The 52,806-nt window shown below is 32.6% G+C and overlaps 2 protein-coding genes across 3 annotated transcripts; one reads left to right on the forward strand and one right to left on the reverse strand.

The window, feature by feature from the left end:
- The first annotated feature begins 18,545 nt into the window (after positions 1-18,545).
- AGD5 (ARF-GAP domain 5) lies at positions 18,546-33,067 on the forward strand. The gene is made up of 11 exons (XM_068641102.2): positions 18,546-18,920; positions 20,078-20,136; positions 20,312-20,402; positions 20,845-20,899; positions 21,016-21,106; positions 21,242-21,467; positions 30,409-30,634; positions 30,775-30,953; positions 31,168-31,476; positions 31,567-31,625; positions 32,489-33,067. The coding sequence occupies exons 1-11, from the start codon at positions 18,870-18,872 to the stop codon at positions 32,664-32,666; spliced, it is 1,524 nt and encodes a 507-aa protein (XP_068497203.1). The 5' UTR covers positions 18,546-18,869; the 3' UTR covers positions 32,667-33,067.
- Positions 33,068-33,440: 373 nt separating this feature from the next.
- Positions 33,441-38,381, reverse strand: CCDA (cytochrome c biogenesis protein family). 2 transcript variants are annotated; one of them, XM_090297485.1, is made up of 13 exons: positions 38,318-38,381; positions 38,085-38,134; positions 37,231-37,347; positions 36,636-36,670; positions 36,106-36,236; positions 35,924-36,009; positions 35,814-35,845; positions 35,171-35,332; positions 34,577-34,649; positions 34,388-34,488; positions 33,947-34,039; positions 33,814-33,860; positions 33,441-33,630 (listed from the first exon to the last, which is right to left on the reverse strand). In XM_090297485.1, the coding sequence occupies exons 3-13, from the start codon at positions 37,235-37,237 to the stop codon at positions 33,555-33,557; spliced, it is 843 nt and encodes a 280-aa protein (XP_090153611.1). In that variant the 5' UTR covers positions 37,238-37,347; positions 38,085-38,134; positions 38,318-38,381; the 3' UTR covers positions 33,441-33,554. The 2 variants fall into 2 exon arrangements, with proteins under 2 accessions (XP_090153611.1, XP_068497215.1); XM_068641114.2 differs by lacking the exon at positions 38,318-38,381 and having other exon boundaries at positions 38,085-38,311.
- Positions 38,382-52,806: the final 14,425 nt, after the last annotated feature.

The raw sequence follows: 52,806 nt of genomic DNA on the forward strand, positions 1-52,806 counted from the left end.
AAAGGCATTAATCTTTGAGCCCGACGATTGGGTTTGGCTTCATTTGAGAAAGGATAGATTTCCTTCTCTCAGGAAGTCCAAACTTATGCCTCGTGGTGATGGCCCTTTCCAAGTCATCAAGAGGATTAATGATAATGCCTATGAGTTAGATATGCCTAATACTTATCTTGGTAGTAATTCTTTCAATGTTACTGATCTCACTCCTTTTGCTGCAGGTTTCCCAAATTCGTGGACGAATTCTCTCCAACCCGGGGAGTATGATGGAAACCAAGTAGAGGACGTTCAAGCCCATGAAGCCCAAGCCCAACAAGGGGCCCAAGCCCAACGAATCACTAGGAGCATGGCAAGAGCTTTGGGACAAGAGTATCAAAAGATGGCTCTTCTTATTTCTTTTATAGAGTAGGGGTGCGGATGTAATAAATAGGTGTGTAAGTAGTAAGGGATGCTAGGGGGAATGTAGATAGGAGTTAGGAGGTGCCAAACTAGGAAGGAAAGTCACACTTCCTTCATGCACTAGTTGGAGCCGAATTTGAGTGTCATTAGGGGCACATTTGGCTTTGCATTTCAGCACCTTATAGGCTATAAATAAAGGTGCTGCCCTTGTACAAATCAGATTTGGAAATTAGAAGTAGAGAAACTATACTCAAGTTTAGAGAGAAATTGTGAGTCTTGTTGTCTTCTTCTTCCTTTGCCTTATCTTGTGTGCCAATGGTGAGCTTCAAGTGGCGGCAACCTTTCACTTATCTTGGAACAAGGCTCCAAGTGGCGTGAATGCAATTCCAAGTCTCAAATCCAGCAAGCTTCACTCCATAAGTGTTCATTCTTTCATCTCTTGCAATTTCATTCGGTAGTTTCCAATGTTTAGTGTTCTTCATTCTTTTTCACCGATTAACTTTGTGTTTCCTAGCTTAGCTTTCAAATTCTGTTCGGTACAGTAGCTATTCCTTTCAATTTCTGTTCGGTTTTCATTTGTTGTTCTTCAATTCTTGTTGTTTGATTCCATTTGACAATATATGGACTTCCATATGAGCTTAGGTCGGTGCAAAGTCTTGGTGAGTTCTTGAATTAGAACATTGATCCAATTCTAAGTAAAGTGCCAATTCATGACCAACTCAAGTTGCTCCTAAGAATGTCAAAGAATCATGTATTCTTGTTATTACATTCACATCAATACTAGAGGATGCTCTGAATGCAGAATTGTTACCCACCCTTCTAAAAGTCCCCACACCTCCAAACACTGACCAAAGTAAGCATTTCAATTATCACCACAATTACGGACATAACACTGAAGAATGCATTACAGTTTGAGATAAGATAGAAGAGTTAATATAAGCAGGACATTTAAGTCAAATTGTGCTAAAAAATCATGAAAGGAGTCCTCGATCGACTCGATAAGGTAGTAGAGAGGAACCTTTTGTTCAACAAAACGAAGGTGTCAAAGGATTCGTGAAGAACCCTTGCAAGGGGTCATCAACACTATATCCGGAGGGTTTGTAGGCGTTGGAACTTTATGCCAACTATAACATCGAACTAGCCAATTTTACAGTGATGAAGACTTTGGTAAATCGAGGTAGCTCAATGGACATTTTGTATGGGAGAACCTATTTCAAAAAATTCTCTACAAACCCAAACTTTCTAGAAGGATGATTAAATTATGAATTGTAAAATTCAAAATACAAAATTAGTATTCTGAATGGTACAATTCGTAATTGAAGTGTTACACACACAATTTGAATTTCGAATTGTAGAATTTATAATAGTTAATTTGTATTATGAATTATAGAATTCAAAATAATTAATTTGTATTCTGAATTATTAGAAATACAAATTGTGTGTCTAACATTTGAATTCTGAATTGTACAATTTGGAATAGTTATTCCATATTTTGTTGCGTTGGGATCATTACACTCTTAAGTATAAAAAGTTGCACCCTCACTGTTAACTATAACTTTTGGTCTAATGGTAAGCGTTCAATCCAACAACAACAATCTCAATCAATCATGCACACTTCCCGAGAAAGATACAACTCTTTGCAATCGTTTGTGACCCTTTGCTTGCTTGAGCCTGGGGTTAAGAGTGTTATGGATCTTGACTCGAGATGACGCCGAATCGACAAGGTGTTGGTAAAGAAATGAAATTTTCTTTTTCAAGAATCTTCTTGACCTTGTGCTTGGTCGAGCTTGGGGTTCCAAGAGTGTTAGATCCCAACTCAAGAACATGAAGATAAAGAAATGAATTTTTCTTTCTTTCTTTCAAGATTCTTCACAACCTTTCATACGCTCGAGATTTGGGTGCCAAGAGTGCTAAGGATCATGGCCTAGGATGACTCTGGCATATCAACATATTGGTAAAGAAATGAGTTTTTATTTTCCAAGACTCTTCGTGACCTTTAACTTGCTCAAGCTTAAGGGGCCTAGAGTGTTATGGATTTGAGTCGGAAATGACTCCAATCCAACAATATGATGGTAAAGAAATGAATTTTGTTTTCTAGACTCTTCACGAACTTTCATACAGCTCGAGCCTGAAAGGCTAGTATACAACATAACTCAAATATCTCGACCACTCGACTACTCGACCTTTTAGACACCATAATGTGCTTAAAGATATACATACTCACTTTACAATCGATAATACCTCAGTCATATATTAAGTTGCCTTGTTTCCAACCAATCATAAAACACCTCACTAAAACAACCAATAACTCTCTACTTACACAAAACTAAAACATTAATTGAAATTACAACATTAATAGTAGTTAGACCACTTATTTAAGAATTGACTAGCATAAACTTAACTTAAACAAAACTCACCGAATAAATGTCCATCATAAAATAATATAAATACAATAAAACCTGATAATTAAAATATAATTTATTAAACATTTATTACTAGAACTAAATATTTTCATGTACTCTCGATGTTCCAAGTTACTAGTTCCTCGAGAATGAGATTTTTCAAATAAAAATTAATCAAGAGAGAACTCATTATTGTACAAAGTTCATCTCCACCGTCTAAGAACACATATACATTCCTTAATAGAAAAAGAAGTGTGATATTTACCCTCCTTCAAATAACTTCCATATGTAAAATTTTACTATAATCCGGTTAATGCAATTTATTCTAACATTTGACTATCTTACAAGATATTTTTACATTGTTTTAACAATTATCTTGTGCAATTCATTCCAAGTTTTGTTTATCTTCAAATATCAATTCACATTATACATTATATAAACAAACGTAACTAAAAAAACACTTTCAAATTTACAATCACTCTTTCTCTTTATTTATTTCAAAATTTATAGCATTGTAATAAAAAATTTGGCATATAAAGTAAATGTCTTTAATTATGTATTTTGATAAAATAAACTTAAAATAATTAGTTTCAAATATAATAGAAAAAATAGTTACTTTTTTTATTATGTGAAATGACATTCGTGTCTTTTTTAATTTTAAAATAAATCCTTATTTTCGTTAAATATTTAATAAAATAATAATTATACATGTGTACTTTTTTTAAAAGATATACCTTTTTATATTTTAATAAAATAATATTCATTTTCCTTATATTTTTAAAAAAATGATACTTATTGTTAACATATTTAATTTTTAAGGATATATCGTGCTATGCAATTTTTAAGAAAGTGTGAGGATCGTGCTATGCAATTTTTAAGAGGATTAAATGATCAGTATAAAAATATTTGTTCTCATGTTTTGCTCATGGATCTCATTCCTGCCATATCCAAAAAAATTTCCTTGGTTGTTCAACAAGAGAGACAATTATCCATTGTTGTTCCTGCCCCTAGTCTTCATAGTCTTAACAGTAGTCGCACTACTACATGCAATTTTTGTGGTAAGTACGGTCATATTTTCGAAAGGTGGGTTTTCCTTCTGGTGATGTTAAAACCTCAAAGTTTTCTTCTACTAGAAAAATTTGCACTTTTTGTAACCGTCTTGGCCACAGTGTCGACACCTGTTATAAAAAACATGGGTTTCCTCCTGACTACAAATCCATCAATAGGACATCCCAAGCCAACAATATGTTTACTACTAACCCTTCTTTTGAGTCTTTTTCTAAAGAACAGGATGTAAAGGGGATTCAACTTACACCACAGCAGTGTCAATTCCTGACCAACATTTTGCGTCAGCAAAACCTTGAGGATCCTGCCCCTCACGCTCAAATTAATCAAGTCGGAACCTTCTCGGCGGATAAAATCACCAATACCGAGCAATCTTCAACGGGTAAGTTTTTCTCTTCATTATCTGCTATAAAAGAATCTTGGCTTGTTGATTCTGGTGCCACTGATCATGTTTGCCACAATCTGAGCACTTTTACTACTTGGACTAAAATCAAACCTGTCTTAATTAGTCTCCCAAATGGTCAAACTGTTTATGCCACATATTCTGGTTTAGTACATTTTTCGGCCAAGTTTTATTTGTCTGATGTGTTATATGTGCCTCATTTTCAATTAAACTTAATATATGTTTCTAAACTCACACACCAACTTAAATGCACTTTAACTTTCACTTTAACTCACTGCATTATACAGGACAATCTCACCCAAGAGAGGATTGGTACAGTTGAAGCCACTGGTGGCTTGTACCCTGTCACTACCTTGCCTGCTTCTAATCGCTCTAAACCACATAATTTTGCTCCTCTTATTAATTGTAATATCACGGACAAAACATTGTGGCACTATAGACTGGGGCACCCTTCACATGAAAGATTACATGTCTTACGCAAACAATACCCAATACCCTTTTATTACTATTGATACTCATCATGTATGTGACACTTGTAGTCGTGCAAAACAGAAGAAACTTCCTTTCACTTTAAGTACTACTGCTACCTCTGCTATTTTTTATCTTGTACACTTTGATATTTGGGGACCCTGTTCCATAACTTCTATGCAAGGTTTTCGTTATTTCTTAACTATTGTTGATGATTACTCGCGCTATACTTGGGTTATTTTGTTGCATAATAAATCTGAAGTGTGTCCGCACATCATTAACTTCACTCTTTTTGTTCAAAATCATTTTCAAACTAATATCAAAACGATTCGTACTGACAATGGTGTTGAGTTTGCTATGTCAAGTTTTTATGCTTCAAAGAGAATTATACATCAAACATCTTGTGTTGAAACACCACAACAAAATGGCATTGTGGAACGTAAACATCAACACATACTAAATGTAACCAGGGTCTTACTTTTTCAAGCAAATCTTCCTCCTATCTTTTGGGAATTTGCTGTAAATCATGTTGTTTTCTTAATAAATTCTATTCCTACTCCATTACTTAATAACATCACTCCTCATGAACAATTGTTTGGAAAACCGTATGACATTTCTTTTTTAAAAGTGTTTGGTTGCCTATGCTATGCTAGTACCATTACTGCACATAGGAAGAAATTAGATGATAGATCTATCAAAGGTATTTTTCTTGGTTTCCCGCAAAATACAAAAGGTTATATTGTCTTAAATTTAAAGTTTCATCGCATAGAGATATCAAGACATGTAATCTTTCATGAAACCCATTTTCCATATAAATTGGATAGTGGCTTGCCTAGGGACCCCAACACTTTATCTCTCCCTATTTCTAACGCATATAATTCTGCTCTTGATTTTTTTTCTGATACTGCACCTCCTGCCGAGCCATGTGCCTCTACTCCTGCACCTTCTGCCGAGCCGTGTGCCTCTACTCCTGCACCCAATACTGCCCCTCCACCAACCTTATTATCCTCTGATCTTCCGGCAAATAATGTCTCTGCTCCTGCATCCAACACTGCACCTCCACCAGCATCATCACCTCCTGCACCTCCAGGAAGCACCTCACCCCAATTTCCAAGAAGATCAACTCGTCCTCACCGACAACCTGCCTATCTTGTCGATTTCCACACAGCAACCAACACTGTAAGTAGTAGATATCCTATTCATAATTACTTGTCTTACAATTCCTTATCTTCTAATTTTAGAAATATTATTTCCTCTATCAATTCTCATCCTGAACCTCGCACCTATACCGAAGCCTCCAAACATGCTTCTTGGCAATCTGCCATGCAAGCTGAGCTTCAAGCTCTTGTTGCTAACAATACTTGGCAACTTACCCCTCTCCCTCCAGGAAAGAAAACTATTGGTTGTAAATGAGTATATAAAATTAAATATCATTCTGATGGCACTGTTGAGCGCCACAAAGCTAGAGTTGTTGCTAAAGGGTTCACCCAACTTGAAGGACTTGATTTCTTAGACACTTTTGCACCTGTTGCTAAACTCACTACTGTCCGCCTTCTCCTTGTTGTTGCCACTACCAAAAATTGGGTTTTAAAACAACTTGATGTCAATAATGCCTTTCTTCACGGTGATCTCCATGAAGAGGTATACATGACCCCCCCACCTGGTCTCTCTCTTCCTTCTCCCCAGCATGTCTGCAAGCTTCAACGGTCTTTGTATGGTCTTCGTCAAGCTGGTCGTCAATGGTACACAAAACTTTCTACTTTTCTTTTATCAAATAATTACTCTATCTTTGTTGCTGACCACTCTCTTTTTCTTAAATATAATAATGATAAACTCACTGTTATTCTTGTTTATGTTGATGACTTGGTCTTAACTGGTGATGGCACGGAGGAAATCAATACAATTACTGCATCCCTTCACCATCACTTCAAGATAAAAAATTTAGGTAATCTCACCTACTTTTTGGGACTGGAAATTGCTCGCAATAGTACTGGTCTTCATTTAAGTCAACGCAAGTATACTCTTGATCTCCTTCAAGAAACTGGCATGCTTGACTCTGCACTTGTGGCCACTCCTATGACTCACACCTCCCGTCTCTCTCCCGACCAAGGCTCACCTCTCGATGCTGATGCCACTTCCCAATACAGAAGACTCCTTGGACGTCTCATTTACTTAACCAACACGCGACCAGACATCGCCTTCGCTGTCCACAATTTAAGCCAATTCATATCTGCACCCACAACTCATCATCAACAAGTTGTCTCCCGTCTTTTGCGTTACCTCAAGGGCACCCCTGGTGAAGGACTATATTTTTCTCACACTAGTTCACTTCACCTTTGTGGTTTTAGTGACTCTGACTGGGCAACATGCCCTACCACACGCAAATCTGTCACTGGATATTCCATCTACTTAGGCGACTCCCTAATATCATGGAAATCAAAAAAGCAGCCAACTATCTCCCGCAGCTCCTCTGAAGCCGAGTATAGAGCACTTGCCACCACCACATGTGAGCTACAATGGTTGTCTTACCTCCTTCAGGATTTACATCTTCCTCTCTCCCAGCCTGCAAACCTATATTGTGACAACAAATCTGCCCTTCAAATAGCTTCCAATCAAGTTTTTCATGAACGAACCAAGCACATCGAAATTGATTGTCACCTAGTTCGTGAAAAACTTAACTCTGGTCTCCTCAAATTGCTGCCCATTACTTCTGCAATGCAAGTTGCTGACATATTCACCAAGTCCCTTGCTTCCGCACAGTTCTCTACTCTCAAATCCAAGTTGGGCCTGACAAATATCTACTCCCCAGCTTGAGGGGTGTTAACATATTTAATTTTCCATTTTAAATTATTGGGCTTTGTTTGTTTGGCCCAACCTTCCTTTTCTGTTTCAGCTAGGTCTTAATCTTTCTCTTATATATACACCATGTATTTTACTCTATAATATACAAGTGAATAAAAGTTTATTTTATATTTAGTTTTCTCTACAATTAGGGTTTATCAAAACCTTTTTTTTCTCCATTGCGACTACGTGCGATTACGTTCGTTACATTAAAGCATCACATCAGGCAAGGAATATTCATCTTCATTTACTGTAATACTTATCTTCTTTAATTTATTTAAAGAAAACATATTGGTAAAAACAAATAAAAAATTATAAAAAATAAAAATTAGTATTAAAATATAATAATTAAATGTTTTTTATAAAATGAAATGGTTTCCTAATTTTATATGCACCACCGAAAAATTATATTGCCACTCAATTATCAATTATTTAATAAAATTATTAAAAATTATATTTTTGAGAAAAATATTCTTTGATATAAAAAATAAATAAATAGTTACAAAATGTGTAATTAAATATACTATTATACTTAAATATAATTTCAGTACATTATAAATATGTTATAAAAAAATATACAAGTGCAACTTTAGATAAAAACAAGGGGTCATTACAAGAAAATTATGAAATAGAAACCAATTTGTAGAAATCAAAATAATTAGTTGCAATAGTAACTAAATTAGAGACCATTTTAAAAAATAAAAAGAAATTTGGTTTCTAAATTAGTTTCTATTATTGTTAAATAGTTTCTAAATTGGTATCTAATTAGCAACCAAAGTTTTTGCTACCAAATTTAGAAACTAAATAATTGATAGTTAAAACCTTAGTGGCTAATTAGATACCAATTTATAAACTATTTAACAATAATAGAAAATAATAGAAACTAATTAGGAAACAATTTGTTTTTTAATTTCTAAAATGGTCTCTATTTTAGTTCCTATTATAACTAATTATTTTGGTCTCTAAAAATTGGTTTCTATTTCGTGATTTTCTTGTAGTGGGTACACATGTTATTTGATTAATAAAAAGGGATATATATATATATATGTGAGAAGGGTGAATGCAATTTTTTCATTATAAAAAAATATTATAAAGCTTTTAATTTTTTATTAAATTATATTTAATATGTTATTTTTAATCAAAATAAGGAAAGTAAATGTTATTTAAAAAACATAAAACAAATTACATTTTATTAAAAATATAATAGAAGTGGTGTATTATTTTATAAAAAAATAAATAAAGGATGTGATTTGAAAACAAATTAAAGAAAAAGTGATTGTTGTTTAAGATGAATTTAAGAAATAAACTTTAAGTTTAACTTAATTTTATAAAACGGGATTCTAAGGTAATGTTTTTGCACATACTTATATATTATGAAGTGACGTTATCTCTAGTCGATGTGGAATTTCCAATACCCCTCACACCGAGACCAACCAAGTCATGGGTAAGACTATATATTTATGAATGATCCGATAGCGGATACCATGATAGACCCTACAAACTTTTGCTGAGATAAATTCTAAATGACTTTGATATTATATTAAGAAATGAACTTTAAATCTAACTTAACCTTATAAAACCAATTTATAAGATAAGATTTGCAAATATTTATATTCTATCAAATAACTTTATGTGTAATATGTAAAATCTCTAACTTTATAAAAATTTAAATAATATATATATTATTCCGTATAAAAAATGTAAGTGTAATTTTTCAAATAATTTTAAAAGTAGCCTCCACCATACTTTCCTGTATTTTGAGTTATATGTTTTGACCTTGTCTTGGTAACATTTCTTATGTGAATAATGGTTAAACATATATTTGTCCTGTTTTTTTCTTCTTCTTTAATTTTTAATCTAATCAAATATGTTGAAAAGGGTTATTTCATCTCACCACTTCCTATTGATTTTGGAAAATCATATATTTGTCCTGTTTTTTCTTCTTTAATTTTTAATCTAATCAAATATGTTGAAAAAGGTTATTTCATCTCACCACTAATCAATAGGCCAAACAACAAATTCATTCCACTTTTAGGAGAGATGTAATGTAATGTAATTTTTGTAATTTTAAATTAGTTCACAATTTTTTTTACTTAATCAAATTTTAAAGTTAGGTTTATTACTCATGTTCTTGATTATTTTCAAATGAAATAATGACTAAGGTTTGACCAAATCTAAGAGTGATTCCATTGTCCAAGGAAAATTCTATCAAATTTCAATCAATTAGCTCCACCCCACTTGAGACTTAGTTCCACTAGAAATTATTAGGGGTGATTAAATATGAGTAAAGCAAAGAAAATTAAAATGAATAATTTTGTATTTTTTATTAAATACACGAAAGTGGAGTAAAACTAAAGCCACTGAGAGAAAAAAAGAAAAATGTTAAAGATTTTTTTTTTCCAAAATGACACTTTTTTTTACTTCCACAAGCAAATTATAGAAAATAATTACAGGATAGCATGATTCTTTGAAGGACATCTGAATGCGGATGACGCTGAATTTATTTGAAAACCAGTCAGATTTAAATTTCTAAAAAAATGAATTCTAAACTAATACTATTTTTTTAAAAAAAAGGAATAAAATGGAATTCATAAATTTTTTAAAAAAAAAACTTTCAAAATGAAAATTTAGAAAAAATATTTATTTATAAAATAACTATTATTTAAAGTAATAATTTAGAAAATTAAATATTCAAAGAAATAAAAAAAGATACATTTAAGCAGTAATTATTTATAAAAAAATACAAATAAAAATATCTTTTGAGAAAAAAATTAACATTTTTATATTTTTAATTTTTTTTTCTAAATTTTGGTTTGAAAAGTCTTATAGAAAAAAGAGGAAACAATTTTTTTTAAAAAATAGTGAGAAGTGTTTTATACAATTTAAATTATAGATTTTTGAATAATAAATATAATAATTAAAATATTCATAAATTATTTCAAAAAATAATTATCCATAGAAAAATAATTATGAAAAAAATAATTATTTAGATAAAAATGTGCATGATGACAAATAACACTATTTTCTGATTTTTATTCTTTATTGTTATTATTATAACTATTTTAATAATTATGTATAAAATGAGAAATAAATTTTAATGTTGTATAATTAAGAAAATTGAAAATTAACATGAAATATCTTAGCAACATAATTTATTTTATTCATTTGTACTAAACCATTTTAATAAATTTATGTGATAATATTTGGAAAAACTTAATTAAAGAATATAAAAAATTAATTTTACTAAAAAAGTATTTGAATATTTATTTAAGAATAATGAAAATTTGATTTAATATTTGGAAATAAACTACACCAAATTGAAATAATGTAAATATAATTGAAATGAAACAGATAAACATTTAGTTAAGGGTAGATTGTGATATCGTGGTGATCAATGTAGGTATTGTCTTATAAGTCACGATTTTTTTTCCTTCAGAAGTTGTCCTGTGTAAATTTTTGGTTTGGACAAACATTTAAATTTTGTCTCATGATTCTTTAGGTTGCAGTTTGGGTATAAAGTTTGAGTCATTTTTCAGTGATTGATCATTTGTTCAACACCAGTGTTGATTTTGAAAACCCTTATACACATAATCTAATTTAGACACTACTTAAAATTGAGACGTTGCGGTTAATACTCTGCAAATTGAGTTTAGGCTCCATTTAACCCCTTCTGGAGTCAATTGAACATTCATAATTTATAACTGAAGAAGTATAATGACTGTAGTATAGTGTAGTAAAAAAACTACTAGACAACACACACACAGCAACAAGGTCTTCAAGTTTTTCACACAGATTTGGAGGCATCAAAGCCTTTTGTTCAACACATATGTATACTTCTAATGCATTACACTCTAGCTAAATTTTTTTGAAAAGTCTGGAAGTGGTGGAATAGGTGCATTGGTGAGTTGAGCTTTCAACCTTTGAAATGCTTGCTCATGTTTCTCTGTCCAACAGAGTGGAATGCCTTTCTTCACTAACTCCTTGAGAGAAGAAGCTAGATTGGAGCATTTGGAACAAAACGTCTATAAAGACTTGTTAATCCATGAAAGCTCATAACATCTCACATTATGTGGTGTTGGTCACTCTTGGATGACTTTGATTTTCTTGGGGTCAACATGTACCTCATTTTTATTAACTATAAAACCTAGAAAAACTACATTATTAAAACAAAAAGTGTCTTTTTCTACATTAGCAAAAAAATTATTATTTCTACGAATTAATAAAACTTTCCTAAGATGAACTAAATACAATTCTAGACTATGGTTGTAAATTAGAATGTCATCAAAATAGACAACTAAAAATTTTCATATAATCCTTAAGGACATGATTCATAAGCCTCATTAATGTGCTAGGTGCATTAGTAAGACCAAAAGACATTACTAACCACTCATATAGTCCAAATTTGATCTTAAAAGCAGTTTTCCACTCATCACCCTCTTTGATTTTAATTTGGTGATAAACACTTTTTAAATCAATTTTAGAAAACACAGTGGACCCATGCAATTCATCAAGCATATCATCGAGTATTGGAGTTGTATGTTTGTACTTGATGGTGATGTTATTGATGGTTATATAATCACAACACATTCTCCATTTGCCATCTTTCTTACGCACCAACAAGACAAGTACAACACAAGAACTTAGGCTTTTTTGTACCCAATCCTTCTCCAACAATTCCTGAACCTCTGATTCTATCTCCTTAGTTTCATCTGGATATGCTGATCTATTTGGTAGACTAGCTTTAGGCACTAAATCTATTTGATGTTCTAGGCCCCTCCAATTGATCCTTCCTTAGGGAACACATTATCAAATTCTTCTAAAAGATTTTTTATTCCAGAAGGTAAAACATTTGGTTCAAAAAGTGTGACAGTGCATGTGCTCATTTACAAAGAATGAGGCTTTAGAGCTTGTTTAGATTGAAGAACTCTTTTTTATTTCTTTTTTTAGTAATTTGGCTTCCATCTAAATGACCTCGTGAGAAGGAGCACTCTTCTCCCACAGCTCAGCATTGTCCCTAAGGAATACTTCTTGATTTTTTTGTTTTCTCTTTTTATTTTCATTTGTACTTGATCTTCTACTATCTATGAGGGTGTAAGAAGAAATAGTACAAAATTTTTATCCTTATGAGTGAAAGTTATCTAGTTGGTAAGGACATTGTGCATGGTTTTCTTATCGAATTTCCAAGGCCTTCCCAGTAAAATATGACAAGCTTCCATGGGTATTACATCACATAAAATTTCATCTTTGTAACTACTCACATAAAGATTGACTTTCACTTTTTTGTTTACAGTTAAATCCCATTTTCATTCAACCACTGCAATTTGTAAGGCTTAAGGTAGGGGGAATAATTGGAAGACTAAGCTTTTCAACCAGCCTCATGCTACAACAGTTGCAGCTAGAGCCACTATCAACAATCAAAGAACAAATATTTTCTAAATCTTTACATCGTGTATGAAAAAAATTCTCTTTATGACTCTTGACTTTCATTAGGTTGATTACTTAGGGTTTTACGAATCATCAATAATTCTCCCTCATATGGATATGCATTCTCACTTTTCTCTTTATCTGACACAACACTATCACTAGGTTCATCCTCTTGGCTACTATACTCATTTATGCCCCTTAAGACCATGGTTCTTTCGCTGAGATATTGATATGTTATATAACCTCTACCAAGACATTTAAAGCATTGTATTTCTCTAGTGCGTGTGTGTGGAGTTTTCACATCTTTCCCTTCCTCTAGACTCTTGGAGGTTTCCTCTTTAGGTTTATCTTTTGAATAACTACCTTCCCTTTATACTCTCTTTTATATTCTTTCTTGGGATAAGAGTTAGAGTAAGAACCTTCTTTACGAATTGATCATTTTCTTAAATTTTGTTGTTCAACTTTAATACAAAGTTGGACCAAGTCATTAAAATCCCTATAGGGTGGAAGTTCTACTTTATCTCTTATCTCAAGATTAAGACCACTTAAAAATATAAAGATGGTGGTACTTTCTTTTTTCCTAATGGATGCTCTCATTATATATAGCTCCATGTTCTGCCTATATTCTTTTACTCTAATATCTTTTTGTTGGAGCCTTTGGAGCTTGTCCATTAGCTCCCTATTGTAGTAAGAAGGAATATGGTGACACCTCAAGGCACTCCTAAGATCATTCCAATATGTAATTGGAGGTTCCTTATGGAGGCATATTTCTTTCTCTAAAGTAGTCCACCAATACATAGCATTGTTTTGAAAGCTTAAGGTAGTTAGGGGTACTTTTTTTTGCCTCACTTACTTGGTGACAAGCAAATAGTTGTTCTACCTTATTTCCAAATCCAGGTAGATTTCAACTTTTTCCTTCCCATGAAAGTAAGGTAAGTCAACTTTGACTTCAGGTTTATGGCTTTCTCTTCTAGACCTTATAGGTGTGGGTTGATAATAATCATGAATTCTAAGACTCCCTTCATCAATGGGTGACTCTCTAGACTTATCACTCTAAGATCTTTGACTTTTTAATTTTTCTATTATGATTTCATATTTCTCTCTTATAATTTTTATTTTCTCTTCAATAACTACGAGATGAGAATCTCTTTTACATTTTTCTTCAATTATTTGATTCTTATGTTGTTGTTTCCTTGGTTGAAATGAATGTAGATCCTTTGCCATTTGTTTTAAAAGAGATTTTGTGAAACTAAAGTCACTTTCATTAGGGTGAGCAGTAGACATGATAAAAGTTTGTATTAAAAAAATATCCAAAAGAGAAAAGCTGCATTCAGTGCACTAGGTAGTTTTCCAGAAGAAGGAAGTGGACCACTGAAGATCACTTCAGTACCAAGCCTGAACTAGCCAGATACTATCACAATACACTTCACACAAATTTTTCTCTAAGCAAATTATTAGAAACACAAAAAGATGTAAAACAACAAATAAAAGCACGAATTGGAAGCAAAACTAAAACAAATTAAATTTCTAAGACTTAGAAATTAAAAATAGATGTTTCCTTAGTGAAGCTTCTTGGCACCTTTGGACCTTGAAGAGACACTCACCGACTAAGACGAAAGATTAATCCTCTAATTGAAAGTTTAAAACAATTACAACTCAAAATGAATACAATCAAATTTTTTTAATACAAAATTTCTATACTATATACACTTTAAGTGTTTGTTTCCTTTTGTTTGTTTGATTTTGTGTTGCTTCTCCTTGCTTTATCTCTTTAGGATATTCAAACTTGATTGATCCACGACCTTTCTTCTCTAAAGAATTATTTTTCACCAAATTACAACTCCAATATTCACCAAAGTAATTAACCACTCCAAATTAATGGTCAAGCATGTTGAAGACAACAAAAGAACAATTTGAAACAAGTACTACTCAAAAGGAATTTTGATAACATACTCAAATGATTAGATAAGAAATGACAATCAAGAAAACAAGGCACATAATAAAAGGCTAGCACAGAATTTGAAAAATCCTAAAGAAAGGATCTAGATTAGATGAACAAAACCAAAAATACTAAAGAAATGGTAATTATTTTGAATGAACTTGCTGGATTTATGTTGAATTTTATATTTGGATTCAACCTTTGAAATTTTGATCACCAAAACTTCAATCAATAAATGAATAGTGCCACTAGAATTTTGCCAAAAAAGTTTACCAATTAATTGCAATAAATTTTTTTAAACTTGTTGTTCAATTCAACTCACTAGAAACAACTCTTTTGCACACTGTTTGTAATTGTTTTTTCATTTTTTTTCTATTTTGAATTTTGATGTATTTTTTTCTATTTTGAATTTTGATGTATATTTTTCTAATGCTTCTTAACACTTCAAAATACTCAATTCCAGAGTTTCATATTTTTTTTAACAAAATCAAATTGTAGCAAATAAATTTCAATCAACATTCAAATATGGAAAACTGGAAATTATAGGCTTCTTAATTGATTCCAAAATCAATTGCCACATAAACCCAAGACACAAAAGGTTTATGAATACAGAACTTGTTTGGCACTAACAACAAGTATACAACTCAAATAGAAAAAATTAGAAAGACACCAAACAACACAATTTCATACTATATGCATGACTTAAATCAAAGCAAATAACCAAAATATTAGAAAAGTTCTACACGAATTTAATGACATTTGTGGAAATACATTACTTGAAATTAGATTCAAAAGCAAAGATACTCCAATTAAAAACAATTGTACTGATTGAAAATTCTAAGAAGACTAAAAAGTAAAAGCACACACACGGTTTACTCAAATAGATGCCTAAAACTCACACGAATGGTTCAAAGAGAATTAGCAAAATTGAATCGATTAAAATTGAAAACACCACAATATAAATGATGAGAATTATCTTTGGAACAAATCAAGACAAGAAAGAATACAATTGAGACGATACAAAATTAAAAAAAAATAAAACACAAAAAGAAGATACTTAGCTCTTATTGAACCAAAACTCTAGATACAAAAATGATAACATCTTCTTCTTCTTCTTCTGGTTTGGCTCTATTGATGAATTGAATGAGTGTTGCAAAAGCACAATGGCTGAATGGATCAAGGAAGAACTTCTAAGAAGCCATGAACCTTTGGAGTAGTCGTGAGGTGTAGGAAGAGTGATAGTTGAGGCTTAATCACTTGGAGAAAAATGGAAGAGACCAACAAGTTGTCTATCCTAAAGAGACTAGACATATAGAGTTATTAGCTTGCAAATGGACAACATACCTCTATATTCATTGATCTGAAAAATACAATGCCTTACACCTTTATTTATAAGTGAAATGGCTGACCAATTAAAAGGGAATTTAGAGGGTGATTTAAATTCAAACTTGGCACCTATTCCTAGTCACATTGACAGTGTGATCACAACATGTTAAGCATGTTTAACCTAGTCGTGATATTCCTATATGTAATTGTGCTAGGGTTTAAAACGAGCCATAATTAAGCTCAATTAAGCCTTAATTAGGTTCAGGGACCCTAACCTAATTCTATTTTATTTAAAACCCAAATTTCTATGCTACTTGGCCCAATTTAAGGCCAATTAGTTTACAAGAAATGAAATCCTATCATAAATTGTATAACCAGGTTATGACTCCTTCAAACATGTATAAGAGTGTATCTCTTCCTGGAGTAGCTGAGTCTCACTCTTCTTGTATTCTTTTAGCCATTTCCCTAGTGATTGGCTCTTTGCTAGGGGCTCTGCCATCAAGTGAGTTCCCTCCCCTAGCCTTTTTTTCATTGCTTCGTTCTTCCTTCTTAAAGCGGTAATTTCTTTCCTATTTTTCTTTTTAAGCTCTGTTAGCTCCGTTTATAACTCCATCTGTAGAGTTGTTTGTCTTGCTTCAATTAGTCTCATGTTTGATGTTCTTTGTTGGCCTGTCAAGTTCCTTATCAGTACCATAAACTTCTTCAACATCCTCGTAGGCCCTACGGTGGACGCCAATATTTTTACATGGACCAAGTATGCCCCTTCATTTGCTTTTTTTTATTTTTCTGCCCTACGTGCTTTTGAGATGTTCTCGTCTAAAGGGTCACAAATGGTTATTTGTGGTCCGAGAAGAGGTACTTGTAAAAGGTACTCCAACAGTCAAGTTAGTCGGGTGAGTTTTATGAATAATAAATATTATTGACATCATCCCTTACCTGTTCAATGTCAACCTATTTATGGTCTTAATGAGTCTTCACATGGATGGGCCTAGATCAATACGGACGATATCACATCCATGCGAATGGTTTACCACACTTAATTGGAATTTAATATTGTATTTGATTAGGAGTTAATATCGTATTTGATTATGGTTCCTTCATGTGTTCCAATATGTTTTTACTAGTGTTTCCTATATCGTTTCGGTTATATGACATTGAGATAGTTTCGACCACATATTATGGGTGACAATATGAGCTGTCCCGCTTCGCATTTGTCCCGCCCCGCAAAAAGGATGTGGGTTGAATTTGTTGGCCCACCCGAAATAAGTTTTGACCCACGGATTAGCCTGTATAAGAAAAAATTATATTCTTTTATTAGGATGTTTCTTCCTGCATCTCATCAATTTCGAAATTTAATTTCCATAATATAAAAAGTGACTTCTAGAAATAGAATTTTGTAAAGAAAAAAAAATTCCAAACTAACATTTCTGAAACAACTATTTTGCCTTTCAGAATCTGAAAGAACTATTTTAGCTTCCAGAATTGATAGGGTGCAGGAAGAAATGAGATAGAATGCTGAAAAAAGAAAACTCTTTATTATTATGCAAGATAGCAAACTGGCATGTCCCGCTTCGCACTTGACCCGTGGGTTGTGTTATGCGGAACAAACCTAAATAGATTAGCGAGCCAAAATAATAAACTCACCCCACATTTTTTTGTACTGACTATGAATCGACCCGCAGTGCACACCCCAGATTGCCAAAACCACCACATATATTATATAAAGTATTATAATTTATTCTTTTAAAAAAAGTATAAGAAGCATTTTCATGGTATTTTAATTGGCTTACTTTTAAAAGTTGATAAAAAAACTTTTATTAGAATGTTTCTTCCTTCATCTCATCAATTTCAAAATTTAATTTCCATAATATAAAATGAATTCTAGAAATAGAAATTTAGAAGAGAAAATAAAAATCCAAACTAACATTTTCAAACTATTTTACCTTTAAAAATATGAAAGAACTATTTTAACTTCCAGAATTGATAGGGTGCAAGAAGAAATGAGATAGAATGCTAAAAAAAAAAAACCTTTTTTATTATTACACAAGCTAGCAATCTAGCATGTCCCGAGCTCCGCACTTGACCCATAAATTGAGTTATGGGAAACAAATCTAAACATGTTAACAAACTAAAATAATAAATCTATCTCACATTTTTTTTACCAACTACGGATCCACCCACAGTGTCGGCCCAGTGCTCTCCCTACATTGCCAAGAGCACCACATTTATTATATAAAGTATTATAATATATTATTTAAAAGAAAATAGTGTAAGAAGCATTTTCATGGTATTTGAATTGGCTTACTTTTAAAAGTTGATACAAAACTTTTGAACTTAACTGACGGGCAAAAAAGAGGTATCCCCGAAAAGCCAAAATAAGAGCGTTGGGAGAAAATATAGCAAAATCGCAGATAATAAAAGTCAAATTAACTGAGATATCTATTTCTCCTTCATTCCTCTTCGTCTTCCTTCTTCTTTGGTCACATTCTTCCTAACACAGATCACAACCTAGAGAGAGGAGAGAGAAAGCGCATTAAAAGACCATTTTGCCCTTCGATCTTCTTCGCCTTTCTCTCTCTCGCCAACGCCCAACCTTTTCATTCGCATCATGAACGAGAAGGCCAACGTCTCCAAAGAGCTCAACGCCAAACACAAGAAGGTTTTCACCTATTTTCTTTTCAATATTATCAATACGTTAATGCGCCATTTCCCAATTTCGCAAACCTTCGATTCAAAGGGAATGGTGATCATGAGAATTCTAAATTGCTGGATTCGATTCCATCGCTGTCCGATTCACTTGTCGAGAAATCGAACTCCGGAGTCGCGAGGTTGTGTGATTGCTTATTGTATGACGTAATTATTTGTTAGGTGTTTTTGAAATAAAAGGAAAATAAATTTGGATGTGGTGTTCGGAAATGGATCGATGATTGGTGGTGATGGATTAATGGTTATGGCTTAAATTGATATGCGTGTTATATGTTTAGTTGTTTTCGGGATTAAATTTGAAATATAAAGAAAAGTTTTGTAGAAATGGATCGATGATTTGTGATGATGGACTGATGGTTATAGCATAATTTGATCTGTGTGTTATTATGTTAATCCTTTTCGAGATTAAATTAATGAATCCATCTCTCTAATCCTCATGTAATTCCTGCTTAATTTTCTGTTTTCTTTTTGAAGATGTTTATTTGTAAAATATTATGGAGCCATTAGAAGCATTATCAGTTGGAAATCTGTGGTTGCTCAAAATCCCTGTTCTTGATCTGGAGAAATGATCAAACTTTGCTTCTTTTTTTTTCTTTTGGTGTTTCTGGGTTTATTTAATTTCCTTGAGGATCGATCACAAGTATTTGGGTGTTTGTTAGCTTATAATTGAGAAGTTGATTCATTGAGTTGATTGCGGTCATAAGGAAAAAGCTTTGTGGGGATTTGATTTGATTTAAGAGAAAAAACAAATAAATAATTATTTATCTATTATATATTTGTATGCATGTATCTATTTGTACATGTATGTTTGTATATGTACATGTATGTATGTATATGACATGTATGTATGTATATGTACATGTATGTATGTATGAGCTGAAAAGGCCAATACTTCGTTTTTTATTTTATTTTGGATGGTTGGGTAATTTTCTTGATTAGGATGTACATCAATTTACATATATACTTTTGTCGTATATATTTGAAATCCTTATATTTTGAAATATGAACTTTGGATTGTTTCATTCATTGGAACTTATTACACTTTTTTTCACTTTTTCCATTTTATCCTTTGATTGTATATTTCATATTTACTTTAAATTAACTATGCAGATATTGGAAGGACTTCTTAAACTACAAGAGAATAAGGAATGTGCTGACTGCAAAGCCAAGTATGTATCTTGCTGGATATAAATGATCCAATCTTTATCTCACATTCTGATGTCAGTAGAAAATAGAGCTGCGAATCTGTCTGTGAAAATTGGATTTTCATTGTGTACGAATTTTCTAGGGTTTTTTCTTTTCTTTTTGTTTCTTCACAAATTTTTATGAAAATTTGATTTGCAGAGGCCCAAGATGGGCTAGTGTCAATCTTGGCATCTTTATATGCATGCAGTGTTCTGGAATACATAGAAGTCTTGGGGTACACATATCAAAGGTAATGTTATGTTCCTTGGTATTGTAAAAGTGATTGAATCTGTGGGTCTCTTGTAATGTTGTTTCTTAAAATGGTTTCAGTTTGATCTATCAGAAACCAAATCATGAGGGGGAAATTATGTATTATAGTCATCTTGTATGGAAATAAAATCTTTGTGAATTCAATTATGAAATGTTAATTTAATAGTCTGGACTATATTATTTATTTTGAGGGACGGTGTATTATTTTCAAGCTCATTTCACTCGGTTGTTTGCCAAATACTGTCAACAAGGACTCTTAATGAGTAGCAGTAGAAAAATGCCTTCTTTAGCTGGTAATTTGCATCTTGGTTGTTACAATAAGTCTCTAAATATTTATGTCAACTAAAAGCTGGTTCTAAATTTAAACTTGGTATTGAAATTCTTATTTATTTAGCTATGCTTACCTGGTAGCTTATCTGCAGGTTCGCTCGGCAACTTTGGACACCTGGCTTCCAGAGCAGGTTGCATTCATTCAATGTAAGGAAATCTAAATTGTCATGATCTTGTGGTTATTTTTGAGTTATGTTTGTATGTATGCATTAGTTATATAGTCTTCTCATTATATTTGAATTTCTTTTTTTGGCCATATATAGCGATGGGAAATGAGAAGGCAAACAGTTACTGGGAAGCAGAATTACCCCCAAATTATGATAGAGTTGGAATTGAAAATTTCATTCGTGCAAAGTATGTCATTTGATGAACACTTTAACCAGACTAAATTTTTTTCCTTTTCAATCTTTGTATAGTTAGAAGTGTATGCTTATCATGTGAGTGTGGTGAAGATGATCCTTTGCTTTCAATCATTGCATATAATTTAAGGTATGAAGAGAAGAGATGGGTTGCAAGGAATGAGAAACCAAAATCACCTTCTAGTTTTCGAGAAGAGAAAAGTCCTTCACATTGGCAAAGGCCTGTGGAAAGGGTTGGCCATAGTTATGCAGCTGTGTCTGAGAATAATTTTGAGGATAGGAAGAAAATCCAACCTTCAAATGCTATTCCTGCTACAAGAATTTGTGTTCCTGCTCCTCCCAAAGGGCCTGACCTGGTAAGCATTCTCTCTCTCCCCCTGCAAGGTTATCAATGGTGGATGGCAGAAGGCCAAAATTCTGTCATATACGCCACCATAGCGGCCCTATAACATCACAAATTGCCTATGGTAGAGGGGTTGGAAAATTCCATGTTATAGCCTTGTAGTGGTACTATATTAGTTATTTAACAATATTTCTCATTCATGTGGTGAATTATATATATCATTGTGGTTGTAGTGTCTGTTCTGTTATCAGTGTTTTGACTCATGAGCTACAAGTATTTTTAGCAATAAAACTAACAAATGAAGGGATGCATGGAACTCATGCCATCAACTTTGGAGCTATAAGAAATAAGCTGTCATGTTTAAATTTAGGATTTCTCCCTCTTATTTTTCAGGAAAAAAAGGTCCAAATAGGTGCTATTGTGCGCATCTTGTATGCATAGTTTTGGATATATAAGCATCCATTGAAAGAACAGTGATCGGATTGGTGGTTCGGTAATGCTCCACTGATTATGATAACAGAATGAATAAAAGAAGCCATCATGGCATTTTTCAAACTTAATTGGACTTAATTGCCAAAGTTTTCTTAATGATAATCAAGTTTTCAAGTATTTTTGTGGCTGTTGCAGTTGTGTTGGTTGTCAAAATTTTCTCATATTAAGAGTAAAGAATCCATGATACGGTGTGACAAGAAAAATCTGAGTATGTCTGCAAGTTGATCTTGAGTGGACACATATGGGGTGCAAATCAAGCCACTGTCTAGTTTTTCCTTAATAGAATATCTGTCCACTTCAATATGTTTAGTTCCATCATTCTGCACCTGGTTGTGGGCTATAATAATCGCATATTTATTATCACAATATAAACTTGTAAGTTCATCCCACTTTATCTTTAGGTCTTCCAATATAATCTTATACCATAAAAGTTCAGATATTCCTTCAGCCATTGCTCTAAGTTTTGCTTTAGCACCCGATCTAGCTACTACATTTTGTTTTCTGCTCCTCCAAGTCACTAAGTTTCCACCAAGGAAGGTGTAGTATCAAGTAGTTGATCTTCTATCCATAACTGAACATGCATAACCTGTATCCATATATGCTTCAAGACTTACACTCTTGTTTTGTTTAAATAAAACCCTTCTTACCTGTATTCATATATGCTTCAAGACTTACACTCTTGTTTTTTTTTAAAATAAAATTCTTCTTCCTGGAGCCCCTTTTAAATGCTTCCTTTGGTTGGTGCATAAACTGACTTATTAGACTCACAACAAAAACAATGTCTGGCCTATTGTGAGATAAGTAAATAAGTCTGTGAAGGAGTCTTTGATAAATTTCCTTGTCCATTGAAATATCCTCCTCTTCACTTTCCAACTTTATGCTTGGAACAATTGGAGTACTAGTTGGTTTGCAGTCTATCTAGTTGGTTTCTTCAAGCAAGTGAATAATATATTTTGTTGACATATGTAGATTCCTCTTGTGGAATAAGCCACTTCAATCCCCCAAAAAATATTTAAGTCTTCATAATGTCTTAATCTCAATTTATGTGATAAGGCATTGATTTAATATTTGCTGCTCCTTTTTGTCATACCCAGTTATTATATATCATCTACATACACCAACAATATTGTTACTCCCCTTAAAACTGAATGTTTGATGAATAAAGTGTGCTCCTTGACTTTGTTTGCAACCTAGACTTGTCATAACCTTGGTGAATCTACCAAACCATGGTCTTGGGGATTGTTTCAACCTTACAAAGCCTTTCTTAACATGCAAAAAGTTATAGTAGCAACCTGTCCTTCATAGCCTGAGGGAAACTACATGTATATTCTTCATCAAGGTTTCCTTGTAGGAATGTATTCTTCACATTGAACTGCTGCAGATCCCAATCACGATTTGCTGCTAATGACAATGTTACTCTGACCGTGTTCATCTTAGCAACTATATCAAATGTCTCCAAGCAATCTACTCCATAGGTTTGAGTAAATCCTTTGGCCACTAACCTTTCCTTTTAACGTTCAATGTCTCATCAGTCCAATATTTTACTGTATATACCCACATACACCCCAAGGATCTTTTTCTAGTTGGTAAGGTGACAAGTTCTCAAGTCCTGTTCTTTTTTAATGCCTCAATTTCCACATCCATGGCTTGTTTCCATTTCCTGTCAGATAATGCTTCAGAAATAAAGAAAGGTGTGATTATAGAGTTTAGGTTTGTGAGAAAGGTTTTATATATAAATGATAATTCTTCAAAGAATAGGAAAATTGATAAAAGGGTGAAGAGGATGTTGGGTCTGTTGGGTGCATGCTCTGGTTCCCCCTAAAGACGAGGTTGCTTGAAGTAGCTCTCTTTTTCATTAAAGGTGACATCTCTTGACAAGAATTTTTTGGATGGTGGGTGATAACATTTATATTGCTTATGCGCGATTGAGTATCCTAAATACACACACTAGACATCCTTAGGATCTTATTTTCCCCTTCCATCACTATGAATGTGTACAAAGGGTAAAACCCAATTATTCTAGTTTGGAGTTTATTTGTAGGGTCTAAGTATGGGTAGAACAATGATAGAACTTCCATGGAACTCTTTTCCCCTAAGATTTTAGAGGGTAACCTATTGATGAGATAAGTGGCACTAAGAAGGGTTTCCCCCAAAATTTCCTATGAACATGATATTTGAAAGAGTAGAGCTCTAGTTTGTTTTAGTAAGTGTCCATTTTTCCTTTCAATAATCCAATTCATGGTGTTATCAAATTGAGATTCAAATCGTGAATTGTTTTTCGATTTTTTTGAATCATGAATTGAATTTTATTATAAATCGTAAGATACATAATAAATAAAATATGATATTTTTAAATAAGAATAAGTGACATGAAAAAAACATTAGAAATATCATATATGAAAATGAAATCAAAATTTTCAACCCACAAAATTAAAACATGATAGTAAGATGTATAATAATATTTTCTATATTTAAATCCTACATGTTAATCTTATGCTTTTTCATCTTCTCCGAGATCAATGTCACTTATAAGATATATGATATTCTTCCTCTAATATAACATTCTTTTGCAATTCATTTTCATCCTCTTCCTTTACCTCTTCAACCATATCTTCAATTTCATTATCATTTTCGGTTATGGTAAATTTTCACTTTTTATCAATCTTAGTAGTTAAATTTCTTGGACCTATTAAAGAAACAAAACACCTATTTTAAGTATTATAATATTTATGATTCATTTAATTGCACAATTTTTATAGTTTAAACAAATACCTCTCTTCTTTTTCTTGCTTGGAGCTCCTTCTCCAAGAGTAAAATATTCATGTATATCCATCCATGAAACATCGTTTGGTAGGCAAGGATCCTTCTTTTCAGTAATCGAGTCATCATTTGATTCAATATTAGATAAACATATAGGCATAAATATCCCATTTCTCCTCTCTAATCGTTTCCCTCGTCTCAAGTTGAAGGTTATAATTAACAAAGACAAGAGCATTTAATCTTTGTTGTTCTACACAATTTCTTCCCTTAGTATGCACTTGATCAAATCCGCTCTAATTTCTCTTGCACCCAGTAGCACTACAAGTGAGTCTCAAAACCCTCATTGCTAGATTTTGTAGCTCTTTACCCTCTCCACCAAAAGCTAACATCAATAAATGTCATCCGAACTGTTATGCTTTTTATGAAACTATTAAGATTACTTAAATGCTTTGCCAAGATGCTTCTTATCCCTAGTATCTATTGCCATGCTTCTTCCAAACAGTCCTTGTGCTGTTTTGAATCTATCAGTTGTTGATCAAGTTGAAATCTAATCCTTCTATCTAGGATTATTATTTCAACTATCTCACATAAACCATATAAAACTTCACTATCCTCATTGTCATAATGAAATTTTATAAAAGGAAATTAAAAAATCACTATTAATTTGCAATAATGATTAAGGTATAATAATAATAGTTACTTAGGGTTAAGGTAGTAAGTAGCAACATGAAGAGGACTATGTAATTGTAAATTCCAATGAGTATCAATTATTTTCCACACCTTTTTCTATTTGAGAGTCTTGATTCTTGGAATTTGTGGGTATTTGTTCTTTAGCTTTATCCATAGTTTCATAGATATATGGCATAGCAGGTTTTGTGTCTCCACCTACGAGCCTTAATACTTTACAAGTGGAGTTACACACTTCAAACAACATTGGATTGATTTCCAGAATATATCATCACATAAAACAATGTTCACCTCTTATTGACCTTCATGTATTATAAAATACTGGGAGCTGACCAATGTCTTCTAGGAGACCAAAATAATTTTGTTATCTTCTCTAAATTTTAACATTTTTCCTACTGCCACAAAGTTAGAAGCATCATCACTAACAACATGCACAACATTATCCTCCCCAATTTCTTCTACCACAAAATCAAATAGTTCAAACATTTGTTTGACATCCTTGATCACATTACCAGTATCAATAAATTTTAAGAAAACTGATCCACTTTAACTATTCACCAAAAAGTTGGTAAGAGACCTCGTTTTTCCATCTATCCAACCATCATCAAAGTACAACCACATTTCTCTCATTCAACCTTATATTTCTCCAAACTAGCTTGGATATTGTCAACTATGTTTTTCAAATAAGACACCCTAACTTAATGATAAGTAGGAGACTTTAATTTAAACCCTTTCTATATTCAACAACGAATTTTAGCATTTGAACAAATAAGGAGCTTCTTACCAAATTAAATGGTAAAACATTACCATATATGCATTTGCAAATGTCTAGAATGACCAATTCTATGTCTTCAAACATTTCATTGATTGTATTTCCTTTATAACTCCTTGTTTCCCCTTCCTAGAAAATGACTCCAATGTCCCCTTTTTATTACTATCTTGGATATCCACTTCTTCGAAACAATTTTTGACGATTTGTTTCTTTGGTTATTTATTTATCTTTTAATAACTTCATAAACATGTCTTTGATATTCTGGATCAGATGTACACACAATGACATATGTGACCAATACATATACTTGATTAGAAGTCTACGAGGGAGGAATGCTCTCACAATGATTCCCACAATCATTCCATGTACCATATGTTTCTTTCTTTTGCTTTGTCTAACTCATTCCCTCTACCAATAGAGTCAAACAAACAACAATTGATTTTTTCTTCTTCCTAAAATAACAAAATAAACAAAATCCTTGAAGAACTCACTTTTGTAGAAAAAATATAAGAACAAATACAAGAACAATTCTATATAAAAAAAAATAAAAAAATTATATAAACATATACTTATACAATCTTATGTAATAAATTAAAATAAGTACTTAAATAATTTTATATAAAAATTAAATAAACAGGAACTTAAATAATTTTATATCAAAAAATAAAAAAAATAAACAAATACAAGAATATATTTTGAAATGCAATTTAAAAAAAAAAGGACCAAAAGAATCACTAACAAATAATTAATGTTGCCTAAAAAAACATACATGATACTGCATTACTTATTTCAAAGTGAAAAACACAATCTAAAAGTATCTATAAAGTGTGATAAATATTATAATAATATCAATACATATATGATGGTTGATGTAGTCCAAGGTTGTAGTTGATGGAATGATTGGAGTGGCAGAGGAAATGAGTTGAAGAAGGTGCACCGAAGTTGAGAGAAAGTGAGAGGTTTCGCTGGAATTGAAGGTGCAATGAAGGGAAAGAGGTGTGGCCATCTTTCCTTAGATTCACTAGGCCAATTAGGCTCACTATCAGGAGAGATTTGGGAGAGAATGAGGTTTCAAATCTGAATTCTTCATTAGTAAATTTGAATACATGAGCTTGTTTTAGGGTATTTATAGATGAAGGTAGCTTGGTCCTTAAGCTCCCATAACCCTAGTTAAGTGTACTTAACTAAGGTGAGTTGCGGTGGCTTAAGGAGGCCGTGTATGCTTCTTTTGAAATGCTTACTTGTGTGAAAAGTTAGGGTTTCTAGAGTGTCTTTATTTCATCTACAAAGTACTCTTGAAAAGAAAACAAAATATAGTTCCTATACATGTTTGTTCTAGTATTTATACAGACAATTCTTCTGTCGTTTATTCTTGTGTATGGTGGCTTGGATGTTCCTCCAGCAATGGCACTGCATCTACTAATTTTAAATATAGAAAACACAATCTAGAAGTATCTATTAAGTGAGATAACTATTAAAACATATACATATTTCAAAAGTAAGACAACACAATCTAGAAGTATTTGAAAACTAAGGTTAATATTAAAACATACGGAACTACATATATAAAAAGTTGAGATAAATATTAAAATAATATTAAAACATAGAGTCAGTATTACATCTATCAAAAGTAAGAAAACACAAATCTAAAGTGTGAAAGTCTGTATTGATCTCAAAAGCAGATTGTTTAATTATACAAGCCTGTTCTTCTCCAACTTGCTCTTCCTCTCCATTGTTGTTTCGTACTTGCTCCAGTAAGTTTCTGTTCTTTTTTCTTTTTCTACTGATTTTATTTTCTTCTTCTAGTATGAGCTTCTTCTTTTCTCTTCTCTGCTATGTTTCTTCTCCCCATGCTTCCACTGTATTTCGTTTACCTTCTCCACCGCCTTACATTTCATCTTTCTTGCCCTTCTCAATTTATAGGCAAAAAGTTCTATGAAAGATGTGTGACTGTTCGTTTCATTTTTGCTTTTTGAGATTTTTCATATCCCACGTGAAGCTTCGTGAAATGTATACGTCACCATGAATCGTGTGTAACGGAACTAAATCGTGAATCACACAATTTGAATCTGATTCATGCCACAACTTGAAATGAAGGATGTCCCAGCCGACAATGGTATTGTTGAGCTTTCTCTTTACTGGTCATGGGGGATTCAAATATGAGGAAGTGGTTATTGAGGGACCTCCATGCAGTAAAGGCCATTTTATTCTCTAGCATGTCCAATTGTCCTCCCTGAGTTTTGTCTGTAAAATACTAGAGTTGCTATGAAAAACATTACATTAAAGATCTTTTGTAGAGAAATCAGATTAGTGGACAATTTAGGGACATGAAGGACACTTTTTAAGGTTATGGATGGGCTTATTTGGATCTCTCCTTGTCCTGCTGCTGTTATAAGATTTTCATCTGCTGTGGAAATTTTCTTGTTGCTAGGACATGGAGAAGTATTTGGGTAGTGGGGTCATATGGTCATTGACTCCAGAGTCTAGTATCTAATAGTGAGTACAAAGGTCTGAAGAGCATTAAAACAAAAAAAAATGGAAATTTTTACTAGATTATGTTAGAGAGCATGCACATGCGCGCTTCTCCAATTTAATAAGGAAGGACAGGTTCTTCACCTTGTCTATTAACAAGGTGTGTTTGTCCTTGCCCTTCCCCTCTTTTAGGGCCTCCTTTATGCTCCCATTCTCGGTTTTTCCTCCTCTTTGCCCCCATTCTTGGCTTTGGGGTTTTCCATATAATTTCCAGCATGTCTCCCTTGTGTGGAGTAGGTTCACCAAACCTTCTCTCTCCATAATGGGAACCCTGCTTTTTTCCTCTAGTTAGCAATCATTCTTTTTCCTCCTTCAATTATTATTGTAAGTTTTCAGTAGTTGGGGTCTCCAGCATCAGTCCTCTCCTGCTTTCTTCACTCTGGATAATGGTTACAACTTCATTAATCCCTGGAACCTTTTCTTTTCTCAAAATTTGGACTCGAACCTGATCATATTCAAGATTTAGGCCTACCAAAAAATCATAGACTCTATTTGTTCTATACACTCTTTCAGTGTTGCTGAGTCTTCTGAACACATTGCTTTTATAACTCAATAGTGATCCTATTCCATCTATAGGGACTTGAGTTGATTAGCATATTCTATAATTGATCTGTTTCTCTGTTTCACAACCACAATTTTCACCTTTATATCATAAATTTGGTAGCATCCTTGGCCTTAGAATATGTTTGTTCTACTGCCTCCAAATATCCTTTGCTGATCTAAGGAACATGCAGGTATCATTGATTTCTGGAACCATTGAATTCTACAGCCATGCCATGATCATGGAATCTTCTTCATCCTAGGATTTGAACTTGACATCATTTTCATTAGGTGCATTATCAGTCAGATGACTAACCTTTCCTTTTCCTTTTGTGATGGTCTTAATGAGTTGATTGAGATCATTTGAGATAATTCTTTTCAATTAATCGATAAGCAGAATAAACATTCTGCAATCCTTTGGTAGTGTGATCTGTCTCCAATTTCCATTCCTAAATTCACGATCTCAACCATATAGGTTGATTATGCAGCAATAAAGGCTGCAAAAGGGTTCAAGGTGGTGCAGAGAAGGCTACAATATGGTTCAAGGTGACCCAACAATGAAGGCTGCACTTTAGGGTTGACAGACACGGGCAGAGACTCCTGAAGATTAGGAGCTCTGATACCATCTCATATTTAGAAAGAATAATATATTTTTTGTGCATCAATAATGAGGCCATTGGACCTATAAATACATGAGCTTGTTGATAATTTTAGGAAATATAGAGAGCTAATTCTTAGCAGACAAATCCTAGTATCAATAGCAAGATGCAACTGTAATAAAGAATAAAATGATACCAAGGATAAAATATAAAACTTCCTAAAATACATAACGAGCAGCACAGTTTTGACATGCAGTAATAGAACTAAGATGCTGACCCCTTGTAGGGAAATTTTATGACTGAGGTAAATATTGTTAGTGTTGGATGTATGGGAAATAAAGTGAGAGAAATATTAATTGACAACTATAATATATAAAATCATTTATATATTGGTATATACATTGAATAACTTGTATGATAAACTACACTAAGCGATTAACATAGATAAAGGATCTTGTTTTTTCTTTCTCTTTTCTGTAGAATGGAATTTTTTACCTTTCTCTTTAAAGTTGATTGTTTCATGGTTTATTTATACTTTTTTAGATGTGTGAAAATAATCAATTTCTGAACAGGTAACTCCCGTGGCAAAACCTCAAAATGTGGATAAAGTGGAACCTGTTGCACCAGCACTCCAAGTTGAAACTTCAAAACAGACTACTGACACCACACCAAATTCCTCTTCTAAAGTTGACTTTTCTACGGATCTTTTTGACATGTTATCTATGGATGATCCAAATGAAAAGGGCTCAGGTGCAGCTGAAACTGTTGCTGATGATAATAACTGGGCAGGTTTTCAGTGTATGTCATAGTTATCCTTTTGAAAAAAATACATCATGGAAGCACTAATGAAAGTGCTTTTAGGCATTGTTTTAGAAGCTTTTTGTTTTATAATCTGTTGTGTTTGTCTTATTTTTAAATTTTTTTGCTTATTGTTTCAGCTGCTACAGAGGCATTGTCAGCTGAAAAGACTGATACCACAAAATCAGTTGACGGTACGCCTCAGTCCACTTCTGGAATTGAGGATTTATTTAAAGACTCACCTTCAGTTACACCAAGTTTAACTCCAGAAAACCCTCAAAAAGATGTAAAAAATGATATCATGAGCCTCTTTGAGAAGGTATGTGCCGGTGCTTCAATATGTTTGTTTTAAGCCTGAGTTTCTTCTAACTTGATATATGGTTAGCATTGTTTTTTAAAATATACACATTCTGTTGTTATTTGAGCTTATCAGAACAAGTCTATTTAGATGTTGATCTCTATCCCTAGATGTGCAGCTTTGTTTTGGTATGCAAATAAGATTTTGCCTGACCCAGTAAACTGGACATCTGCAGGGCAATGTGGCGTCTCCATTTGCAATGCATCAACAGCAGCTGGCCATGCTGGCACAACAACAGACTCTTCTAATGGCTGCTGCTGCTAAATCTGGTGGTGTGGATTCCAAGTACTTGGCCAACTTACAACAACAGCAGTCTCTTCTAATGGCTGCTGCTGCTAAATCTGCTGGTGGGGATTCCAAATTCCCGGCTGGTATACAACAACCTGGATCCAATATTCCTGTCCAAAGTTGGCCAGCTGCTGGCTACTCAATCCCAGGTATAGTGCCCATGGGAAGTCAGGAAGATTTGCAGAAACTAATGCAGGTAAATAATTCATGGAAGCATCAAGTTAATTGATTAATGATTTGTTCTTAACTGTTCAGCAATTTATTTATCTTCTTCCTTCTGTGTTAGACAATGAACTTGACTGCAGCGCATTCAGCAGGGAGTTCAGTTCAGTATCCACAATCTAGGTACAGCGTTGGTTTGTTTCTAAAAAAGTCTTTAATTTCAGCTTGGGTAACTTATTAGGAGTTTATTCTGAAATATGACCTAATCTTTCTTCATAAGATCTTATGTTGATATTGATGTCAATCAGGACTCGTCATTCCCTAAATCATCTATAGAGTCTATAGACTGTGTTGCCAAAAAGGCTATTTGGATTTATTTTTACTTCTGAGTTATTAAGGTTGATTTCTCTTCATAAAATTTTCTCCTTTGGCCAAATTACTCTTGTGGTTCCTTATTTTGTTTAATTTGGTTACTTCATTTTCAAAATTGTGTCAATATCGTCCTTTCCATAAATTTACCGTAAGCTCTATAATTAACAAAATTGTTAGCAAAATTAGTCACAGGTCACTTCACACTTGTGAGAACTATCGTGGTCAAGTCAATTAAATTGAAAGAACACATGCAATTTTTTTTTTTTAAAAAGGGATCAAATGTATTCTTTTCCTTTCAAAACCAAGTGCCGGTGCCAACTGTCTTGGAATTTTCATATCGATCAATTTCTGGTTTTACTGCCCCATGTGTGCTACTTCGAATTTGGCTCAGTTATCTCATAATGAACACATGACAATGAGGCATTTCGTTTCAACAATTTTATAAATTTACTAGGATTGTGATGGCTTTACTGGCTGAAGATTATGTTTCAAATATGCTGTTAACCCTTGCAATAAATCTCATTCACTTAAGTAAGCGATACTGCTCATTATTAGTACATGATCCATACATTGCTACTGTTCATTCATAAGTCATCATAGGAAAACATATATCCATATTGTTTCTGTTGATTTTTCTATTTCTTTATAGTTAATTAAGTAGCCTCTTGTTGCAGTTACTATGCTATGGGGCAAGTTGCTCCAGTTAATGGTTCGTCGACAACGACAGGAGCAAGTAAACCTCAGTCGGCATCTCCGGTTTCACCAGCATATCCAGTATCATCGACCACCTCAAAGACAGGGAGCGATTATGATTTTTCCTCTTTAACACAAGGAATGTTTGCAAAGCACTAATTCACCAGTGCTTGACGGCTATGTCATATACCATAGAAATTAGTTAAAATTACAGAAAAAGTGCACTTTCTTTTTCTCATCCCCTTGCCCCGTGTCGTTGGGTTGTAAACCATTTCTACAGCTACTGAGCTAGTTCAGTTTTCTTCTTGTATCGGGTGATTGCTTCATTTGTGTCCATAGTTGTATTCACAATAAAAATTTAGTGATATTAATTATTTTTTTTCTGTTTCTCTTCTTTATCTTTTGTGTAAGAGTCAAGCCTTTCATGTGAACTATGTCCAGAACTCGTCATAGTTACTTGGGCAAGTATTTTGTTTCATTTTATTCAAATATTTAAGTTGTGTAATCATTTATTCTAAACCTTGTTTGTAAAATAAAAGGAGTAAGACCATATCAGATGAGTTAGATGTGTTTAAATGACCAACTTCAATGAAGGACACAATGGAACTTCTAGATTTATCATATTTTTACAAGTCCTACTATGATTGTTATACTCTCTTATCAATTAAACTCACCCAATAATAACAAGCAAATTCGTTATAACTATTTTAGACCAAAATGGTAAATAATATCAACTTTGACTGGATCCTACAATTTTCAGCTTAAACTGAAGTGATATTTCGTTTTAAATCTTTGACCTAGTAATGAGTTGGCAGCGGGGCTTATGCTCGAAGAGACTATTGAGAGATTAAAACCATAAATACTGTAATTCACATCCCTTAAGAAGAGCATGCTTTGGTCACTGATTATCATTACCGGGAGGAAGAATTCGGCTGTGATATGCAAGAGTCTCATTTGAATTTCTATTGAATTGAGTACATTGTATGAAATATATACATGTAACTGTTTAAGTAAGAGATCATGGCGTATCAAGAGCCAAGAGATTTTCTACATCACCATTGTTGTGGCGGGGAACAGCCTATCCAAGAAAGTATACAGACCACCACCTAACAACATTGCTCCGCTGTATGACAAGAAAAATGTAGCATGCATAAGAAACGTACAAAGTCTGAAATTCAAAAAGGAAGTGGATACTCTCCAGTCTCTAGAAACTAGAAAATTATCAGAACATGAATTGTGTAAGGGGTACATGAGTGTACCCTTTATGTGTGCTTGGTAATCCCTTATTGAAAAGTAAAAAAATTACCTTATAGGATTTATCCATGCTGAGAACTTGCGAAATGAGAGCAAGCTCTGCCAATAGAGTTTTGAATCAGAAATATTGTTTTCCATGAGACATTTCAAAAGGGCGATATTGGAAGTTATTGACATGTACTGACCTGTAATGCTCCAGCAAAAGAAGCAGCCAAGAGTAAGGGAGAAACATAACCAGTTGTGTATGTCAAAAGTAAGCTTCCTCCAATCACAGGATCCTGTCAAGAATTCATTATTTTCTTTATCCAGATAAGAAGGACTAAATATGTAAAGTGACAAGCAAATGTACATTATCACGCAATTTAAAATTGATAGTAACTTGTAATCTCAATTCCTTTAACCTTTTTTCATTTCCTCGAAGTGCATACAAGAAAATTTATCCAAACAGGACTACATTGGATTCAAAGGTAAAGAAACAAGTAATTTGACATATTAGATTAGAACCCTCTCTAGAGCTATTTAATTCATTAACTGAAAGTATTGAGCAAAATTCTTTTGGCAACCACGTATCACTATGCTGCCTATAGAGAAACAATGAAGACCTAATGGTTATTACTAAGATGTACCTTGGATGCAGCAACATATCCCAGAAGGGTTGCCAGAACAGGTGTACTACAAGGTGAGGCAGCTAATGCAAATGTAAGCCCAGCCAGGTATGCTTGCACACCTAAGAGTAGAATTCCTCACAATAAAATGTTCTGGGAACATACTTAAATAATAAAAGAACCAAGGTCGGCACAAGAGCATGAACTTACTAGATGGAAAATTGGCCGCCGCTGCACGTGGATCAAAACTGTCAAAGAATGAGGGCAGCCGTAATTCAATGATCTGCAAAATTTTCTCCAAGTGAACTCAAATATAGTGTCTTATTGAAGGAAAAAAATCGTAATAAGCTTGTTTAAGTGCGTATGTTCTCTATTGTAAAAAGCTTAGAACTGTGAAGAATGCCTAGTAAGAATTAGTGCATATCCGACTATATCTGATGAAAATGCTCTAAATGTAACTGCACAGAGATTAAGGAAACTAGCCTAAAGCTTGCATGAACATTTAAATTCATAATTTAGATATAAAACTTAAAGAGAGGCAGAAATTATCTCAACATCAAATAACTACAAGACTGAGCTTTTAGTACTTTGACATGCCTAATCCATTGTAATTCTCTGAGATTTAAAGATTTAGTACAGAAATGGTTCCAAAAAATAACCCTGCTGACTGAGAGTGAATTATGGGTGTTGTTGCAGGAAAAATGAAATAAAAATAACAGAAAAAAAAATATACACTGATTTTCATAACTTGAAAGTTTGTAACCTTTAGAACACAGTGAAGGGGGAAAGAAACTGTTTCAGTACCTCGAGAAGATTCAGACCCATAATTATTGCCAAACCAGAAGCAGCCAAAGGTAATCCTTGGCCAATTTGTCCATAAGCCTTTCCTGCAAATGAAGCTCCTACACCCAACACTGCTAATGTGGTTGCAAGACCCAAGGAAAACGCAATGGAATCTCCAACTACCTGCCAGGAAGAAGGGATTGTTATTAGTGATAGTTCTGTCTGAGTTTGTCTCTATGTGGGTATGAGAGAATCGCAAACAGAACTAATGGAAATAAGACAAGTTAAGGAAATGAAGCACTTCAGAAAAAAATCATCTATGCAATTCTATGGGTCTTAGTGACGTGACTCCTCAATTATGAATCTATTGAACTAATAAGGTCAATGTATATACAGTTTCAATACAGACCAAAGATCCAGGCATTTTACACACAAAGCCTGCTTCAAATTAAATGCAAGAGACTGGTTGTAAAATTCTGCTACATGTCAGATCTATGCATCTTAGTAGGAACCTAAGAGATTGAAAACATAGATTTAATTTACCAATATTTCCTAAAATCATCTCCCTAGCTATATTAGTATTTAGCATTAGTAATCAGAAAAAGTTCAATCCTCAAACATGGTTATAAAAAGAGAGGAGAATGTCATATAAATTAGTTATTACCTCTGCTCTGCTTTTGCCAGAGCCAAATGCTCCTGAAATATTTCCAAACAACAAACTTAGGCAACTAAAAGAGACACTAATACTAAAAATGCCAACAGCAGCATGCTCACCAATGTAACCAAGGGTCAGTGGTAAGACGCTGAGTGTACAGGGAGAGAGGCTGGTTACAAGGCCTGCCCCATAAATTACAGCCAAACTGTAAACATAAATAAACAACAAACAAACTATTAGCCCGTGTTTCCAATTTTGAGGGAAAATAAAAGAAAATAATGTAAAGGAATTTATAGGGGACCTAGTGAAACTGAGAGATGATAGTTGGTCCTGAACAGCTTCATTAGCCTGTTGTCCAGCTGAAAATAGAAAGCCTCCAAACCAATCACTGAGGCTTCCATCAGCCAAAGCATAAATAGAAGAAGCCACTTCCTGATTCGATAAAATAATTATAGTCACAGAGTGGTATACAAAGAATGACACAAAAGAGGAAGCCACTATGACTTGGATCCTTAGTGTTATCAGGATTTAGCACAATTTTTGTCATTTCAACTATCAAAGAGACATTCACAGAATAACCTCATTGAACAACATTTCCCAGTTATCATTTGCTCATAAAAAGCTAACACCTTGAGTTTAATATCCCAAACACAAATAAAAGGAAGAAAAAATAACCCCTCATGTAGTCTCTAATCGCAATAATCAATATTAACAAGACCATTATGTACATTGAGTGAGTTTACTTTGCATACAATAAGAAAATAAACACATTAAAAGGGACAAAAATTAATAACTCCAGAAATGAATTACCAACATAGTATCCATACTTACAGCTTTTGCAGCAACTGGAGCAAGCAAGTGTGCCGCTGAAATAGATGGAAACACAAATTATTCGCCAATACAATAAACCAATCCAAATCATCAATGTTGTAGCAGTAGCACATTACAGAGCAAAGTTTGAGCATGGACAAAAGATCAGGAATTTAACTCAAATTTTAAGTCAGTAACTCAGGCAAGCAGTGTCAGGTCTACAATTCGCATTTAATACAAACAGAAGCAACGAATTCTTCACCATTTTATTTCACGTCTAAACGTTTGAATTATCCTTGAGGAGAATTGTTTATAAGTCACCTAACCCAAGTTTCAAATATAACCAGCAAAATGTTGACACTAGCAAGTTCTCTGTTCTCAAAAGAGGGAAAAAAGAATTAAATAAAATACATGAATAGAAAAAATAATTAACAAGTGTGTAGAAGAAGCCAGTACAACATAATTAAGCACGCATTATCTCAATAGAAGAAGGATGAGTAAATTAGATGAAAAAGAAATTCTGATAACACATCATCTTGTGACAAATTTGACAAAAGAAACAAGGGATAACTGAGGGGCTAACATAATCCATAATAACCCTATTTTCAAATACTACCTGTCATGACTCCAATGCATGTCGTCAAATTATTGCCATTAATCTTCCATTTTGGCTGAAGACAATTTTTAGGCTCCGAAGACTTTTGGTGCGTACTGATGGGAACAATATGCCTGCCTACAACAACAACACTGTCAAAAACAAAGAGAGGATACAATGCTTGACATTTTACTCAAAAACATGATAATGGTAGCAACATCTGATGAAATAATTGGGAACTACATTGTTCTAAATCCCAATGATAAAACATTAAGTACCCTTCCATACCCCCACACCTTCATTTCAACAAAAATATGAAACCATACACATCCAATAATTTATTTTTTTAATAGAGCAAGGTTGAAGATGGCAACCCATCAAAATTAGGGTTCCGCGAGAGAAGAAAAGAACTCCAGTGAGAAGCATGGAGTATCAGGGCACAGAGAAAGACAACGCTCACACTAGGTAAAAGACAAAGTTCAGAACTTTTATTATTTGAAAAACAATATAAACTAATACTTTACACAACAAAGCAAAACCTATATAAATAGGTTTCTGGAAAACCCCCAACAGATACTAGTGTGAAAACCAGTATCTCAACACTTGACAAAAGATGATCCACTCATGCCACATAGGACCAGTATAAACAGCAAAACTCTTCTTTAGTGTATTGAACAATTATATACACAGAGCTACATCCAAAAACAGTGGCAAAATCAGCAAATTATCCTTTTAAGAAATTCATATCACCTTCCTATACTTCATAAAAGGAACAAAAACATAAACATTAACAAAATCAGCAAATTGTGATTTTTAAGGAAAAAAAGAATACCCATTAATGATAAACATGGACGCAAAGAAATTGGCAGACTTACCATCACTGTGAAGATTGCAGCTGGCAATTCTGCGACATGGAAACTGAAGACTGTAACTACCACACAAGCTCATATTCAAACTCATCTCAATACACAATCAGAAAAAAAAAATGAAGATTGAGAAGATAACAAATATTTGGGAAATGGAAGCCGAAAATTATTGTTGCAAGTTTGTATTATATATAGGGATCGAAAGAGAGTGTTAGAGAGCAGAAAAAGGAAGAGACTCTTACTGTCTAAAACACGGAACCTATGAATAGAAGATTGAAAAATATCCAGAACCTGACAAGTTTAGTTGTGGCGGTTATTGTGTTCACTTAAATGCTTAATTTCAAATATTTACAATAATTCTTTACAACCTAAATTATGTATTAACATTTTTAAATAAAATGTCATGTTCTACATTATTATTACAACCTAAATTATATATATATATATGTATGTGTGTAAGTATATAATAATTTTTTATTTTTTAGATTTTGAATATTAAATATTTTTTTTCTAGTTAGTTAATGCGATAACACTTTTCATATTTGGAGTGATTAATCTCCAAAAATAATAGTCATATTTGAATAATTGGTTAAAGACTTGGGAGTGTGACTACTGTTGTTGCGTAAGTTTAATTTAAATTCATTCTATGAGAATATTTGGAACGGAAATATAAGAAGACAAGAAATAATAATAATAATAATAATAAATATAAATGTTAGTGTAACATCCCTAATTTTTTTTTTTTTATATTATGCGTGCAATATCTAATTAACATATGAACATATCTCATATTTGTATCTCAAAATATATCCCTCCTCATAAGAATTTAATATATACATCCAAAAAGTTTAAAAACAAAACAAAGCAAAACATTCAATTTAAATCTATATAATCCTTCTGCTGCTCACTGAGGAGGTCTATTACCTGCAATCTATCTTCCGTGTAAATACACGATCATCACAATTAGAGAAACAACACAATCAAATAACAGGTAAGCTAACCATATAAAACAAAAAATTCTATAAAATTTCACTTTGAAATTAAAAAAAACATAAATCATAAGTCTCGTACAAATTCTCAAATCATCAAGTGTCATACAAATTCTATATTCATCTTTCACATGTCAGAATTCCACTGACTCATATAACATAGACACTTGACTCTACTTCCGGAAGACTCGTGCGTTGACTTAGACTCAGAGATCGGCACCTGTCATACTATATCACTGTGAAATCCACACAGCTATGCGCATATATAATCTCAATATCATCTCTCTCCTAGTATGACAGGGTTAACTCATATAACAGGTCAAGTTAGTTATCTTTCAAACAACTTACCCATTCATATGAACCTCCTTCGACTCTCACCACCTGAATAACTTCATCTATATGATTCCATTATCTCAGTAGAGTCAGGATATCTCCTTCTACACGAATCCCTAGTCAATGCACATCCTATATGCTAAAATAATAAAAATAGCAATATTCATATATGTATACAAAATTTTGGTTTGAACGAAAATAATTTAGGTTGATCGAAATCACACCAGAGAGCACCCAGAAATTTTGGTTTGAACGAAAATATTTCAGGTTGATCGAAATCACACCAGAGAGCACCCAAAAATTTTGGTTTGAACGAAAATAATTCAGGTTGATCAAAATCACCCGAGAGAGCACCCAGAAATTTTGGTTTGAACAAAAATAATTTAGGTTGATCAAAATCACACCAGAGAGCACCCAGAAATTTTGGTTTGAACGAAAATATTTTAGGTTGATCGAAATCACCCCAGAGAGCACCCAGAAATTTTGGTTTGAACAAAAATATTTTAGGTTGATCGAAATCACACCAGAGAGCACCCAGAAATTTTGGTTTGAACGAAAATAATTTAGGTTGATCAAAATCACCCCAGAGAGCACTTAAATTAACAAAGTCCCTGCTATAGCTAAAATTACTCTAATCAACATCAACAACCAATACTCAACAACATTATAATTGTATAACAGCAACCATATATCCAATTTCACCTTCAAATCTTCTAGCCTAGTGTTCTATTGGAAATTAAGGCTAGCTTCCCTTACCTGAAAATTAGAAGATATTCACTAAGAGCTCCAAAACCACCAAGAACCCAAAGGTAACTTAACCTGTAACACAGAGTCCTAATAAAAAATCTAACTATATCACTAAGACCCTGAGCTAACAGAGATTAACCCTGAAGCTAAAAGGGTCACATGCAAGCAAGGAAGAAAACAACCTAACAAGTTCCAAATTTGACTCAAAGAGAAGAGCAAAAATGAACTTCTGATGGTGGACTCTGATCGTCGAACAGATGAACAAGGAAGTCAGAATTGTAGAGAGAAGGGAGAGGAAAGGAAAAGAACTTTCTAGAGAGATGGTGGTTCTTTTTAAAATGAAACCCGAATAACTGAATTTCTACTTATATGCTCTTTTCATTTAAAATTATTCAGGAATCATTTAAAATATACCACTTCTACTCTAAAGTAATTTTCTAGATCCTTACAGTTAGTATGTTTTTATTATTTTCTTCCACTTTGATATATTTTATAAATTATTTTTATTGTTATTATGTTTTATTATTATTTACATATTCTTCAAATAAAAAGTTAAGTGTTTTTTATAAATATTAACTAATTTAAAAGGAAGTATAAAATTTATTTTATTATCGCGTTAATTTATAATAGATTTAACAAATTTTCGTTCACAAAATTACAAACCCAATGAAAATAACACAATATTTATATAATTAATGATAAAATATTTTAATTAAAAAATAGGGAAATGTGTCATAAATGGTATGTTCTTCGAGGTCTCGTATTTCTCTTCTGTCTAATTAAATTTAGAGTATTCAATTTATATTACAAAGCACCTCATACATAAAAAAAATTTTATATTATAAAATTGTTTGTAAGCATGAAAAGATTTTTAAAACATCTTTAAAATATTTTTATAATTTGAATTTTAAAAGATTCGTGAAATCATAAAATTTGAAATGATTTATGGATTTATAATAATTTAAAATATTTTTATAAAGGAATTTGTTATCATTGGAAGGTTGAGTATTGTGGGAAGAGAAGTAAAAAAATGTAATTTCTTTTTCAAGCTTGTGAATTTGTAAAATCTGTTCAAAATGTAAATGATTGAATAGAGGTTCACTTTTAAAAAAAAAAGTTTGAATGTTCAAGTGAGTAAGAAATTTATAATAATAATAATAATAGTTTGTAAAACGAGTGAGTACTTTCTTTGATGGTGTATATTTCATAAGTTTTTTGGTCTTGGTAAAGGAAGCTAAATAACAAAATAAATTGGTTTTTCTATTTGTGAATAGATAAGTACTTGGTTACTAGATTGTAGTTTAAGTACAATACTCAACCACGAGATCATTAAGTATTAAACTATTTGATTTAACTTAAGTATTCATAATAATCAGAATATGCTCCATGTATTTGATTTTGTGAATAGTCATTATATGCTTATATTTTTATGATTAATCATATGAAGGAATGTACTTTTAATGCTCATTAATGAGGGAGTTTTGAAGATTATGAAACACACTACTTTAGGTAGTGATACCTTGAAAAATGCATATCATTTCACACAAAGTGCTTTAAATGTATGTTATTTAAAGGATTTTGCTTTCTACTTTGTTCATATGTTTTTTTTGGAACTTCATTCGAGCACTTTGGCAAGCTTATTCTTTTATACATTTGCATTTTTCAATCATCTTCCCCGCTTTGTTCAACTTATGTAAGTCTTGTTCTCCACCATTTCTTTGTGTTTTGATCCTTTCTGTGATGGTAGTCCCTTTGTTGATAGGGAGGTTTTTGGCATTAAAGAAGAGACACTCTCTGAGAGTCATAGTAACACTTTTTTCCTAGAGAAAGATATGATAGAGGAAAAATCTTCTCCTTCTGCTATTGTAGCCACAATGGTTACTCTTCTCAAGTGGAGGTTTGTAAAGCCCAACCAAAGGTGTAAGTAAAAGTTCTCGCTCAACAAACCAATGAAATGATGGGGGGCAATTGATAACATAATGGATAGGACCATCTAAAAGACTAAGGTTTAGGGTTAGAATAATTTTTTTTTGCATTTATGTGTAATTTTTTGTTCGGACATTTATTAGGCCTTGTAATTGTTTTTTTTTTCTTCTATTTTTTGTATTGGTCCTTTTATATGTTTATATATTTTCTTGTAATTAGAGACTTTCTTGACTTTAGTTTTAAAAGGCTTATTGGATGAACCTTAATAGTATTTGGGCCAATGAGTACAAGTTCCATAATATATAAGTCTTTCTCTAGACTTATATACTCAGAATGGTTCATTTTGGAATTTGAATCATTTTCTTAAATTTTGAATTCTCTCTTAGTTCTTCATTATAACTTTCAATGCTTATGTTCGGATTTCCAATTCAAAGTGGCAGATCTTTCTCTACTCATCAATTTCTCATGATTTCTTGTGACATCAATCAAGGCAGAGTAGAATTTCATCATCTTTGACCCTTCCACATTTTCTATTTTGTCAATGGTTATTGAGAAACTATTGGAAAAGATCCTAGATGAGGTTACTATTTGTGTATATCACTTTTCTCTTTGTCAGATTCTTAGTTTTGTCATATTCTTACTCTCTTTGGTTTAACTTATTTCTTGATTTTGTACTTTTTAGTTTGTCTTTAAAATTCCTTGGTTTTTGTCTTAAAATTTTAATTTTTTGACCTCCTAAGTTGAGTTTGGATTTATTACATCTTTCACTTTTGACTTTAAAATTCTTGATAGATTGATTGAGATTTCTTTTTAAAAACTAAATGGGAATTTGAGTCACAAGAAGGAAGAAAGTTGAATTATGTTTTAATTAATTTTAAAGTCTTTTCATAAATATTGCCGGACTTTGACTATTTAGACGATGGTTTTATTTTCTCAAGTTGTCAGTTAGTAAATTTTGCATCCGATGCACCACAACATACACAAGTTTATGACTTGATTGATTATCTTGAATATAACGTTTTCTAAGCATATTCTCATAGTCATTATCCTTCCCAATTTAGTATAAACAATAATTAAAATACAATATAAACAGATATAAGGGAAGAGAGAAAAAAAAAACACATGGTAATTTTGATAAGTGCCAAATTTCAGTAATATTTCATATTAAAATATAGGCACTTATGAGTATTAATTGCTAAAATAAGTATCAAATAACCTCTAATTTATGAATTTATGCCTTTTTACATATTTGGTGATTTTTATTTGAATAAGAACGATTTATTCCCAAATTTTGTGTTAATTTCAGAATTCTAGGGGAGAATGGAGATGATTGGGCAAAAGGACAATAATATAAGCTAAAAAGGGAAAGTTGGAAGGCCCCGACACACACCAAGCTCATACAAGCCCACCTTATCATCAGGGCATGTCGCTCAAGCAAGATCATTCTCGCTTGAGCGAGATTGCTCCAGTAGCATTGGATGTTTCGATGTTTTACTCGCTCAAGCGAGCTCTATCTCGCTTGAGTGAGAATCCACTTAACCCAAGTCATTTAGGTTACATAGGGGGTTAGAGGCACAACCCTAGGTGTGCAAGATTGAGAGGAAAACACTATTGAGTGAATTGTAAACCAATTGGGAGAATAAGAGGTGTGAGAAACATTAAAGGAGGAAGTCGTCAAGGAGAAACATCCTGGAACTTCTTTTAATGCTCTCCCTACTGTAACAGTCATCATGTGTGGCTAATTATACCCTTTGGGATTAAGAGTAATCTATTCAAACTCTTATGTATTGAGGTGATATCTAAACATAATATTATGTTCTTGATTGATGATTGGTATTATTGTTTTGTTTGTAATGCTTGGTTTACCATGATTTAGAATCTTAAATTTGACTGAAAAGTACTTCTAAGGTTCTGACCTAAATGATAATACTTAACATATTTGAATGCTAGGAATAGATTTGAAATGTTAATTATTATCAACGTCTGATCTTAAGGGTAAGTTGTTTTTATAAATATGTGAGGAATCAATATTTAGGAAGCATCTTAATAATTTTATATGCGAGAAATCAATATAAATGATTTTTATACGGGCATCAATATCAATCAAAGGACATAATATTGTCATGCTAATCAAAATACAAAAGAGTGAGAAAGATGAAACTCAATCCCTATTTTTCCAATTGAAGCAACAACTCTTTGACTTGTTTTCTTATTAATCATTGCTATCATAACAACTCTCAACAAACTTTTATTATTTTGTTTTATATTTAGTGAATATTTTACTTGATTATTCAACTATTCCTTGTGGGTCTGATATCTGTCCTTAGGGACAAATTATTACTTCTCACAACGTGGTGCATTTGCCATAAAAAGTCATCAAATTTTTATACTAATTCAACAGAACATTAAGACTACTTCCAGTTCTCAATCAACTGATTGAGTTCCATTAAGCAGACTATTGCTAGGAAGTACAAAAAGAGTATTGTTTGGGCTTATATCCAGTCCTGGGCTAACCCTTTAAGTATTGTTTGATTTTGTAGTCACTCTTGACTAACCCCTTATTATTGAGTCCAACCACTCCTTGATTAATGAGTCTATTTTACTCCAACCACTCCTAACTTAGTCAAGTATTCTTTGGGCACCTAACCATTATTGGCTACTCACTTAAGTATTTTTTACTCCAATTACTTTTGGCGTAATGAGTATTCTCGACTATAACTACTCCTGGCTTAATCGAGTATTATTTGGGAACCTAGTCACTCTTGGCTACCTTGAGTATTCTTGACTCTAGCCACTCCAAAATTAATGAGTATTCTTGACTCTAGCAACCCCTAGCTTAATCAAGTATTTTTTGGGCACCTAACCACTCTGGTTATGCGATGTGGTCTCTCACTTTCTTCTTCTCCTTGAGTTGCTTTATATAACCTTTGAAGAAAGTGACCATTGTGAATTCGTTTTCTACCTGTTGAATTAGCTTTTTGAATGTCCTTTTATGTTTGACGAGCTTACTTAAGTAGGATGCATTAGATGCACTCCATGCCCCATTAAATTCTCTTTTCTACATCTACCTAACTTCCTTATAGTTAGATATGTTTATCTCTTCTTAGGCAGTGTGTCTTTACTTAACTTTCCTAAAGTGTAGAATTGTATGAAGTAGATAGTCTTTTCCAAAGTTGTCAGTGCTCTTTGTTAGGGAATGGTAGAAGCAACTTTAGCTTGAACTCCAGGAGATTTTGATGTTATCTTTTACTTGAGTCTTGAATGAATTTCTTTGATAGATGAACATATCCATGCTATGTTAAACTTAAGTGAGTACCACACAATTTTGTATTGTTTGTCAGACTAAAAACTTGTGTTTTGCATGATCTGTTGTTAGAAAAAAGGTTGTCGTCTCACAAATGAAATATGATCATATTTTATACTTAGCTGCTTTTAGAACGTAATCAAAATAATAGGGTGTTGGACTTTTTCCTTAACAATAACCTTTTAAGAGTGATAGACGAGTGAATTGAGTGTAAACACTTAATGAGTGGTGAGGTCATCTTATTTTTCTATATTCCTTATGCTAACCATTTCTTTTGTTTTATATTAGTTCTTGTTTTTCTAAATTTTACTAGCTATGAGTTTAACTTTGAAAGAATACATTAATACAATTGTTTCAAGAATAATAAAATTGAACAACAAAATTTATTATCATAGAAAGGAGCACATGCATATAGAAAAAACAATTTCAAGGATCAAAACAAGTTTTATTAGATGCTTCAAATGTGAAGTTATGGGCATGAGACTCATCAATGCCCTAATTGGAATCTGAGGCTAATGAATGATCGAGACCTAAAGAATTATTGTAAATACTTGAAAGAGATAACAAAAGAAATTGTAAAAACTAGAGAAGATGGGGAAAGTAAAACAAGAGAAAGAAAAGAGAGAAAAATAGGAGGAAGAAAAGAGATACAAATATGAGGAAGAAAGGCGAGAAAAAGAGGAAGAATCTCTAATAGCAGTCCTTACAAGCATGACAGAAAATAATCCTTAAAAGGGGACTGTAAAACTTTGAAATTTTCTTATTTAAATCGTATTCTAACTTTTCATTGAAAAAAATTACTAACTTGTCTCCTTTTGTTTTATTGCCTAGGGAAGACTTGAATATCAAGAAACAATGATGAAAATAATTTGGAGAAGAAAAAGAGATAAAAAAAAGCCTGAAAATAAATAAATATGTTTTTAATTTGTCCTCCTGTTTTTCATTTGATTGTATGAAATTTCTTTCCTATTTTTGTTGCTTCAGAGGATGTTTTTCCTCTTTGTATTCATGTAAATAGAAAATTTAATTTTATGTTTTTTATGTATTTTTCAAGTTTATTTTGATCCTAGAGGAAGATATCCAACCACATTTAATATTATTTCTTTTTAAAGCTTATGCTTGCTTATAGGTAATAAAGAGCTAAATTCACGATCGAATTTTTTTCAAGTACGGTATGATGGTATCATGGATGAGACCTTCTCAAAGACCACATAGTAGGCTTGAAGCTATAATAGAATTTTGATATTATTATGTAATTTTTGGTTTTGGGCATGTATTGGACCTTATATATGTTTCTTTTTTTTTTCTTGTAATTATTGACTTTCTAAACTCTAGTTTTAAGAGGTTTATTGAATAGGCCTTAGTCATTTTTGGACCCATAAGTACAAGGTCCATAGTGTATAAGTCTTTTTATAGACTTTTGTACTCATAATTGCTCATTTTGGAATTTGAATAAATTTTGTATGTGAGAATTCTCTCTTAGTTCTTTATTACAACTTTTTGTCCTTATCTTTGAGTTTTCGATTCAAAGTGGTGGTTCTTCCTTTACTCATTAATTTCTCTAGATTGTGGAATCAAACAAAGTATATTATAATTTCTTCATCTCTAATCCCTTCCACGCTTTCTATTTTACCAATCGTTTAATGAAAATTGTCAAAACTGATCCTACACGAGGTTAATATTTCCATCACTGGTACCATTAGCTTGTAGTCACTTCTGACTAACCCTTTGAGTATTTTTTGTGCTCGTAGCCACTTTTGGATAACTCCTTTGAGTATTCTTTGGAACACAACCACTATTGGCTTAAATGAGTATTGTTTGGAGCATAATCCTCCTAGATAAAATAAATATTTTTTTTCTTTTACATACAATCACTCCTAGTTAAATCTGAGTATTTTTTTACACACAATCGATCATGGATAAAACCAAATATTCTTTGACACATAGTGACTATTGGCTAAAACTAAGTATTCTTTTGGAACGCAGTCACTTTTGACTAACCCATTTAAGAGTATTCTTTGAACAACAACTACTCCTTGCTAAGATAAATAAATTATTTGAGTAGTGATCAACAGATCACAAGGTTTATCATTAGAGAGGGATCGCGTCTTTCAACGTATAAAAGTTTTATGCACTCTTTTAGTTTGCAAAGTGAATACGAACAATGTTCTCTATGAAGGTTTTTATGAAGTAGAAATTTCTGTAGAGTTTCAACATTATGCAACATTGTTAGCCTCATATTCTTCTTGATGGCTTTAAATAGGTGCTAAAGAATATAGTCATTGTAATTTCGGTTATGGTAGTTGAGCAACTTCAGTTCACTTGAATGTCCTTTTTGCGTATCATGAGCTTGATTGTGAAGGATGCATTAAATGCACTTTGATAACTCAATTTTCTCATATTTTGTAGGCCAATTTCTTTTCCTTGGGATTTCTTTTGTTCTTACTTTCTGTTTTTAGTTTAGATTTGTATTTTTTACATTAAATTACGCTTTTTAGTAAAACATAATAAAAATTGCATTTACAACTTATATTTTGTTTGAACCATCTAACAGTTGCTTTGATCAATTCAAGAAACATTTTCAAAGTATACTTTGACATAAGGAACTTGAATGAAGACATTTATACTATTAAAAGTAAGAGAACCGAATTTAAAAAGAAAAAATATGCAAAACAGGCACTAGACGATCAAAGGTTCTTAGTCAACTAGCATTGGATGGTCAACAAAAAGCTTAAAGAGGAAGCTGAAGTTAGATAATATATTTTTAGAAATAATTTTACGAGTCTGATTTCGGTTGGAACCAAGGTCCACCCATTTGTGTAGCCTCATAACTCTATAAATAGAGATTAGCTTAAGAGAAACGTGTGCGTACGAGATAGATGTATAGTTAGACACTTAGGCATGATAGTAGTTTAGTTTAGTTTTTTGTTTGTTGTTAACAATTTCTTGTTGTTTTGAGTTCTATAGAAGTTCTTCATTTTTGTTCATTTTCTCTCGCGATTCTTATTCTTTATCTTCTTTACATTATGCACTTTATCATTTAAGTTGAATTTAGTTTTGGAAATGGGTAATAGTGAATCAAAATCATGTATGGGGATGTTATGTTTAATTGTTTTCTTCTTCAAAATCTTTTCGAAACTCTATTTTTGATTGAAAGTATTTTTCTAAGAATATACAAATTGATTGGTTGTCTTTTCTTCACTAACAAGGAATCTAGATTTGGGTCTCTTGTAGTTGAAGTTGAAGACCACTAAACCATGGTTTATGTTTCTTAATTTTCATTCCAGTACTGAATTTCTCTTTTCTGGTTTACAATTCATTTAAATTCTTGTTCGTTTTTCCGCACTTTAATTTTCCAGTCTACATGCTCAATTCATTTCAATTCAAATTTAATTCAATTGCAATTTACATTCTCACAATGCTCTATTTACTTTTCCTGCACTTTAATTTTCTGCCATTTACATTTCCTGTTTATATTTTTGCAATTTACTTTTCCTGCAATTTACTTTTCTCGTACTTTAAATTTCTGTAATTTACTTTTAACGCTCTTGTTTCCTTTTTCTCATTCCTTTTTGTTATCTCTATGTAACCATTAGACAGTCTAGTAAGCGATTACTAATTAGACGGATTATTAGTTGTACATAGACATTTCTATATAAGTGATTTTACTTTTTTGCATAACAATTGTTAGACAGTCTAGCAAGCGATTGAAGATTAGAATGTCTAATAGTTGGGTTTCATCATTTTCGTTTCATTTTCTTTGTTTTTAGTTTACATTTTTATTTTACTTTCATATTTTTACAATTTATTTATTTATATTTTAGTTTTTACATTCTTGAGTGTTGTTATACGATTTGTTAGATGATTGTTTATAGACAATTTAGTCTTCCTTTTGCTTTACTTTTCATATTGTTTTACATTTAGATTTCAATTCAAATTTTCTCCCCTTGTTAATTTGTGAAAGAATAAATACATATAATGATTCTTTCGTGACATGTTGTCTCTGGACTAACCTAGATTCAGCTTATACCACATTAAAGAAAACTTACTTTTATTTTGAAAATTGAATGCGACTAACTGTTTATCACACTTCTTGAAACATTAGTTTCTCTTTTCTCCTTTACGCAACATCCCAAAAGTTGTTGTATTTTTCTCTTCTTAGACAATATGTTTTTACTTAAAAATGTGTGAAGCATAAAGCTATATGAAACAGATTGTCTTTCCAGAGCTCACAATGCTAGCGCCAAAGAGCTTTTAAAGAAAGCAACTTTGGCTCTTCATCCATGAGATCATTCCATATGACTTTGTTTGAACGGATCCTCCCTAAAGATGAAGATAATAGACATTCCTTACAAATAGAATAAGCATATAGATGTTTATATAGTATGAGGTTAGCTTAAAACTATGTTCTTATCGTTTTAGCTTGTTAAATGTTTTACCATATGTGAAAAAAGACAACACAGTGTTGTACCATCTAATAGATTAAATATTTGTGTCTTACATGAACTATTGTTGAACTAATATTATTGTCTTACAAACGAAACATGATCATGTTGTACACTTAGTTGTTTTTAGCGCTCTATCAAAATTATGGGTGTCAAACTTTTTTTCTAACAAAAAAATATTTGTTATTTTATCTCTATTACACATTGATTCCTTTTTCTACTAGATTGATAAGATAAAATCAAATCTAAGACTTAATAGTTAATCTTAAGGAAAGGATACATATTGAAATAATTAAAACTCATCCTCATCCAAACAAGGTTGTTTCTTCCTACACCATATCAATTATAATGTGCACCCAACATAAATTTTAAAACCCGAAAGTGCCCTTGTCATCTTTACTTTGAAAAAATGGAATCAAATGAAAAAACACACACACCGACATTGCCTTCTCCAATGCATACTTCTTCTTCATCGACAACTTCTTCTCTCTGTCGTCGTCGTGCTTAGAGGTGTGCCTCAATTAACCCTAGGTAGTGTTTTAAATCATTAAGGATAAAAGGGACTTTTCGTGTGTATATGTTGGGTACAGATCTGAATTGACCTATTGAAGGGAGAATCAGCCTCCAAACAATAGTAAGGGTCTCCTTAGCATATTTGGGTGTTAGGATCACGTAGTTTGGTTTCTAGGTAAAGCCCTTTCTTAATGTTGAACGCTTTTTTTATTTTTTATTATCTAATTTATTTTTGTCGCACATACTTATAGAAAAAGGTTTACATACAACTTCATGTTAAGGTTAGGGCTCCTACCTTGGAGAAAATTCCTCTAGTTGATTTTAAAGGTCATAAAAAATAAGAAGAAAGGTGATGTTTCATCATTTAATCTAGTGACCAAAGTGTTGCCAAGCACTTCTCAAATGCAACAAAAGCATCATCATAACTAATTATAGATTAGACTGCTCCACTAACATCTTCGATTATACTAATTTGTAATAAAGAAGATACTGACAACAAATCCACATTTGCGTCCAACACCAAATCTCTATGTAAACATGCAATTCATCCGAATTAAGACTCCACAAGACCCAATTTTCTTGCTCCTTCAATGTCGAACTTTTGAAGATTGTGAAGTTATGATGGTGAGGTTCATGGCAATTATGCATTATTGGAAAGGGATGAATGCATTTCTAAATAAAATTTAAGAGCTGAGTATGGTGGCGGTAGATTACGAAGCTAAGGAAAATTAGGTATTGGTGCAATGATAGTGAAACGAGATAATGAAGATCTTTTGGGTGAATTTAAGGAGGTGAAGATGAAAGTGGAAGAGATGTAAGGTTGGTTACACTTCAAGCCAAGGTGGAGGAATCAAACAAGACTAAGGCTGCACTAAATATCAAGCTTCTTCAGCTACTCACTACAACCAAAACATTATGAAGAAGGTTTCAAATAGGTTATGCGCAAACTTACTTTTTTTAAGGCCAAACCTTTGAGAGGGAGCATTTTAGCTTATGGAAATTACTTCTTGCATCCAATTCAATTTTATCGATTTTATGTGAAATAGTAAAAGTGTTCTTAAATGAAAGGGAGTGTGGATAAAAATGGAATTTCATTTCAAGACTACTTTTTTAGATTTAGATTTTCAGAATGCTTTTCTGGATTTTGAAATTTTTTTTCTCAAAAATACACTTTCAAATTTTGTTTTCTGGAATTTTTTTCTCAAACGTATTTTTTGTTTGAAATATATGTTTGTATCATAAGTATATAAGATTGTCAAATATGAGATTTACTTAAGCCATATAGGTTGTTTAATGCACATTTGGGTTGGAGGCTTCATCATACTTCTCGATGTTAGGATACTTCCACTTCGAGGCCAAAATATTTGTTTCTAAAAGGGTGTTGAAACTCAGTGTTCCTAAAAAGGTGTTAAAACTCGATGTACTTGGAAATGTTAAAATACTTTGTGTACCTAGAGAAGTTAGAACACTTATTATAGGAAAGGTGTTGAAACTCGTTGTAGCTAAAGTGTTTTTGGTTAGTGAAAGTTCTTTATTAGTTTGCTTAAGGAGAGTGGATATAGCCCAAGTGGTTTGATGAACCACTATAAATTCATGTCTACTTCTCTCTTCTCTTTATTTGTTAGACATTGATTTGTATTGTCTTTCAATTTTCTATTTGAGTTTAGGCTTCATTCAATTACACCTTCATATTTACAATTGAGAAAGAATCATCTAAGTATTCGAGAAATAAGAGATGGTAGTTTGACTTCTAACAAGAATCATCAACAAGTGGTTTGAGAGAAATTTTTACCCAAACCCCATTAGGGTGCTAAATTTTCTTACTAGAAGGTGGAGAGTTGTTAGAGGAGATGTAAAATCTCCTTTCTAATCTTGTAGACTCCTTAATGGTGAGTAATAATATTAATAACGAGTAAAAAAAAATTAATAAGTACTTCCTTTAATGGTGTGTATTTATAGACTTTTGAATCTCCATGAGTGAAGCTAAATAATAAAGAAAAATTTGTATTATTGAACTAATGAGTACAAATTACCAATTTCTAATTTAAGATTAGTACTTGATCCGGTCGGACATCGGTAGTCGGTGACGACAGCAAAGGATAGCCACCTGGACCGATCTTAGTGGAACTCGTGGGCCAGGGAAGCAGATGAGTCATTGAGAAAGTCACCCAGGGTGGTGATCGGGGATCAGGGGGCGGTGGTCAGAGAGGATGCGCGATCAGCGCCTGGAAGCAGAAGGCGTGGCGCTATGGGGCACCGATCGGTCATCTGGGTGAGCGATGATCGATCAGGTTTTCGTGTTACGCGCAGTTAAGCTGGAAACGAAGGGTGGTTCCCAGCGAGAGCGTTGCATACGAGCCTTGTGTGGCAGAGTATCAGAGAAAGGAGAAGTTATGTGCTTTGTAGTGTCGTGCACAAGAGTGGCCTAAGAGAGCTAGTAAGCCAGTCGGCGATTGGTGTTCTCTTAACCCATA

Source organism: Phaseolus vulgaris, chromosome 11, assembly GCF_051622355.1.
Source record: "Phaseolus vulgaris cultivar YP4 chromosome 11, ASM5162235v1, whole genome shotgun sequence".
Taxonomy (NCBI): Eukaryota; Viridiplantae; Streptophyta; class Magnoliopsida; order Fabales; family Fabaceae; genus Phaseolus; species Phaseolus vulgaris.

Excerpts from the sequence above, each read along its gene's own strand:
- AGD5 (XM_068641102.2), top strand. The coding sequence starts at position 18,870 with ATGAACGAGAAGGCCAACGTCTCCAAAGAGCTCAACGCCAAACACAAG. Across the intron at positions 20,403-20,844 it reads TTGGGGTACACATATCAAAG|GTTCGCTCGGCAACTTTGGA; the intron begins GTAATGTTATGT and ends GCTTATCTGCAG. Across the intron at positions 30,635-30,774 it reads TAACTGGGCAGGTTTTCAGT|CTGCTACAGAGGCATTGTCA; the intron begins GTATGTCATAGT and ends TTATTGTTTCAG.
- CCDA (XM_068641114.2), bottom strand. The coding sequence starts at position 38,169 with ATGAGTTTGAATATGAGCTTGTGTGGTAGTTACAGTCTTCAGTTTCCA. Across the intron at positions 34,489-34,576 it reads GGCGGCCAATTTTCCATCTA|GTGTGCAAGCATACCTGGCT; the intron begins GTAAGTTCATGC and ends TTCTACTCTTAG. Across the intron at positions 34,040-34,387 it reads GATATGTTGCTGCATCCAAG|GATCCTGTGATTGGAGGAAG; the intron begins GTACATCTTAGT and ends AATTCTTGACAG.